The following is a 55,657-nucleotide window of genomic DNA, read 5'->3' as shown; positions in this document are numbered from 1 at the left end:
CTGTAACTCTGCCCCCGGTGTCCATCTGCTGCCACTCATTAGGCATTCCCACTCAGGCAAGCCCCCAAGCACCAAAATGGATTCCTCCCTTCGGCATGAAGCCAGACCTTTTGGTCATTGCCCTTTCCCATTGCTCAGTTCAACTGAATACCAGGCACCAAGCTCTCCAGCGACGTGCAACACTCATGCCCCTTCACCTCCCTGCCTCCAGGAACCAGAGTCCTCCAACAGGTGCTTGGAAAAAAGTCCAAATCAGAGAACTCACCCCTCTCCAATCTTTCCTACACATACATATTATTCCTACTTAATCTCCATTACATACAACTGGGTCAAATACCAATACCAGAAAAACCGGTGACTACTGTTTTGTCTGACAGCTCCACTTTCTCCCTTTAGTACAAACCATCTTTTCCATTGTAGGATTTAGCTAAGTATGGAATAAACCAGCAGGATTCCAAGTCCTTCTCATGTGACTAATTCAATATTAAAGACTGAGAGCAGGCCAGGTGCAATGGCTCATGACTGTACTTTGGAGGCTAAGGCAGGTGGGTCACCTGAGGTCAGGAGTTCGAGACCAATCCGGCCAACATGATGAAATCCCATCCCTACTAAAAATTAAAAAGTTAGCTGGGCATGGTGGTAGACACCTGTAATCTCAGGTACTCAGGAGCCCTGAGGCAGGAGAATCACTTGAACCGGGAGGCGGAGATTTTAGTAAGCTATTGTGCCACTGCACTAGCCTGGGCAACAAGGGTGAAACTACATTTTGAAAAAAAAAAAAAGACCGACAGCAATAGTCCTGGCAGTGTGGCTGGATGCTTGAATTTTGGCTCCAGTGTTTACTGTTATCTAACCCTTTGCTGCTGTACATGTCAGACCAACAGCATCATTTGGGAGGAGCCAGGTATGGTGGCTCATTCCTGTAATCCCAGCACTTTGAAAACGCAGAGGCAGGATTGCCTGAGCCCAGGAGTTCAAGACCAGCCTAAGCAATATGGCAAAACCCCATCTCCACCAAAAAATATTACAAGAATCAGCCAGGCATGGTGGCACACACCTGTAGTCCCAGCTACTTGGGAGGCTGAGGTGAGAGGATGGCTTGAGCCCAGGTCAAGATGGTGGTGAGCTATGATGGTGCCACTGCACTGCAGCCTGGGCAAGAGACCATCGCAAAGGAAAAAAAAAAGTAGTACCTGAGGCCTCACCTCAGACCTATAGAATTAGAACCTGCATTTTGTTTTTATATTCAAGGTGTTTTTTTGAGTCGGAGTTTCGCTCTTGTTGCCCAGGTTGGAGTGCAATGGCACAATCTTGGCTCACCACAACCTCCACCTCCCAGGTTCAAGCAATTCTCCTGCCTCAGTCTCCTGAGTAGCTGGGATTACAGGCATGCACCGCCACGCCCAGCTAATTTTGTATTTTTAGTAGAGACAGTATTTCTCCATGTTGGTCAGGCTGGTCTCAAACTCCTGAACTCAGGTGATCCACCCACCTCAGCCTCCCAGAGTGCTGGAATTACAGACGTGAGCCACTACGCCCAGCCACATTTTTTGAATTCATGAGACGGGAGTCCCCAGGTCTCCCTCTGTCACCCAGGCTGGAGTGCAGTGGTGCAATCATGGCTCACTGTAGCCTCAACCTCCTTGGGAGCGCTCAGGTGATCCTCCCACCTCAGCTTCCCAAGTAGCTGGGATCATAGGCATGTGCCATCACACCATGCAAACTCTTGTTTTTGTAGATGGGGTTTCACCACGTTGCCCAGGCTGGTCTAAACTCCTAGGCTCAAGTGATCCACCGGACTTGGTCTCCCAAAGTGCTAGGGTGGGATTGATTACAGGCATGAGCCACCAGGTGGGGCCCAAACCTGTATTTTAATATCTACAGGTGATTCACATCTATTTCAGAGACACACTGGCTCAATCTGAACATTTCCTTGCTTACAAAATGATTTTATAACCACTCAATTCTGGCCCAAATTAAACAGACAAACCAATAAGCCGGGTAGTGGCTCATGCCTATAATCAAAACTTTGAGGGCTGGGCGCGGTGGCTCATGCCTGTAATCCCAGCACTTTGGGAGGCCGAGGCGGGTGGATCATGAGGTCAAGAGATCGAGACCATCCTGGTCAACATGGTGAAACCCTGTCTCTACTAAAAATACAAAAAATTAGCTGGGCATGTTGGTGCATGCCTGTAATCCCAGCTACTCAGGAGGCTGAGGCAGGAGAATTGCCTGAACCCAGGAGGTGGAGGTTGCGGTGAGCCGAGATTGCGCTATTGCACTCCAGCCTGGGTAACAAGAGCGGAACTCCGTCTCAAAAAAAAAAAAAAACAACTTTGAGAGGTGGAGGCAAGAGGATCACTTGAAGTCAGTTCAAGACCAGCCTGGGCAGCATGGCAAGACCCCAACTCTACAAGAAATGAAAATAGCTGAGCATAGTGGTGTGCTCCTGTAATCCCCAGCTACTCAGGAGGCTGAGGCAGAATCACATAAGCCCAGGAGCTAGAGGCTGCAATGAGCTATGATCATGCCATTGCACTCTAGCCTGGGTGACGGAGCAAGACCCTCCTAAACTCAGGTGGTTCATCTACCAGCCCTGTCCATCCAACTGGTCTTAAGTGGATCAAGTATTTACTGTGATACAGAAGTCAACTGGACACTTAAAATGGAAACATCAGTTTTATTGACAATTTAAGGCCATAATGGACAGGTCCACAAAACAAAAGTAAAACAATTCTAAGACAATGGAGTATAAAATACAGCACACAAGTTAATACTCTTCACCCTCATCCTCTCCCTCAGCACTATCCGCTCCAACCTCCTCATAATCCTTCTCAAGGGCAGCCATGTCCTCACGGGCCTCAGAAAACTCTCCTTCCTCCATCCCCTCACCCACGTACCAGTGAACAAAGGCACGCTTGGCATACATCAGGTCAAACTTGTGGTCCAGGCGAGCCCAGGCCTCGGCAACGGCTGTGGTGTTGCTCAGCATGCACACAGCTCTCTGTACCTTGGCCAGGTCTCCACCAGGCACCACAGTGGGAGGCTGGTAGTTGATGCCAACCTTGAAGCCAGTGGGACACCAATCCACAAACTGGATGCTGCGCTTGGTCTTGATGGTGGCGATGGCAGCATTGACATCTTTGGGAACCACGTCACCACGGTACAACAGGCAGCAAGCCATGTATTTACCATGGCGAGGGTCACATTTCACCATCTGGTTGGCTGGCTCAAAGCAAGCATTGGTGATCTCTGCTACAGTAAGCTGTTCATGGTAGGCTTTCTCAGCAGAGATGACAGGGGCATATGTGGCCAGAGGAAAGTGGATGCGGGGATAGGGCACCAGGTTGGTCTGGAATTCTGTCAGGTCAACATTCAGGGCTCCATCAAATCTCAGGGAAGCAGTGATGGAGGACACGATCTGGCTAATAAGGCGGTTAAGGTTAGTGTAGGTTGGGCGCTCGATATCGAGGTTTCTACGACAGATGTCATAGATGGCCTCATTGTCTACCATGAAGGCACAATCAGAGTGCTCCAGGGTGGTGTGGGTGGTGAGGATGGAGTTGTATGGCTCAACTACAGCTGTGGAAACCTGGGGCGCCGGGTAGATGGAGAACTCCAGCTTGGACTTCTTGCCATAATCAACTGAGAGCCGTTCCATGAGCAGGGAGGTGAACCCAGAACCAGTTCCCCCACCAAAGCTGTGGAAAACCAAGAAGCCCTGGAGACCGGTGCACTGGTCAGCCTGCAAAATAAAGTTTTCATTTTAGTGTTGCAAGACATTTGGTGAAACCTGCAGAGGACTTCTATAAATCCATGGCTACACCAATTGCAATTTTAAAACTCTTCTGGGCCAGGCACAGTGGCTCATGCCTGTAATCACAACACTTTGGGAGTCCAAGGCGGGAGGACCATTTAAGCCCAGGGGTTCAAGACTGATGACCATGCCACAGCACTCCAGCCTGGATGACAGAGCAGACCCTGTCTCAAAAAAAGCTAGGTGATTCAAAGCAACTATTCACAGCCAAGTCCTTGAGGGGAAAGCCTCTGCTAAAAAGACTATTTTAAGATGAACTATTCCTCAGGCAGAAGGATCACAGGGTCTGGGCTTGCATATAGGCCTCAAGCTTTGGTAACTGTGAGAGCGGCTTCTGGTTCCCTTGCTGTGGCCACAGAACAGGGCAGCTTCTTATCAGCTGGAGAGCTCCCAAGGGACAGGCCCAGGACCACCAGCCCAGTCCAGGGGATGCTTTATAAAGATCTGGCAGCTGCTCTCTGAGGTGGAACAACAGAATAGCCAATTTCTAACATGCTGGTATTGGAATCAGGGCTGGGTCTGGATCCAGCTGTACCAGTTCCTTACTGTATGATTGCATTCATTTCTCAGTTCTCCCATTGATTAAATAAGAATAGTAGTTAGTGCTTGGCACAGTTTAAGTACCCAGTATATGATACTAGGCACCAAGAAGCCTATTCATTTTGGGTCAAGTGACACAATCACAATTTCATGAGACCTCAGATTATTGGCGATTTCTTCTACCTAACTGGGCTATTTTGGCTAGCAAACTGCTACTTTATGAAGGGATAAGTTTGATCTTTCAAATAAAGTATTCTGTAGTCAACTCTTGCTTCTCCAAGTGATGGGCCTCAGATTTGTGAACATTCTCTACTCAGCTGCCTTATAGCATGGGGGTCCATAAACTACATGAGATCAACGCACAGGGCAGACCCTAACCTACCAATTACACCCGTTAAGCCTCCTATAAACACAGTAAGGCCAAGGACAAATGCAATTGTCTTGGTAGGCAATGAAATTCACTCCAGAATCCTAAATAGCTACTAGGTTTATCTGTCCCTAAAGGCAGGTCCTGATTTCCAAGTCAGTGCTTATAACTACAGCTTAGTTTCTAAGCATAGGAAACATCAGTCCAGTTTTGCTGGGAAGACTACGTAAACATCTGAGGAAAGTATGAAGCCATGAATGATGAGGCCATTCTTTTTTAGAATGGACCAGTCGTGGCTGGGTTTTTAGTAAAATGTGATTTTCTTGACAAGTTACTCTGCCCAGGCTTGATCTCTGGTTAATTACTTACAAGCTGCCCACATGCCTAAGGAGCAAAAGAGTCATCTGATTGCCAGGCTCTTAATTAACATGATCCAAACAGCACACTTCATAAGGAAGCTCCTGACTCCACTTTCAGCTGTACTGGAAGTTTCCAGTGTTGGCTGTCTCTCATCAGTGTGACACTGGCTTCTTGTTCTCTAAACTTTATTAACATGAAGGAACCAGCCCAGATTCTAAAAAATGACTGATTAATTTGTTACAAGTAGGAGTTAGATACTTACTCAGTAGCTTAAAGCAAAACAGGTTAAAGAGCACTCACTCCCTACCCCATAGTTGTCCCATAAACCCAGGACCATCTGGTTCAGAAATCCAATTAGTTTAGCAAGGAGTTGCATTTTAGTTGCAAAGAATGATTCTTGTAGTTTGGTCTCAGAACTGCAAAAGAAACTCTCGCCCCATTTTAAAGTACTATATTTACCAGCTTGCGAATTCGGTCCAACACGAGGTCAATGATCTCCTTGCCGATGGTGTAGTGCCCTCGGGCATAGTTATTGGCAGCATCTTCCTTGCCTGTGATGAGCTGCTCAGGGTGGAAGAGCTGGCGGTAGGTGCCAGTGCGAACTTCATCTGGAGAAGGAGGGAGAGAAGGACAGAGGGACTGGGTGAGAGTGAGCGAGTGACCAGCAGAGCTCCCAGGACAGACCTCCCGTCCCAGCACCCTGGGATCTCACTTGGGTTACTGAGGCCAACTCACCAATGACCGTGGGTTCCAGGTCTACAAACACTGCCCGGGGCACGTGCTTGCCAGCGCCCGTCTCACTGAAGAAGGTGTTGAAGGAGTCATCTCCTCCGCCAATGGTCTTGTCACTTGGCATCTGGCCATCGGGCTGGATGCCATGTTCCAGGCAGTACAGCTCCCAGCAGGCATTGCCAATCTGGACACCAGCCTGGCCAACGTGGATGGAGATGCACTCACGCTGTGAGAGGAAGAAAGGAAAATGTCAGGATATGATACATCAGATGAGACATTTAGGAATGATTCACACCTAATGAATAATTAACCTTTAAGACAGATAACTGGCTGGGCATGGTAGCTCACGCCTATAATCCCAGCACTTTGGGAGGCTGAGTGAGGCAGGTGGATCACCTGAGGTCAGGAATTTGAGACCAGCCTGGCTGACATGGCTAAACTCCATCTCTACTAAAAATAATAAAAACAAAAATTAGCAGGGCATGGTGGTGCACACCTGTAGTCCCAGCTACTCAGGAGGCTGAAGCAGGAGAATCGCTTGAACCCAGGAGTTGGAGGTGCAGTGAGCTGAGATCACACCACTGCACTCCTGAGTGACAGAGTGAGATTCCATCTCAAAACAAAACAAAACAAAAGACAGATAACCACCTTTCAGCAGGCCACTCCTGCTCAGGGACTGTAATTTCAAAAGCAAAAATCTCTGAAGACCTAATTCAGCAAAAATGCCTTGGAAAACCAAAGATGTGTTCATGAACTACTAAGCAAGACCAGACGGTTGCTTTGTAGCCACAGTCGATACAATTCCTTAAACTAAGGCAAAATTCCCCATTCCAGCTCTGATTCATTCTCTGAATGATTGTGTAACTACTGAGCTCATTTTGGTCCTGCTTTAATCCTATTCTTTAGGAAACAAAAGCTTCTCCCTCTCTCCTTTAAAACCAGCTTAAACCAGCAAACTACAGCCATATGACTCATGGAGAAAATGCTGGATAAGCAGCAGTTAGCTGTATTTTAAAAACTGGTCAGAGGCAGCTTTTTAACCATGTGAAAGAATCTAATCTTTAGGAAGAACATTTTTCCTTCACCATCAAAACATCTCTGGGAGAGGAAAGATAGTACTAAAGGTTATAAGTGTTATCAAGACTTTACTGATAGGTTAAGAAATTAGTTGTTTCTGGTGGAGTGCTGGCTCACCCATAATCCCAGCACTTTGGGAGTCCAAGGTGAGCAGATCAGTTGAGGTCAGGAGTTTGAAACCAGCCTGGCCAACATGATGAAACTCTGTGTCTACTAAAAATGGAGGAAAAATAAAAAAATGCCGGGTGTGGTGGCTCACGCCCGTAATCCAAGCACTTTGGAGGCTAAGGCGGGCGGATCACCTGAAGTCAGGAGTTCAAGACCAGCCTGATCAACATGGTGAAACCCCGTCTTAAAAAAAAAAAAAAAAAAAAAAAAATTATGACTGGGCATAGTGGCTCATGCCTGTAATCCCTGCACTTTGGGAGGCTGAGGTGGGCAGATGACCTGAGGTCAGGAGTTCAAGACCAGCCTGGCCAACATGGTGAAACCCTGTCTCTACTAAAAATATGAGAATTAGCCAGGTGTGGTGGTGTGCACCTGTAGTCCCAGCTACTTGGGAAGTTGAAGCATGAGAATCACTTGAACTCAGGAGGCAGAGGTTACAGAGATTGTGCCACAGCACTCCAGCCTGGGCAAAAGAGACAAGACTCTGTCTCTCTTTATATATGTATTTTATGGTATACACCAAGTTAATTCAGAGGGGCCGGAGGGGCCAAAGCAGAACATGAGGAAATATTTTCCTTTATTTGCAGAACATGGTTAGAAGTTACCAAACCCACACCTGCTTAGTAAAATAAGGCAATAAACATAGAATCTGTATGCACCAACTTAACAGGAAAACAAAAAGGGTGTTTGGTATTTCATCATAAGTCAGTTTAGCCACTTTGGAGACTGGCAGAGCACTAAGTTCTCAAAGGGCCTAGTCTCATAACCCAAGAGATAATAAAAACCCTAATTTCACAACCTTTGACTTATGATCACCTCCTTCCCACCTACACTCCCCATGAAACAATCGAAGTCTCCTGACCACATCAGCAAGCTCAGTATCATCTGTGTCTACTCATCCAGCTCCAAGGCTGTGGGAGAACAGGAGTAGTTTGTCTTAATGAACCCATGACTACTTACCATTGCATGTTTATTTATTTATTTATTTTGAGATACAGTCTTGCTCTGTCACCCAGGCTGGAGTGCAGTGGCACTATCTCAGCTCACTGCAACCTCCGTCTCCCAGGTTCAAGTGACTCTCCTGCCTCAGTCTCTCAAGTAGCTGGGATTACAGGTGCCCGCCACCACGCCTGGCATACCAGCACTTTGGGAGGCCATGGTGGGTGGATCACCTGAGGTTAGGAGTTCAAGATCAGCCTGAGCCACTGCACCAGGCATCATGTTTACCTTTAACTGGACTGTGGAAACCCCAAAGCCCCAAAAGCTGGAGATAACCAGGTATCTGACCATGATGACCCCCAGGCCAAAGATAAAGGAGGAGATAAAGTATCTGAGAAGATCCACTTATTCTAACAAAATGCTTCTGTTTAAATACCTCTATTTTGGGCCCACAGTTTTTTCTTTCATTGCTAAATTGCCTTCTTGAAGCTTAGCAGGCAATGTCAGTGGCCTCAGTGGCCACTGCCTTACCCTCCATGCTCCCCTGGCCACATGGGAGATAAACTGAGGCACAGGTGGAGTTAACTGGTCTAGTGTTCACTGGATAAGTAGCTCCTACCTCTCGCTAAAAGCAAGAAAATTAACCAGTGATCGCCTAAACCAGTCTGCTGCTGCTCTCCTGCTTTTTATTTATTTATTTTTTAAGATAGGGTTTCACCATGTTGGTCAGGCTGGTCTTGAACTCCCGACCTCAGGTGATCCGCCCGCCTTGGCCTCCAAAGTGCTTGGATTACAGGCGTGAGCCACCATGCCCGGCCTCTCCTGCTTTTTAAAGGGTCCCACTACTTTGTGAATCACAATTTTATCACTATCTTTTTGGTACTGCTTGGTGAAAAGCACGCAAGGAAGTTGTTACAGTGATACATATACATGTATTTACATATGACTTAAATGTAAATACATATATGTATTTTCATATGACTTATATGTAAATACATATATGTATTTTCATGACTTATATGTAAATACATATATGTATTTTCATATGACTTATATGTAAATACATATATGTATTTTTGAAATGGGGTCTTACTGTAGTGTAGTGGTGCGATCTTGGCTCACTGCAGCTTCGACCTCCTGGGCTAAGAAGATCCTCCCATCCCTGCCTCCTGAATAGCTGGGACTATAGGTGCCCAGCTAATTTTTGTATAGACTGAGTTTCAGCATGTTGCCCAGAGTGGTCTCGACCTACTGATCTCAAGCGTTCCTCCCGCCTCTGCCTCCCAAAGTGCTGGGATTACAAACATGCGCCAACGCGCCCGGCCCAAGATAGTTGTTTTCAAGACTTCTGGAAGCTTTATAGAAAACACTCAAGTTATGTATAATTTCACGTTTCTTGCAAACTGAACTAAGAAACACATGCTGAGTACAGGTTACTCTGGGTTTTTTTTTTTTTTTTTTTTTTTAAAGTACAGACGGTGTTTCACTATGTTGCCAGGCTGGTCTCAAACTCCTGGCCTTGGGTGATCCTCCCGCTTCGGCCTCCCAAAGTGTTGGGATTACAGGCGTGAGCCACCGCGCCCGGCCAACTCTGGTTTTATAAGAAAAAATCCTTTTGTAGACGTGTTTTAAAACCCGGCTTAAGTAGAACGCTCCAGCTGTAAACCTACCACTAGATTAACACCAGATATGCAAGATTAGGCAACGTGAAAGTTAATTATTCCCTTCCAAGGAGGGGCCCGCCTCCATCCTCAGGTGGACTGGCGCAGCTGGAAGCTCTCCCCAGGGCCGGGCCACAGGTGACTCAGCAGCGAGTCACTGGGCGCTGGAGAGGGGGCGCCAGGAAGTGCTGCACCGTCAGTGCGGGAGCGCACGCAGTGGGACGGTGAGGTCACTTGGGAAAACGAGGGGAGGGATTTTTAGTTTAAGTTCTTGGAGGCCATGAGCAGGCAGGCTCCCTAGGACAGTCGCGAGCCCTTCGGGGGAAACCCTCACTAGGATCAAGAGGGCTTTCCATTTCCACCGAGGGCCGCGCCCGGGCCACGTCTCCGGGCCCGAACTGGTGTCTGCCGGGTGACCTCGACCTTCTAAGCCCTGCCAGCAAAAGCCAGGTTAACCGGAGGCGCCCGGCGCCGTGGAGAGCCGTCCTGAGCGCAGCCTGAGGTGCAGGCAATTCCGGAACCCGCCGCCCCCTGGAACGCGCACTCTTCCCCACCCGCGAGGGACCCCACTCACCATGATTGGAACTTAAAGGGGTCTGCGGCGCTGAAGGAGGCGAATGGAGGGCGACAAGGATCTCCCACTAACAGACTATCAAGGAGTCCGGGGGAGAAGTAGTGAAAGAGTGGCCGGCCCGAAGGGGCCCTATATACCCGACCTCCGGCTACGTGTCGGGAGGGCGGGCCCCAGACCCCGCCCCCAGCCGCCGCGGCCCAGCCTCCGAGCCCTGGCCGGTGCCCGGCCGCACCCGCGGAGGGTGGGCGCGCGGCGCTGATTGGCGGATTCAAAAGTTCAAACCAAACTCTATAAAATAAAATAAAATAAAAAAAAACCAAACTCTACGGAAGGAGCCAGAAGCAGGAAGGGGAGGGAAGAAAGGGTCCCGGGGCTGGAGAATGGGCCGGGACTGGGGCGGAGGCGGCCACTGGGAGGAGGGTGCAGGCGAGGCGTCTGCGCGATCCCCAGTGGGCGCGGGGGCATCAGGCGAGCAAAACCCCAGCGAGGGGAAGCGCCAGGTAAGAGGAAGGCCGCGCCCAGTAAGCAAGCCCGTCCTTCCCTGCTCCGCCCCTGCGCCCCTGCCTGGCCTCCAGTCCCCGCGGCTGCGCTCCCTACGCCGCCTGGGAGGCGCCGACTCCTGGGCCGGGCTGCGGGTTCCGCCTCTGAGTCCTGACTGCCGGGCACTCCCGCTGGGCCCGCGGGAACCCGCTCCCCTCACCGCTGAGGGCTATTCAGAGAGGGGGCTTACTTCCCACTCTGGGTCTCATTCACTAGGAACGCGCCTTAAACTCGATTCCCACCTTTCTGGCTGCTTTTGCTTTCCTCCTCTAAATGAGCCTTTGGCTCCTAACAATCTCCTTCCGGTAGGTGCAAAAGCAGTTTTTTCAGTTCATTAGGATAATGAATAGCTTCTATTTTTTGATTGCTAACTATGCGGAGTAGTTGGCTTTTCATATCACATGATCACATTTCTTCCGTATGACAAGCCCTGTGAGTTATTATCCCCATTTTACAGATGAGGAAAGTAGGGCTCGAGGAATTAAACCCTTCAACACCAACTTGTGCTGCTTCATAGTAAATGTGCCTCTGACCATCTCTGCCAAGGTTTCTCAGAAGCGCCCTTTACTTTATTTCTGTTGTTTTTATTTCTCTGCAACTTTATCATGTTATCTTAGCTCATGAATTCCTTGACTATCTCTGGGAGATACAGAGTTTGTGGAAATATTGAGGGAACAAAAGTGAATTTTCTGGCCGGGCACGGTAACTCACGCCTGTAACCCGAACTCTTTGGGAGGCCGAAGCAGGCAGATCACTTGAGGTCAGGAGTTCGAGACCAGCCTGGCCAACATGGCAAAACTCCGTCTCTACTAAAAACACAAAATTAGCCAGGCGTCGTGGCACGTGCCTGTAATCCCAGCTACTAGGGAGGCTGAAGCAGGAGAATAGCTTGAACCCAGGAGGTGGAGGTTGCAGTGAGCGGAGATCGGGCCACTGCACTCCAGCCTGGACAACAGATCGAAACTGTCTCTTCTTTCTTTTCTCTTTCTTTTTTTTTTTTTTTTTTTTTTGAGACGGAGTTTCGCTCTTGTTGCCCAGGCTGGAGTGTAATGGCGCGATTTCAGCTCACTGCAACCTCTGCCACCCGGGTTCAAGTGATTCTCCTCCCTCATGCTCGGCTAATTTTCATATTTTTTGGTAGAGATGGGATTTCACCATGTTGGCTAGGCTGGTCTCAAACTCCTAACTTCAAGTGATCCTCCCACCTTGGCCTCCCAAAGTGCTAGGATTACAGGCTCCCACCACCATGCCCAGCTAGAAACTGTCTCAAAAAAAAAAAGAAAGAGAAAGTGAATTTTCTACAGAATAGGATAACAGAGCTTGTTTCTGAAATAGGAAAGGCAAAATTAAAGTACAAATGAGTTTTGGATACAAAATAGGCAGAACTCAAGATATACTCCAACTCACACATACAAAATGGCCCTTGTGGAACATATGTGTAGAGATTTTAGTCTTAGTAGAGGTTTTCAACTTTTTCATTCATTCCCCAGATATATTTAGCACAGTATCCGAGGTGCTTAAGGAATATGTTTGTGAGCAAAACTGGCTCTCTGCCTCCTGGAGAGTATATGCTAGAGTGGGCTAGGGAAGAAAAACAATGAACAGGCTGGGCGTGGTGGCTCACGCCTGTAATCCCAATACCAGCTCTTTGGGAGGCCAAGGCGGGTGGATCACTTGAAGTCAGGAGTTTGAGACCAGCCTGGCCAACATAGTGAAACCTCATCTCTACAAAAAAATATGAAAATTAGCCGAACAGGGTAGCACACACCTGTAATCCCAGCTACTCAAGAGGCTGAGGCAGAATTGCTTGAACCTGGGAGGTGGAGGTTGCAGTGAGTAGAGATCATGCCACTGCACTCCAGCCTGGGCGACAGGCTCCGTCTCAGGAAAAAAAAAAAGTAATTCTCTTACACTTTAAATTAATTTTAAGCATTGGGATCCATATTTAAATTTGCTGCCCTCTGCTGAAATTTTTTGGAGAAAAATCTTTCCTGGGTAGACAGTTAAACATTTAACCTTTAAGTAAACAGATCTGTATGAGTCTAAAAATTACTGTGGAAGGAGAGGCAGAAACTGATCTTGCTTTTTAGTTGACAGTTTTCAGATTCACCAAAAATATACTAAATTATTATTATCATTATTATCGTTTTGAGATGGAGTTGAGCTCTGTTGCCCAGGCTGGAATGCAATGGCGCAGTATTGGCTCACCTGCAACCTCTGCATCCCAGGTTCAGGGGATTCTCCTGTCTCAGCCTCCCAAGTAGCTGGGATTACAGGCATGTACCACCATGCCCAGCTAATTTTTGTATTTGTAGTAGAAACAGGGTTTCACCATGTTGGTCAGGCTGGTCTAACTCCTGACTCAGATGATCCACCTGGCAAAGCCTCCCAAAGTGCTGGGATTACAGGCGTGAGCCACTGTGCCAGGCCTATGCTAAATTATTAATAAGGTGACAGAAGACATGGTTCAGTGATCAGCCTTTATTATTATTATTTTTGGCTATGTAACTTTTTTTTTTTTTTTTTTTTGAGACAGGGTCTCACTCTTTCACCCAGGCTGGAGTGCAGTGGTGCAGCCTCGACTTCCTAGGTTCAAGTAATCCTCTTGCCTCAGCCTCCCAAGTAGCTGGGACTACACGTGTGTGCCACTACACCTGGCTATTTTTTTTTTTTTTTGAGATGGAGTCTCGCTCTGTTGTCCAGGCTGGAGTGCAGTGGCTTGGTCTCGGCTCACTGCAACCTCCACCTCCCAGGTTCAAGTGTTTCTCCTCCCTCAGCCTCCTGAGTAGCTGGGATTACAGGTGTCCGCCACCACACCTGGCTAATTTTTTGTATTTTTAGTAGAGACAGAGTTTCACTATGTTGGCCAGGCTGGTCTTGAACTCCTGACCTCGTGATCCACCCTCCTTGGCCTCCCAAAGTGCTGGGATTACAGACGTGAGCTACCACGCCCAGCCTTTTTTTTTTTCGGTAGAGATGGAGTCCCACTATTTTGCCCAGGCTGGTCTTAAACTCCTGGGCTCAAGCAATCCTCCTACCTTCGCCTCCCAAAGTCCTGGAATCACAGGTGTGAGCTATCCTGCCCAGTAATATATAACTTTGGATGGACATTTCCCCTCCTCAGGGTCCAGGTTTTGAATGTGCAATATGAGGAGATTGGACAGGATCCTCTGTAAGGCCCTTCCAGCCCCAACCTTCTGTGATGTGTGAATCAAGGTTTGTGGGGTTCATGTGAGCTCTACAAATCTGAGCAAAGGAGAAAACACGCTTCCTTCGTCAACATCTTGACTGAAGAATCACCAGTACATCAGATAAATATTTACAGATGGGGCTTTTGTTGGAATCTTCAATGCTTTAGGGAAATAAGTGCTGCATACCTACTGCAGCTTAGGGAAACTTGGGCTTTAAATTATTGTATAGCATGTTCACAAAACATTAGTAAAGAGAAAATTCAGATAAAACTGAACCTTATTTTCTTTTCAGCCTAACTCCTTGTTTTCTTTGCTGAATACTAGTAATGCTAAAGTATTTATTTGTATTCATTACATGTTACATGTTATTACTAATGATGTAGGAATATCTTGTGCTTGTGTAGCAATTTATAACAAAATGTTTTCTACTGCAATAGTACCTTGGTAGTTTTGTTTTTTTTTTTTAACTTGCCATCCAGTAACATGTAGAAGTTTTATAAATGAATTTTTACAAAGGTATTTATTGTGGAACTGTGGAAAATAAAGTCCTGAGACTTGAAATAATTTACCCCAAACCACAAGACGTAGGACTCAGATTAAATACCTACAATGACAGTTGTCTATTTTATTCTAGGTTCTTCCTCAGCCTGTTATTGGCTCTAGTGAACAGGGAAAGGGAAGTCCTAGAAAAGTCATTTATTGAATTTATAGTCCTAAGGCAAAATTACTACTAATGTAAGAAGAAAAAAAAAAAGAATTTATCTTACTTTTAAAACCTCCAAAGGACAGCTAGGACTCTGCAGTTGAACAACCTTCTTTGCAATAAGCATTTTTTTTTTTTTTTTGAGATGGGGTTTAGCTCTTGTAACCAGGCTGGAATGCAGTGGTACAGTCTCGGTTCACTGCAAGCTCTGCCTCCAGGGTTCAAGCAATTCTCCTGCCTCAGCCTCCAGAGCTGGGATTACAGGTGCAGGTGCCCGCCACCATACCCAGCTAATTTTTGGATTTTTGTTAGGGATGGCCATATTGGCCAGGCTGGTCTTGAATGCCTGATCTCAGGCGATTTTCCCACCTCGGCCTCCCAAAGTGATAAGATTACAGGTGTGAGCCACCCTGCTCTGCCTTTTTTTTTTTTTTTCAAGACAGAGTCTCACCATATCAGAGGCTGGAGTGCAATGGCACTATCTCAGCTTGCTGCAACCTCCACCTCCCAGGTTCAAGCAGTTCTCTTGCCTCAGCCTCCAGAGCTGGGATTACAGGTGCCCGCCACCATGCCTGGCTAATTTTTGCATTTTTAATAGAGACAGGATTTTGCCATATTGGCCAGGCTGGTCTCAAACTCTTGACCTCAGGTGATCCCCCCCACCACATCGGCCTCCTAAAGAGCTAGGACAGGCATGAACCACCGCACCCAGTCTACAATAAGCATTTTTAAAATTTATGCATTTCAGCCAGGTAAGGTGGCTCACTTGTGTAATCTCAGCACTTTGGGAGGTCAAAGTGGGCAGATTGCTTAAGGCCAGGAGTTCGAGACCAGCCTGGGGCAACATGGCAAAACTCTGTCTTGATGAAAACTAAAAAAAAAAAATTAGCTGGACATGGTGGTGTGTGCCTGTAGTCCAGCTACTCGGAAGGCTTTAGTGGGAAGATCACTTGAGCCTGAGAGGTCAAGTTCTGCAGTAAGCCAAGATCCTGCAACTGTACTACAGCCTAGGGGGAAAACTGAGACGCCGTTTCATCCAAAAGAAATAAAATTATGCTTTTCATGGCAGTTTGGTTTTTTCTCCTTTTTTTCTTTTTTCTTTTTATTTATTTATTTTTTAATAAGATAGGGTTTTACCATGATGGCCAGGCTGGTCTTGAACTCCTGACCTCAGGTGATCCACCCACCTCGGCCTCCCAAAGTGCTAGGATTACAGGCATGAGCCACAGCACCCAGCCTTTTTCTTTTTTAAAAAATTTTTTTTAAAATTTCAAATTTGCATGTCATCCTTGCGTAGGGGCCATGCTAATCTTCTCTGTATCGTTCCAATTTTAGTATATGTGCTGCTGAAGCGAGTACTTTTTCTCCTTTTTTATGCCTTGTACATACAGAATAGCAGGACGTTATTTTCTAGGTAACCTGTTATTTTCTTTTATGGGAAAAACAGTCCTTAGCTCTTTTAACTTTTACTTCTTTTATCCCACAAATGTTTGCAGTCTTTACAACTTACCTACAAATTCTCTTGAAGTTCTCTTCCTCCCTGATCTGAGCTGTATACTTCCCCTTCAGCAGGGCTTTGTATGTGAAATGCTAACTCCATTCTGGGAGATTACCATAGAAGATGGAGTATCATCTCTGAAATTTCACATTTTCTTTCCACTGAGATTTGGCTTGTTCTGATCTGCTTTATATTTCCTAAAAATACAGTGCTTTGGCATCGCTTCCTCGGTGACTAACGAACAACTGTGAACCGGTTCCTTTGCCCTGTATTCCCACCCTGTATCCCTGCAGCCAAGGCTTCTTACTCAAGCTCTTGCTAATCTTTCCTGGAATTAACAGCCATTCCCTTGGCCTCCCCCATCCCTCATTCTTTTAGGATACACAGATAAAATTCTCTTGGAGGAAATTAAAAGGAACTAGTCACATTCTTCAAATATCTACATTATTATTCTACTAAGTGGACTATATCATGGTGTCTAGAAATCTTTCCTATTTATACTAACATTTATTTAATACATTTATTCATGTACCAAAAAAGTACTCAGGCAGCCCAAAGTGGAAGGCCCCTGAAGGTTTTCTTTCCCTGTGACTGTAACTTCTTGCCACCAAGCAAGACAATGGGGAATCTGCTTAGGGACTGTGAATCTCAGGATAATCTTTTCCCTTTCACTTTTCTGCATTTCCACCTGCCTCCTCCTGCTCCCAGGACACACAGCCAGCCATTATCAAGTACACTAAGTAATTGTTTTTTCCTACATAATTAAGGCAATAGAATCTGAATACTAGAGAATATCAGTGCATACATTATAGTTAGGAAACTTAGAGGTGAAACCAGTCTCCTTTTACTCATGTACAGTCATATGTCACTTAACAACCAGGATCTGTTCTAAGAAATGCATCCTAGGCAGTTTTGTCATTGTGGTAACATCACAGAGTGTACGTATGCAAACCTAGCCTATTGCTCCAAAGCTAGAAACTTGTGCAGCCTGTTACTATGCTGAATACTTAGGCAATTGTAAGAAGATGGTAAGTATTTGTATCTAGGCCGGGTATGGTGGCTCACGCCTGTAATTCCAGCACTTCGGGAAGCTGAGGCGGACAGATCACTTCAGGACAGGAATTCAAGACCAGCCAGGCCAACATGGTGAAACCTCGACTCCATTAAAAGTATAAAAATTAGCTGGGCGTGGTGGTGTGTGCCTGTAATCCTAGGTACTCGGAAGGCTGAGGCACAAGAGTCACTTGAACCCAGGAGGCGGAGGTTGCAGTGAGCCAAGATCATGCCGCTGCATCCAGCCTGGGCAACAGCGAGACTCTGTCTCAAAAAAAAAAAAAAAAAATCCCAACGCTTTGGGAGGCCGAAGTGGGTGGATCACCTGAGGTTAGGAGTTCAAGACCAGCCTGGCCTGGTGAAACCCAGTCTCTACTAAAAATACAAAAAAAAGGGCCGACTTTAGCTCAGCTGTTACTTCGACGATGCTTTCTATGGTGGAAAAAAAAAAACAAAACAAAACAGCGTGGTGTGGTGGTGCGTGTGCGTGCCTGTAATCCCAGCTGCTTGGGAGGCTGAGGCAGGAGAATCACTTGAATCCAGGAGGCAGAGGTTGCAGTGAGCTGAGATCATGCCACTGCACTCCAGCCTGGGTGACAGCAAGACTGTCTCAAAAAACAAACAAAATTTCATTTTTGAATTATTTATTTATTTATGGCTGAGTGGGGTAGCTCACGCCTGTAATCCTAGCACTTTGGGAGGCCGAACTGAGGTCAGGAGTTTAAGACCTGCCTGGCCAAAATGGCAAAAATCATCTCTACTAAAAATATAAAAAGTAGCTGGGGGAGGCAGAGGCAAGAGAATCACTTGAACTAGGGAGACAAAGGCTAAAGTGAGCTGAGACTGTGCCACTGCATTCCAGCCTGGGCAACAGAGCAAGACTCTGTCTCAAAAAAAAAAAAAAAACCATAAATAATTTTTATAGAAACAGGGTCTCACTATGTTGCCCAGGTTGTCCACAAACTCCTGGGCTCAAGTGATGCTCCTGCCTGGGCCTCCCAAAGTGCTGGGATTACAGGTGGGAGCCACTGCACCCAGCTGACCTAGGACATTATTGTATACTACTGCAGACTTTATAAACACTGACACTTAGGCTACATTAAACTTGAAAAAATGTTTCCTTCTTCAATAATAAATTAATTTTAGCTTACTGTAACTTCAAAATTTTGTAAGGCTGGGCATGATGGCTCAGGCCTGTAATCCTAGCACTTTGGGAGGCCGAGGCAGGCAATCACTTGAGGTGAGAAGTTTGCAACCAGCCTGGCCAACGTGGTGAGAGCCCATCTCTACTAAACTTGGAAAAATTAGCCAGGCATGGTGTCATGTGCCTGTAATCTCTGCTCCTTGGGAGGCTGAGGCAGAATCACTGGAACCTGGGAGGCAGAGGCTGCAGTAAGCCAAGACTGCACCACTGCACTCCAGCCTGGGCAACAGAGTGAGACTCTGTCTCCAAAAAAAAAGAAAAATTGTAAACTTTATGATTTTAAACTTTTTTTAATTTTTTTTTTTTTTTTAAGACGGGGTTTCACCATGTTGGTCAGGCTGGTCTTGAACTCCCGACCTCAGGTGATCCACCCGCCTTGGCCTCCAAAGTGCTTGGATTACAGGCGTGAGCCACCACGCCCGGCCAATGTTTTTAAACTTTTTGACCCTTGTAATAACACAGCTTAAAACACAAACATGGCTGGGTGTGGTGGCTCACGCCTGTTATCCCAGCACCTTGAGAGACTGAGGCAGGCGGATCACGAGGTCAAGAGATCAAGACCATCCTGGTCAACATGGTGAACCCCGTCTCTGCTAAAATATACAAACATTAGCTGGGTGTGGTGGCACATGCCTGTAATCCCAGCTACTTGGGAGACTGAGGCAGGAGAACTGCTTAAAGCCAGGAAATGGAGGTTGCAGTGAGCCGAGATTGTGCCACTGTACTCCAGCCTGGTGATAGAGCAAGACTTCGTCTCAGAAAAAAAACACAAACACATTGTACAGCTGTACAACATTTTTTTTAAAAAAACAGGGTCTCCCTCTGTTACCCAGGCTGGGGTGCACGGGTGTGATCATGACTCACTGCAGCCTCAACCTCCCAGGCTCAATCAATCCTCTCACCTCAGCTTCCTGAATAGCTGAGGTTATAGGTGTGTGCCACCATGCCTGGCTAATTTTTTGAAGAGAGAGAGTCTTGCTATGTTGCTCAGGCTGTCTCGAACTCCTGGCCCCAAGCAATCCTCCCACCTTGGCCTCCCAAAGTGCTGGGATTACAAGTTTAAGCCACCTCACCTAGCCTGCAAATGTAAAATAAAAAAATAAATACCTCCTCCAGACCCCTTTCCTCAGTCCCTCCACTGCTAGTACCAGCATCTGCATGCTAGGTTTTCATCCCTGGACTGAGGAGTTTAAATGATTTAACTTATTTATTCTTCATGATAACCCTATAAGGTAGACACTATTGTTACCTCCCTTTTACAGGAGAGGAAATTGAAGCAGCCGGCCTGGCCTTGGGAACTGCCCTGAGATCACACAGCAGCCCATGCTGCCTTCAGTCCAGCCTTCCTCTCTGGAATCCCAACCCTTCACTCAGGAGGTTGGCTTTAAGGCCTTCATTTCTAAACCACTGTCTTTTTTTTTTTTTTTTTTGAGATGGAGCTTCACTCTTTTGCCTAGACTGGAGTGAAGTGGCATGATCTCAGCTCACTGCAACTTCTGCCTCCTGGGTTCAAGTGATTCTCCTGCCTCAGCCTCCCAAGTAGCTGGGATTACAGGTGCCCACTCCCTCACCCAGCTAATTTTTGTATTTTTAGTAGAGATGGGGTTTCACCATGTTGGCCAGGCTGGTCTTGAACTCCTGACCTCAGGTGATCCACCCGCCCTGGCCTCCCAAAGTGGTAGGATTGCAGGTGTGAGCCACTGCCCCCAGCCTAAACTACTGTCTTCTCTCCAAAAACATTAATATAGAACCATTTTTTTATTCTTTCTTTTTCTATTAATTTATGGGGAAAAATAGAACCACTTTTATATTTACAACTTTAATTACATGTTTATTTCCCCAAATCATCAAAATCTGAAATGGTCCCCAAACCCCTCAGTTACTAGATGCAGTGAAGGAAGGAGGCTGGAACAGGGTTCTAACAGACGAGGGTTGCAGGCCTCTGTTTTTACACTTTGCTATTGTGATCCTCTAATCCATACACTTTTTTCCTTACCCTCCAGCATATTTTGTTCCCATGGAGTCAGGAATATAAGCCATTTAGAACCCGGGAAAGGTCTCTGTGTGTTTCTGGTAGATAAAGATTTCCGCATTTTAAAGTACATAGTTCTCTGTTTTGGTTACTTTTGGTCCCCACTGACCTTGTAAATGGGTGATGTGGAACAGCTTGTAACTACAAAATCAGCTTCTTATCCTGTTCCCTCGGCTGCTCCATTTATTTGTACAGAACCCAAGGGACAGAGCTGGGTTCAAACACTGTGGAAAGGAAAACGAAGAAAGGATTTTGTTCAAAACAAATAAATTTTAAATTCACATTGTTCTGTCTCTTAACTCTGCATGAAATGACTGATAGTAAACCAAAGTTGTTTCAGAGGAGAAAAAATTATCCTGGAATAGAGATCACCTAACAAGCTACACAGCCTGTTTTCCTGATGCTGGCTTGTTCAATTGCATTGGAGGATTTCATGGCCTCTGGTCAAGGCCAGGAGGACCTAACCCCAAGCACACTAGTTTTAGTGTTGTTTGTTTGTTCGTTTTTGAGACAGGATCTCACTCTGTCACCCAGGCTGGAGTGCAGTGGTGCCATCGTAGCTCACTGCAGCAGCAACCTCCCAAACTCAGGTGATCCTCCCACCTCAGCCTCCCAAGTAGCTGGGACTACAGGCATGTGCCACCACTCCCACTGGCCTCAGCCTCCCCAAATGCTGGGAATGCAGATGTCAGCTACCACGCCCTGGCCCCAAGCACATAGCTATGGAAGCCTAAGTAGATAAATCTGGACTCCGTGCAGTGGCTCATACCTGTAATCCCAGCATTCTGGGAGGCCGAGGTGGGTGGGTCACAAGGTAAGGTGTTCCAGACCAGCCTGACCAACATGGTGAAACCCCGTCTTTACTAAAAATACAAAAATTAGCCAGGTGTGGTGGCACGCACCTGTATTTCCAGCTACTCAGGAGGCTAAGGCAGGAGAATCCCTTGAACACAGGAGGCAGAGGTTGCAGTGAGCTGCAATTGCGCCACCGCACTCCAGCCTGGGCCATAGAGCAAGACTCAGTCTCAAAATAAAAAAAAAAGAGATAAATCTACAGGGTAGAGTGGTTCATGCCTGTCATTCTAGCACTTTGGAAGACTGAGGTGGGTGGGTCGCTTGAGTCCCGAAGTTTGAGACTAGCCTGAGCAACATAGCAGGACCTCTATCAAAGATATACGTATATATACATATATATATATATTTTTTTTAATTTATAGATTTATTTATTTTGAAAAAGGTAAGTCCAGCTGCTGGGGAAGTGGTAGTTGGTTTCTTAGCAAGCAACAGAATCATTTTGACCTTTAAAGACAAGGACAAGATAAAACACAAAGGGAAAAACACTGCAGGGTAAAGAAAGCAAAGATTAGAATAACAAATACTGAATAGAGACTATTCACTGTAAACTCTCAGAGCCATCCTAATTACTAGGAATTCTGGCTTATATTATGATTAAGTAGAGTAACCTTTGGGAAGGTCCCTAGTTGTACTTTGAGCGAGGATAAAACTTGCTCTAAAACGGCCTGAGGCCAGGTGCAGTGGCTCAAGCCTGTAATCCTAACACTTTGGGAGGCCTGAGCTCAGGAGTTCGAGACCAGCCTGACTAGCATGGTGAAACCCTGTCTCTGAAAAATACGAAATTAGACAGGTGTGGTGGCACATGCCTGTAATCCTAGTTGCTTGGGAGGCTGAGACAGAAGAATCACTTGAACCCAGGACGCAAAGATTACAGTAAGCCGAGATTGTGCCATTGTACTCCAGCCTGGGCAACAAAAGCAAAACTCCCTCTTAAAAAAAATAATAAACAAACTAAAAAAACCAGCCTGGATGACTAGACTGGGATTCAGAGACTCAGGATTCTAGCTATAGTTCATAAATGACTGAGTGAATCTTTGTTTCATTATTTGTAAGATAAAATATAAACTCTAAGTGTCCTGGTATAATTCAGTCTACCTTGAGATTCATTTCTACTTTGAAAATGTAAGATTTTCTAGAAATGCAAAATCATATTATTCTTTCTTTTATTCAATAAATATTTGGCCCCTAGAGTATATTTAGCACTGTATTAGGAACTGAAGACAAGATAAAACCCATCAAGGAATTTATATTGCATTTGGGGAAGAGATACTATGTAGGAATTAAAAATAAAGTCTGGGTGTGGTGGCTTACACCTGTAATCCTAGGATTTTGGAGGCCACAGCGGGAGGATTGCTTGAGGTCAGGAGTTGGAGACCAGCCTGAGCAACATAGTAAGACCTCATATCTACAAAAAAATTTAAAAATTAGCCAGGTATGGTGGTGCATGCCTGTAGTCCCAGCTACTTTGGAGGCCTAGATGGGAGGATCACTTGAGCCCCAGAGTTTGAGGCTGCAGCAGTAAACTATGATTGTGCCACTGCACTCCAGCCTGGGCAACAGAGTGAAACCCTCTCTCAGAAATAAAATAAATATCCTATCCCCACGCCCCCTCTATTCATGATTTCATTTTTAAGCATTCCACCATCCAACCACCACCTCCTACTTTTTTAGCTTTAGGAAACCAATACCCACAATCCTTGTACCTGACTGGGACTGATAAGACATTGACACTCCCATCTGTGCACTGTCCTCTGTTCCTCTACATCCTCAGGTCTCTCCTTCCACAGTTTCCACTGCAGCTTACGCCTCCAACTCTCATGCTCCATTTTCTTGGTTGTGCTCACTTAGCAAAACCAAATAACCTGATTAAATCTAACTCTGCCTACTCCGTGCCTGCAGGCATGGCTGTGGTATGCTGACAGTTCCATTTAAAATTCATGACTACTAACCTCCAGTGGGCTTACATTGCTAGGCAGTCATCTGGAATTTCCCTTAATTTTTCACTTTTCCACTCTCCTAAAAGCCTGTGTTTTTGTTTTGTTTTGTTTTGTTGGTGGCATTTTTTTAGATGGAGTTTTTGCTCTTGTTACCCAGGCTGGAGTGCAATGGCACGATCTTGGCTCACCGCAACCTCCGCCTCCTGGGTTCAGGCAATTCTCCTGCCTCAGCCTCTTGAGTAGCTGGGATTACAGGCACGCACCACCATGCCCAGCTAATTTTTTGTATTTTTAGTGGAGACGGGGTTTCACCGTGTTGACCAGGATGGTCTCGATCTCTTGACCTCGTGATCCATCCACTTCGGCCTCCCAAAGTGCTGGGATTACAGGCGTGAGCCACAATGCCCGGCCTGGTTGTTGTTGTTTTTTAAGATAGAGTCTGGCTCTGCCGCCCAGGCTGGAGTGCAGTGGTGTGATCTTCGCTCACTGCAACCTCCACCTCCCAGCTTCAAGGAATTCTCCTGCCTCAGCCTCCCAAAGTGGCTGGGATTACAGGCACCCACTGTACCTGGCTAATTTTTGTTTTTGTTTTTGAGATGGAGTGTCACTCTTGTTGCCCCAGGCTGGAGTGTAATGGCATGATCTGGGCTCACTGCAACCTCTGCCTCCCATGTTCAAGCGATTCTCCTGTCTCAACCTCCCAAGTAGCTGGGATTACAGGCATGTGCCACCACGCCCTGCTAATTTTTTGAATTTAGTAGAAATGGGTTTCACCATGTTAGGCTGGTCTTGAACTCCTAACCTCAGGTGAACCGCTTGCCTTGACCTTCCAAAGTGCTGGGATTACAAGCATGAGTCATAGTACCTGGCCTTAAGTTATGTATTTTTAGTAGAGATGGGGTTTTGCCATGTTAGCCAGTCTTTTTTTTTTGAGATGGAGTCTTGCCATGTTGCCAGGCTGGAGTGCAGTGGCGCAATCTCGGCTCATGGCAACCTCCACCTCCTGGGTTCAAGCAATTCTTCCACCTTAGCCTCCCAAGTAGCTGGGATCACAGGCACACGCCACCACGCCCAGCTAATTTTTGCATTTTTTGTAGAGACAGGGTTTCACCATGTTGGCCAGGATGGTCTCGATCTCTTGACCTCGTGATCTGCCTGCCTCGGTCTCCCAAAGTGCTGGGATTACAGGTGTGAGCCACCGTGCCCTTCCTGGCCAGTCTTTTTTTATATCTTCTTCACTACCCTCAACTTCCCCCAAACCTTCTCCCTATTCTTACTCTCAGTTCATGACTTTATAACCCTTATTCACTGAGAAAATAGAAGCAATCAGAAAAGAATGTCCACAAGCCTCTACTGCTATGTCTTCCTTGTTAAAATACAATTTTGAAAAAGTTAAGATTATGACTGTCATAAACTGTCATAGATACAGATAGATTGATCTATGTATCTATCTGGCACATTACTGCTTCCTTTAGTTAATAAAACTTGGTGTTTATTCTATGACAGTCTTATCTATCTATCTATCTATCTATCTAGATATCTATATCTGTCTCTCTAGAAACTGTCATATAGAATAAACACCAAGTTTTATTAACTAAAGGAAACAGTAAAATGGTCAAGCTGGTGAAAAGAGCACTTGAAGAGCAGAAGTTTACAGATTTTAAGCTGGGTGAGGTGGCTCAGGCCTGTAATCCCAGCACTTTGGGAGGTTGAGGTGGGTGGATCACGAGGTCAGGAGTTCAAGACCAGCCTGGCCAACATGGTGAACCCCCATCTCTACTAAAAATACAAAAAAATTTAGTTGGGCATGGTGATGTATGCCTGTAATTCCAGCTACTCAGGAGGCTGAGGCAGAAGAATGCTTGAACTGGGATCCAGGAGGCAGAGGTTGCAGTGAGCTGAGATCTTGCCACTGCATTTCAGCCTGGGCTACAGAGCAGGACTCTTGTCTCAAAAAAAAAAAAGGGAGTTTACATATTTTATTAGGAAAGACACTTAAACTTTTTTATTTTTTTAAAGAAAAAATGTATTTTCCTTTTTTTGACTCGGTTCCAATGAATTCAACTTTTATTAGAATAAAATTTTGAAGCCAGGCACAGTGGCTCACACCTGTAATTCCAGCACTTTGGGAGGCCAAGGCAGGCAGATCACTTGAGGTCAAGAGTTCGAGGCCAGCCTGGCCAACATGGTGAAACCTAGTCTCTACTAAAAATACAAAAAAAAAAAAAATTAGCTGAGCGTGGTGGCACACACCTATAGTCCCAGCTACTCAGGGAGGCTGAGGCAGGAGAATTACTTGAACCTATTAGGAGGTGGAGGTTGCAGTGAGCCAAGATCACGACACTGCACTCCAGCCTGGGTGACAGAGGGAGACTCTATCTCAAAAAATGCCTTACAGAGCAAAAAAAAATCCTGAGCTGTGCATCTGATTCCTGCCACCTAGCACCATGTCTGGAGGTGAATCCATGTGGTAGCATGTATCTGTACCTCAGTCCTTCTTATTGCTGAACAGTATTGCATTGTATGAATATAGCATATTTTGTTTACCTACTCACCAGCTGACAGACTCAGAACGTTTGCTGTTAGTTTTTAGTTTTTCTTGGAAGTCCTTTATCTGGTTAAGGATATTCCCATCTATTCCTAGTTTATTAAGTTTTTATCATGAATGGGTTGGATTTTGTCAAATGCTTTTTCTTCATCTATTGAGATGATCCTGTAGCTTTTGTCCTTTATTGATATGGTATATTACATTAATTGATTTTAGAATTTAAACCAACCATGTATTCTTGGAATAAATGCAACTTGGTCATGAGGTATAATCTTTTTTTTTTTTTTTTTTAATACCGAGTCTCAGTCTGTGGCCCAAGCTGGAGTGCAGTGGTGCAATCTCGGCAACCTCTACCTTCTGGGCTCAAGTGATTCTCCTGCCTCAGCCTTCCAAGTAGCTGTGATTAAAGGCGCCTGCCACCACCCAGCTAATTTTTGTATTTTCAGTAGCAGAGACAGGTTTCACAATGTTGGCCAGGCTAGTCTCAAACTGCTGACCTCAAGTGATCCATCAACCTCAGCCTCCCTAAATGCTGGGATTACAGAGGTGATCCACCAGGCCTGGCCTATAATCTCTTTTCTTTTCTTTTTTTTTTTTTCTGGAGACAGAGTCTCGCTCTGTCACTCAGGCTAGAGTGCAGTTGCACAATCTCGGCTCACTGCAACCTCCACTTCTCAGGTTCAAGCAATTCTCTGCCTCAGCCTCCCGAGTAGCTGGGATAACAGGCGCCCGCCACCATGCCCAGCTAATTTTTGTATTTTTAGTAGAAATGGGGTTTCGCCATCTTGGCCAGGCTGGTCTTGAACTCCTGACCTCGTGATCCACCGACCTCGGCCTCCAGAGTGCTGGGATTACAGGCATGAGCCACCACTCCTGGCCTGTTTTTTAAATCAAATTTTTTTTAACCACTTGATATAGGTATGTTCAGATATCCTATTTCTTCTTGAGTTAGTCTTGATAATTTGTGCCTTTCTAGGGATTTTTCATTTATTTAAATTGCCTAATTTACTGGTATAAAGTTGTTCATATTATACTTTTTGTGTGTGTATGGTAGAGACGGGGTTTTACTATGTTTCCCAGGCAGTTCTGGAACTCCTGGGCTCAAGCAATCTGCCTGCCTCAGCCTCCCAAAATGCTGGGATTATAGTCATGAGCCACCACCCCTGGCCCCATGATGTACTTTTATAATGTTAATTTTTATAGGGCAGAGATTAATGTCCCCTCTTTCATTCTAGATATTGGTAATTTGTGTCTTCTCTTTTTTAAAAAAATTATTATTATTACTTTTTAGATAGAGTCTCACTCTGTTGCCCAGGCTGGAGTGCAGTGGCATGATGTTGGCTCACTGCAACCTTCTACCTCCTGGGTTCAAGCGATTCTCCTGCCTCAGCCCCTGAGTAACTGGGATTACAGGTACCTGACACCACACCCAGCTAATTTTTGTATTTTTAGTAGAGATAAGGTTTTACCACATTAGGCCAGGCTGGTCTCGAACTCCTGACATCAAGTGATCCACCTGCCTCAGACTCCCAAAGTGCCAAAGTGCTGGAGTTACAAGCATGAGCCACCATGCCCAGCCTTTTTTTAAAATTTTTAAATTTTTCCCTTGGCTAATCTTTTTTTTTTTTTTTTTTTTTTTTGACAGGGTCTTGCTCTGTTGCCCAGGCTGGAGTACAGTGGCATGATCTCAGCTCACTGCAGCTTCAACCTCCTAGGCTCAAGCAATCCTTCAACCTCATGAGCATCCCCACCTGAGTAACTAGGACTGCAGGCACGTGCCACCATGACTGGCTAATTTTTGTATTCTTTTGGTAGAGACAGTGTTCACCATGTTACCCAGGCTGGTCTCCAACTCCTGGGCTTAGGTAATCCACCTGCCTCTGCTTCCCAAAGTGCTAGGCGTGAGCCACCACGCCCAGCCATTGTTATCTTTTCAAAGAAACAACTTTTGGTTTGTTGATTTTCTATATTGTTTTTCTGTTTCCTTGATTTCTGCTCTAATCTTTTTTCCTCTTTTTTGCTTACCTTGGGTTTAGTTTGATCTTCTTTTTCTTTTTTTTGAGACAGAGTTTCACTCTTGTTGCCTAGGCTGGAGTGCAATGCTGCGATCTCGGCTCACCGCAACCCCCGATTCCCAGGTTCAGGTAATTCTCCTGCCTCAGCTTCCCGAGGAGCTGGGATTACAGGCATGCACCACCATGCCCAGCTAATTTTGTATTTTTAGTAGAGATGGGGTTTCTCCACGTTGGTAAGGCTGGTCTCAAACTCCTGACTTCAGGTGATCTGCCTGCCTCAGCCTCCCAAAGTGCTGGGATTACAGGTGTGAGCCATCGCGCCCGGCCTTTTTATTTTTTTAAGGTAGAAACTTAATTTGATTTGAGACCTTTCTTTTCTTCTTATTTTATTTTATTTTTTATGTTTATTTATTTTATTTTATTTTATTTTACTTTTTGAGACGGAGTTTCGCTCTTGTTACCCAGGCTGGAGTGCAATGGCGCGATCTCGGCTCACCGCAACCTCCGCCTCCTGGGTTCAGGCAATTCTCCTGCCTCACCCTCCTGAGTAGCTGGGATTACAGGCACGCGCCACCATGCCCAGCTAATTTTTTGTATTTTTAGTAGAGACGGGGTTTCACAATGTTGACCAGGATGGTCTTGATCTCTTCTCTTGACCTCATGATCCACCCACCTCGGCCTCCCAAAGTGCTGGGATTACAGGCGTGAGCCACCGCGCCCGGCCCTCTTTTCTTCTTATATATATGTTTTCCTCTAAACACTTCTAGCTGCTTCCTATAAATTTTGATATGTTGTATTTTCATTTTTACTCAGTTCAAAATATTTTAAAATTCCCCTTGTGATATGGTTTTTGACCTATGGGCTATTTAGAAGTCTGTTTTATTTCCAAATACATAGGGATTTCCCAGATTTTTTTCTGTTGTTGATTTCTAACTTTTTTTTTTTTTTTTGAGATGGAGTTTCGTTCTCATTGCCCAGGCTGGAGTGCAATGTCCCGGTCTTGGCTCGCTGTAATCTCCACCTCCCGGGTTCAAGCAATTCTCCTGCCTCAGCCTCCTCAGTAGATGGGATTACAGGCACCCACCACCATGCCCAGATAATTTTTGTATTTTCAGTAGAGAAAGAGATCAGAGATCAGCAGCTACACACCTCAGAGGGAAGACAGAGCTCACAGATTTAACCCGGGCAAGTCACTAAACAAAGACAAATCCCCGGGTGGGGTGGCTCATGTTTATAATCCCAGCACTTTGGGAGGCTGAGGCAGGTGGATCACCTGAAGTCAGGAATTCAAGACCAGCCTGACCAACATGGTGAAACCCCGTCTCTACTAAATATACAAAAATTAGCTGGGCATGGTGGTGCTCTCCTGTAATCCCAGCTACTTGGGAGGCTGAGACAGGAGAATCGCTTGAACCTGGGAGGTGAAGGTTGCAGTGAGCTGAGATCGCACCACTGTACTCCAGCCTGGGCGACAGAGCAAAAGACTGTCTAAAAACAAATGACCAAAAAACAAAGACAAACCCACAAACAAAGCAAAAAACAGGTTTTAAAGAGTAAAATCAGAGCCGCGCACAGCGTCTCACGCCTATAATCCCAGCTCTTTGGGAGGTCGAGGCAGGGAGGTCATGAGGTCAGGATATTGAGACCATCCTGGCTAACATGGTAAAACCCTGTCTCTACTAAATACAAAAAATTAGCCAGACATGGTGGCACAAGCCTATAGTCCCAGCTACTCGGGAGGCTGAGGCAGGGGAATTGCTTGAACTTGGGAGGCAGAGGTTGCAGTGAGCTGAGATGGTGTCACTGAACTCCAACCTGGCAACAGCAAGACAAGAAAGAAAGAAAGAGAAAGAGAGAGAGAGAGAGAGAGAGAAGGGGAGGGGAGGGAAAGGGAGGGGGTAGGGAAGGGTACAGGAGAAGGGAGGGGAGGGGAGAGCAGAGGCCAGGCATGATGGCTCATGCCTATAATCCCAGCACTTTGGGTGGCCGAGGAGGGCAGATCACCTGAGGTCAGGAGTTTGAGACCAGCCTGGCCAACGTGGTGAAACCCCAACATGGTGAAATATAAAAATACAAAGATTATCTGGGCATGGTAGTGCATGCCTATAATCCCAGCTACTCGGGAGGCTGAGGCAGGAGAATCGCTTGAACCCAAGAGGTTGCAATGAGCTGAGATGAGCCACTGCACTCTAGCCTCGGTGACAGAGTGAGACCCCATCTCAGAAAAAAAAAAAGAAGAAGACGAAGAGGTATGTGGCAGTCTTAGGCCCTCTGTTCTCTGCTGTAAATGTGTACAAGTTTAGCCAGGAAGATGCTTCCCCCAGCCAGAACTGTAACCTCAGGTTAGTAGAACCTTTGGTCCTCCCCTGCTCCAAATCAAGCATGTTCTCTTTGAATGTAGCTGCAAGGCTAGTCGTTACAGCATTCTCCACCCTGGCAAAATCCCCATGCTGATGGAGCTGAGGGGACAGCTGAGAATGGGAGCATCCCCAGGCAAGATGCCACAGATTCCCACTGTTGTTACGAAAGTTCAGCAGTTATTCAAACATAAATGCTTCTCAGATTTTTTTCACCCAGGCTGGGGTGCAGTGATCAGAGTTCAATTCAGCTTCAAATTCCTAGCCTCAAGTAATCCTCCTACGTCAGCCTCCTAAGTAGCTGCGACTACAGGCATGTGCCACCACTTCCTGGGTCATGTTTTTATTTGTATTTTTTTGTAGAGATGAGAGTCTCATTATGTTGCCCAGGCTGGTCTCAGACTCCTGGCCTCAAGTGATCCTCCCACCTTGGCCTCCCAAAGTGCTGGGATTACAGGTATAAGCCACCATGCCTGGCTGTTTATCAGATTATTACATGCCTTTGGTCAATTTCCAGAGTGCTGGAAATGGTCATTTTTGTCAATTTTTTCCACCTTTGTAATTTTTTTAGGGAAAGAATTTGCCCACCTCTTCATACTGCCATACCTGGAAGTTTCACCCTCCTCAATAAACATTTGATGAATAAATGAATAAATCCCTCATAATTTGTGTTCTGTCCTGACCACTGTATTGAAACTGCCTTATCAAAAATTATCAGTTACTTCCCATTCACTAAAACAGGCTCTGAGTAAGACAGGCTTGAGTTGAATTACTGCTCTGCCACTTAGTCACTGTGTACTTGACAAGTATATTTATCATCTCCAAGTCTTGTTTTTCTTTTTTCTGTTAAATTGCTAAAACAATACCTATGGTGTTATTATAAAGTTATTGTAACGAAGGTATGGTCCGAGCAAGCATCTGGGAAGATGCTTCAGAGTTCTTTCCCAACATAGTATTTGTCAGGAGGTCTGAGCTCCTATTCAGACCGAGTCTGGGATGGCCCTGGATCTTGCTTTCCATCCTTACACACAGTGGAGACATAACTGGTGGGAATGCAGGGATAAGATCATGAAAACCCTTTGAGATTGTATCCATTAGACACAACTTCATAGTTGTGTTATCATACCTTATTATGGCTTATTATAATGTTCTTTGTGAACTTCAAAGAATCCCTCTATGGGATCGCAACATTGGACTTTACCCTAAGCAACAAGACGAAACTCCATCTCAAAAAAAAAAAAAGAATCCCTCTCTGGGAAATTTTGGTCACAATAGAATTTCTAAAAATAGGGAAGCTACTCAAATTACTTCCCTCAACTTCCTTCTTCCCTGGACACTTTAACCATTATACTGTAGATATCTTCAAAAGACCAGGACTATAGATGTAAATTCTTCTTAATCAGAAGCTTTCCCATTTTTAGATGTTTCTTCTAAGAAGACTCAGTCCCCCAAATCAGAAGGGAAACATCCATTTTGTGGTAAAAGATGGAGAAGGAGAAACATAACCAAACAATGTGTGGAATTTGAAAAAGAAAATACTGTAGTGAGTGGTGAGGCCACTTAGAGCCCCATTTAGGGTCTTGCTGAAAATTCAGCTGTTTCTGCAGGAAATACATGTTTTAAACCAGATTTTTTTCTTTCATTTTTTTTTTTGAGATGGAGTTTTGCTCTTGTTGCCCCGGCTGGAGTGCAGTGGTACAGTCTCGGCTCACTGCAAACCTCTAACTCCTGGGTTCAAGCAATTCTTGTGCCTCAGACTTCTGAGTAGCTGTGATTACAGGTGCCTGCCACCACGCCCAGCTAATTTTTATATTTTCAGTAGAGATAGGGTTTCACCATGTTGGCCAGGCTAGTCTCAAACTCCTGTCCTCAGGTGATCCGCCCACCTCGGTCTCCCAAAGTGCTGGGATTACAGGCATGAGCCACCACGCCTGGCCTAACACAGTTTTTAAAATTGCTGTTCTACAGTTCTTCCTCACTGTCCTTCCTCTAGCCATGCACTATTCATCTTTCACTATTGTTACTCATTAGTCTTGTGTCAGTGAGACCACCTGCTCTTCGAGAGCAGGCATGGAACTACTGTGCATTCTCTTCATGCTGGTACTGTTCCTTGCTATCGCCTGAGTTAGCCATTGTGTCCCCACCCCCTTTTTTTTTGAGACAGGGTGTCGCTCCTGTCACCCAGGCTGGAGTGCAGTGGCATGATCATAGCTCACTGCAGCCTCAACTTCCTGGGCTAAAGTGATCCCACCTCAGCCACTCAAGTAGCCAAAACTACAGGTACATGGCGCACACCCAGCTAATTTTTTTTTTTTTTAAACGGAGTATCACTCTGTCACCCAGGCTGTAGTGTAGTGATGCAATCTCGGCTTACTGTAACCTCCACCTCCCAGGTTGAAGCAGTTATCCTCCCTCAGCCTTCTGAGCAGCTGGGATTATAGGCATGCACCACCATGCCCAGATAATTTTGTATTTTTAGTAGAAACAGGGTTTCTCCATGTTGATTAGTTTAGTCTCCAACTCCTGACCTCAGGTGATCCGCCCGCTTCGGCCTCCCAAAGTGCTGGGATTATAGGCATGAGGCACTGCGCCTAGCCTAAAATTTTTCTTTTTCTTTTTTTGAGACAGAGTCTCACTCTGTTGCCAGGCACCAGGCTGGAGTGCAGTGGCGTGATCTCGGCTCACTGCAACCTCCACCTCCCGGGTTCAAGCATTTCTCCTGCCTCAGCCTCCCAAGTAGCTGGGACTACAGGCTCACGCCACCATGCCCAGCTAATTTTTGTATTTTTAGTAGAGACGGGGTTTCACCATGTTGGCCAGGATGGTCTCGATCTCTTGACCTTGTGATCTACCCACCTCAGCCTCCCAAAGTGCTGGGATTACAGGCATGAGCCACCGCGACCGACCAAGTTTTTCTTTTAACAAGATAGTGTTACAGGGCTCAATTTCCAGATTCTTTTTTTTTTTTTTTTTGAGAAGGAGTCTCACCCTGTCCCCCAGGCTGAAGTGCAGTGGCACGATCTCGGCTCACTGCAACCTCGTCCTGGGTTCAAGCAATTCTCCTGCCTCAGCTTCCCAAGTAGCTGGGATTACAGGCGCCCGCCACTATATCTGGCTAATTTTTGTATTTTTAATAGAGATGAGGTGTCACCATGTTGGTCAGGCTGGTCTCAAACTCCTGACCACAGGTGATCTACCCGCCTTGGCCTACCAAAATGCTGGGATTACAGGCATGAACCACCACGCCCAGCCTCAATTTTCAGATTTCAGACCACCAAATGTACCCTTTCCTTAGAGGGATCTGCCTGAGAATGGTTTGCAATGAGTTTATTTCTCTTTTCCAGCCTCCCCTTCCCAAGTCCTCTTAGCCTTCACAGCAAACAGATTGAGGTTAAGTGAACCATGAATGCACCACTGCACTCCAGCCTGGGCAATAGAGCAAGACTGTCTCACTCAAAATAAATAAATAGATAATAAAAATCAAAAACAAAAAGCTATCCCTCAGCCATCCTGAACTATGCTATATGCTATGTTCCCAAGCAAAGGGATAACTGGAGAAGCCTCATGAATGAGGGAGGATCTCTGGAGGGTCAAGTAAGAAACATTGACAAGCCGGGCGCGGTGGCTCACGCCTGTAATCCCAGCACTTTGGGAGGCGGAGGTGGGTGGATCACGAGGTCAAGAGATTAAGACCATCCTGGTCAACATGGTGAAACCCCGTCTCTACTAAAAATACAAAAAATTAGCTGGGCATGGTGGCGTGTGCCTGTAATCTCAGCTACTCAGGAGGCTGAGGCAGGAGAATTGCCTGAACCCAGGAGGCGGAGGTTGCGGTGAGCTGAGATCGCGCCATTGCACTCCAGTCTGGGTAACAAGAGCGAAACTCCGTCTCAAAAAAAAAAGAAACATTGACAAGGGAGCAGCTTATTTCTTTTTTTTTTTTTTTTGGAGACGGAGTCTCACTCTGTTGTCCAGGCTGGAGTGCAGTGGCACAATCTCTGCTCACCGCAACCTCGGCCTCCCAGTTTCAGGTAATTCTCCCGCCTCAGCTTCATGAGTAGCTGGGATTACAAGTGCACACCACCAGCTATTTTTTGTATTTTTTTAGTAGAAACAGGGTTTCACCATGTTAGCCAGGCTTGTCTTGAACTCCCGACCTCAGGCAATCCACCCACATCGGCCTCCCAAAGTGCTGGGATTACAGGCATGAGCCACCGTGGCACGCGCCTGTAGTGCCAGCTACTTGGGAGACTGAGACAGGAAAATGGCTTAAACCCGGGAGGTGGAGGTTGCAGTGAGCCAAGATCACACCACTGCACTTCAGCCTGGGAGACAGAGCAAGACTCTATCTCAAAACAAACAAACAAACAAAAACCCAAAAATTAGCTGGGCATGGGCTGCCTGTAGTCCCAGCTACTCAGGCCACTGAGGTGGGAGGATTGGCTTAAGCCCAGGTGGCAGAGGTTGCAGTAAGCCAAGATCACGCCATTGCACTCTAGCCTGGGCAACAAGTGAGACCCTGTCTTAAAACAACAATAAAAAAAGGAATTAGAAGTCACAGATAAGCCAGGTGCAGTGGCTCACACCTGTAATTCCCCGCACTTTGGGAGGCCGAGCGAGGAGGATTGCTTGAACCTAGGAGTTTGAGACCAGCCTGGGCAACACAGGGAGACTCTGTCTGTATAAATAACACAAAAAAGAAATTAGCTGGGTGTGGTGGTGTGCACCCGCAGTCCCAGTCACTGGGGAGGCTGAGGTGGGAGGATTGCTTGAACCCGGGGAGTCGAGGCTACGGTGAGTGGGATTGTGCCACTGCACTCGAGCCTGAGTGACAGAGCAAGACCCTGTCTCAAAACAAAACAAGAAAACACATAACACAAAACAAAAAAAGAAAATAAGTCCATTTGACTGATTGGTTTGGCCATGGGGACTGGTTTTACCAGTTGAGTAATATTTTCTACAAATGGAATGAGCTACATCTGTGGCTCCAAACCACATTTTTTTCCCTCATGCCACCTTGTCTAAGAAGGCTCTAAGCTTTTGGCCAGGTGCGATGGCTCACACCTGTAATCCTAGCACTTTGGGAGGTTGAGACAGGTGGATTGCTTGAGGCCAGGAGTTCAAAACCAGCCTGGCCAACATGGTGAAACCCCATCTCTACCAAAAATACAAAATATTAGCTGAGTGTGGTGGTGGGTGCCTGTAAACCCAGCTACTTGGGAGGCTGAGGCAGGAGAATCACTTAAACCAGGAAGGTGGAGGTTGCAGTGAGCCGAGATCACCCCACTGCACTCCAGCCTGGGCAACAAGAGCGAAATTCCATCTAAAAAAAGAAGGGGGAGGAGGAGGAGGAGGAAGCTCTAAGATTTTGATGAAAGTGTGTGTATGCATTGGAACCGAATCACTTTCTGTGGAAAAAAAAAAAAGAAAGTATGTACAAAGGCCGGTCACAGTGGCTCACACGTACAATCCCAGCACTTTGCGGGGCCGAGGTGGGCTGATTGCCTGAGCTCAGGAGTTCGTGACCAGCCTGGGCAACACAGTGAAACCTCGTCTCTGTTAAAATACAAAAAATTAGCTGGGCATGGCGGCGTGAGCCTGTAGTCCCAGCTACTCAGGAAACTGAGGCAGGAAAATTGCTTGAATCCGGGAGGCGGAGGTTGCAGTGAGCCAAGATTGTGCCACTGCACTCCAGCCTGGGCAACAGAGCAAGACTCCATCAAAAACAAAAAAGAAAGAAAGAAAGAAAGAAAATATATATAAAGCATTTATCATATACCAGAAATTGCAGCAATTGTAACTATTTCAAGGTCTGCTGACCACTGCCTTAAACTCACACTCACAACATCATAATCACCCCATCTTACCTCCTGTCAGTCCCTTCAGGCTGAAGCAAACCAGTCATGCTCCTTGGCACTCTTCCAGATCTATACGTTTGTATATGATCCTGCCAGTTCCTCCTCTGGAAACACCTTTCCCTCTCAACTTAGTGTTGAATCCTACCTGACATTTGCCTGGTCTGAGGCACTGGTTAGGTACTGGGGATGCAAAATGAACACGATAATCTTGGCCCCACTCTCATAAACTTTAAGTGTCTGGTATGGGAGACACAGATAAATCATATTATACATGGTATTAAAAGAGCTATGATAGGTTCCTACTCATGCAATATCTAAAAAATAAAAATAAAAAAAGAGCTATGATAGGGCCGAGCACAGTCGCTCATGCCTGTCATCTCAGCACTTTGGGAGGCTGAGGTGGGTGGATCACCTGAGGTCAAGAGTTCAAGACCAGCCTGGCCAACATGGTGAAATCCTGTCTCTACTTAAATTACAAAAATTAGCTGGGCATGGTGGTGTATGCCTGCAGTCCCAGCTACTCAGGAGGCTGAGGTGGGAGAACCGCTTGAACCCGGGAGGCAGAGGTTGCAGTGAGCTGAGATCTCACCACTGCCCTCCAGCCTGGGCGACAGAGTGAGACTCCATCTCAAAAAAAAAATAAATAAATAAAGCTATGTGGGCTGGGTGCAGTGCTGATGCCTGTAATCCTAACACTTTGTGAGGCTGAGGTGGGAGGACTGCTTGAACCCAGGAGTTCAAGACCAGCTGAGCAACGTGGTGAGACTCCGTCTCTACAAAAAAATAAAAATTAGGCCGGTGTGGTAGTGCATGCCTGTAGTCCCAGTTACTTGGGAGGCTGAGACAGAAGGATCACTTGAGCCTGGGAGGTTGAAGTTGCAGTGAGCAGTGTTCACACCACTGCACTCCAGCGTGGGTGACAGAGAGAGCCTGTCTCAAAAATAAATAAGTAGGTAAAAGAGCTGGCCGGGGGTGGTGGCTCACGCCTGTAATCCAAGCACTTTGGAGGCCAAGGCGGGTGGATCACCTGAGGTCGGGAGTTTGAGACCAGCCTGACCAACATGGTGAAACCTGTCTTGTTTAAAAAAAAAACAAAGAGCCACAGTAGGGAACTAGGAGGTGCTGCCAACTCAGCAGGCGCCCTGGGGGGTCCAGGACGTGGCCAGAAAGCCAAGAACTCTGATGAGCCTGACATTTTGTGGGGAGAGGAGAGAAGAGGACTGATCTATACTGAAAAAACAAAAATGAATTCAATTGCTATTGTTTAGGCAATTCCTCTATGGAACCAGGATTTCAATGTGAGGGACACACTTAACTCTAGGGTCCAGATAGAAACTACCGAATTTAATGTTTCTTTTTTCTTTTTTTCCAGAGAATAGTCACATATTCTCAAAAGCCCAATTTTAGAACAAGCTGAAAGTCAAGAGAGAGGTCACCTCCAGAAAAATGTTCCCCTTGCTTTTTGCCAAACATAAATATTTGAATCTTGAGCTCAACTGCCAGGGGAATGGGCAACCTTTTTATATTGGCTTCCCCAAAAATAGTGCTCAGCGAATGCTCTTGGCATGTCTGTGGGGAAGGTGGCAGGTTGTGTGTGTGTGTGTGTGTGTGTGTGTGTGTGTGTGTGTGGCTGTGCTCTGAGGGTGGAGGCACCCTCCTAGCAAACAAGTTACGGAAATAAGCAGAACAACAGGAGAAAACAGTTTCAAGGGACTGCCTTGTGCCACACAGTGGAAGATTTCACTGCTCTACCTCCATTCTGTCCCAAGCCAGAGGCCCTGAAAAAATCTTGGTCCTGTCCCAATCCAGAGGCTCTGAAAAAAACCTTCGTTGAGACATGCTTAAGTCTCTACTTAATGTCAATGTTCAGTGCTGATTTATTATCAAGCTATTTTATTTATTTATTTAGAGACAGCATCTAAACAAACAAACAAACAAAAAGAAGTAGCATCTCCCTCTGTTGCCAAGGCTAGACTCCAACTCCTGGGCTCATGCCATCCTCCTGCCTCAGCCTCCTGAGTAGCTGGTACTACAGGACCACAGCTGCACCCAGCTTCAGGCGATTTCTTCTGTCTTTTTCTTTTTGAGACAGAGTCTTGCTCTGTCACTCAGGCTGGAGTGCAGTGGCGCAATCTCGGTTCACTACAACCTCCACCTCCTGGGTTCAAGTGATTTTCCTGCCTCAGCCTCCTGAGTAGCTGGGATTAAAGGCATGTGCCACCACACCTGGCTAGTTTTTGTACTTTTAGTAGAGATGGGGTTTCACCATGTTGGCCAGGCTGGTCTTGAACTCCTGACCTCGTGATCCGCCTGCCTCAGCCTCCCAAAGTGCTGAATTACAGAAATAAACCAATGTGCCTGGCCGACTCTACAAATATTAATACATTATGTGATGTTACGGTGTATATATTTTGGTTTTCCTCCACTATTCCTGGCTTTCAGCTCCTGTAAGCCTTGTCATTTCCTAAGTAACTAGAACAATATCTTTTGTTAAAGGCCTTTTGTCCTGAGTCCTGAAGCAACTCAGGAAAAGCTTGAGTAATAAAAGTGGAAGACAGAAAACCTTTTGTTATTTTTACCAAACTCTTCAACCACACCTGTTTACATTAATGAGGTGAAAATCAGGATGGCCACAGGATGGGGTCTGGTTGCCAAGGGAACCAGCCACATTCCCAGAGGGCTGGAATTCCAGGGAGGGAAGAGGGGCTGATGGTTAAGTTGATCACCAAATGGCCAATGGTTTAATCAATCATTCCTATGTAATGAAGCCTCAATAAAAACCCAAAAAGGCAGGTTTCAGCGAGCTTCTGGAAGGCTGAACAAGTGGCGTTTCCCAGAAACTGGCGTACCCAGGGACGGCGTGGACGCTTGGTGCCCCTTCCTCTGTACCTCGCCCTATGCATATCTCTACCTGGTTGTTTATTTGCATCCTTGAAAATATCCTTCGTAGCCAGGTGCGGTGGCTCATGTTTGAGCCCAGGAGTTCAAAACCAGCCTGGGTAACACAGTGAGACCTTGTCTGTAAACACATTTTTTAAGTATAAAAATAGGAAAAAAAAAAATTTAAGTGAATATTCTTTGTAATAAACTAGTAAACACAATTAAGTGCTTCCTTGAGTTGTGTGAGCCATTCTAGCAAATTAATTGATCCCAGGGAGGAGGTTGTGGGAACCCTCATTTATAGCTGGTAAAAACCACGTGGGGCTTGCAATCAGCATCCTAAGCGGGGCTCAGTCTCATGGGACTCAACCCTCAACCTGTGGGATCTGAGGCTCTCCAGGTAGTGTGAGAATTGAATTAGAGAACACCTAGCTGGTATCCATAGCAGAAAAGAACTGATTGACTGATTTTTGGTGGGGAGAAATCCCCACACACGTTTTGGTGCCCAGAGGTCATAGAAGTATTCTGTGTTAATTGTTGAGTTACAGTACAGGAGAAACTAAATTAGTTTTTTCTGATACATTCTCATGTTAGCAGAATTGTGGGATACAATAGATGTGGCACTAGCTGCAAGGCTGGTTGCGTGGCGGAGAGCTCGGACACACCCCCTCCCCTCGCGGGGAGCTCGGACACACCCCCTCCCCTCACTGGGAGCTTGGACACACCTCCTTCCCTTGCCGGGAGTTCAGACACACACACCCCCTCCCCCGGGAGCCCATGGAAAAAAAGCGCCGCCAGCACCTACCTGATAGCATTTTGTCCCATCCAGGCCCCACTCCCTATCATTTTGTCCTATCTGGGCCCCACTCCCTGCCTACCATTTTGTCCTATCTGGGCCCCACTCCCTGCCTACCATTTTGTCCTATCTGGGCCCCACTCCCTGCCTACCATTTTGTCCTATCTGGGCCCCACTCCCTGCCATTTTGTTCCATCCGGGCCCCACTCCCTGCCATTTTGCCCTACTCACCTTGGGCACAGCCAATCAAACGCCTCCACTCCCTATAAAACCCCATGTCTGAGAGGAGTCCGCGCGACTTCTCTGGTGCCTCCTGTCGGACCGCAGAACCTCGTCCGGGAGCCTGAATAAATCCCTTCGCATCAGATCTTGTGCTGGCCTCAGTTTCTTCTCTTTAAACTCGGCGAGAACAGACCTTACACTAGCCATCAGTATTTCCTATATTGGTCACAATTTGATACCCAATAACTTAGTTTTACTAATTTTCTCATACAGTCCACTCATGCACTGCCAGCCAGAGTGGATTTTTTTTGAGATGGAATCTCGCTCTGTTGCCCAGGCTGGAGTGCAGTGGCACAATCTCGGCTCACTGCAACCTCTGCCTTCCAGATTCAAGCTATTCTCCTGCCTCAGTCTCTTGAGTAGCTGGGATTTACAGGTGTCTGCCACCATGCCCAACTAATTTTTGGATTTTTAGTAGAGACAGGTTTTCACCAAGTTGACCAGGCTGATCTCAAACTCCTGACCTCAAGTAATCCACCGGCTTTAGTCTCCCAAAGTGTTGGGATTACAGGCGTGAGCCACTGCACCTGGCTTCTTCCTTTCCCCTTCCCTCCCTTCCCTTTCCTTTTTCCTTTCCTTCCTTCCTCCCTCCCCCACTCCTCTCTCTTTTTTTTTTTTTTTTGGACAGGGTCTGTATCACTCAGCTGGAGTGCAGTGGCTCAGTCATAGCTCACTACACCCTTGAACTCCTACACTCAAGGAATACCCTCACTTCGGCCTCCCAAGTAGCTGGGACTGCAGGCACATGCCACCACACTTGGCTAATTTTTTTTTTTTTTTTTTTAAGACAGAGTCTCACTCTGTTGCCCAGGCTGGAGTGCAGTGGTGCAATCTCAGCTCACTGCAATCTCTGCCGCCCGGGTTCAAGCGATTCTTCTGCCTCAGCCTCCTGAATAGGTGGGATTATAGGCCCCTGCAACCATGCCTGTCTAAATTTTTTTATTTTTAGTAGAGTCGGGGTTTCACCATCTTGGCTAGGCTGGTCTTGGCCTTCCAAAGTGCTGGGATTATAGGCGTGAGCCACCGTGTCCGGCCCCCTCCTTTTTTTTTGAGACGGTGTTTCACTCTTGTTGCCCAGGCTGGAGTGCAATGGTGCCCTATTGGCTCACCACAACCTCCAACTCCCAGGTTCAAGTGAATCTCCTGCCTCAGCCTCCGAAGTAGCTGGGATTATAGGCATATGCCACCACAGCTGGCTAGATTTTTTTAATTTAAATATTTTTATCCTAGAAGATTTAGAATTGATATTTTGTATTTTTAGTGGAGACGGGGGTTTCTCCATGTTGGTCAGGCTGGTCTCGAACTCCCAACTTCAGGTGATCCACCCGCCTCAGCCTACCACAGTGCTGGGATTACAGGCATGAGCCACCCCCAGCTAATTTTTTTTTTTTTTTTTTTTTTTTTAAATAAAGACAGGATTTCACCATATTGGTCAGGCTGGTCTCGAACTCCCGACCTCAGGTGATCCACCCGCCTTGACCTCCAAAGTGCTTGGATTACAGGTGTGAGCCACCATGCCCGGCCCAGCTAATTTTTAAAACCTTTAATAGAGATGAGGGCTCACTATGTTGCCCAGGCTGGTCTCAAACTCCTGGGCTGAAGTGATCCTCCTGCCTCAGCCTCCCAAAGTGTTGGGATTACAGGTGTGAGCCACCACGCCCAGCCCACAGTAGATTTTTATCTTATTTTTCTAGATTTTCATCTCATTTTGTTAGTTGTCTGAGTATCTTCTTCAAGCACTGATATAGAAAGTTAACATTTTCTCTATGATCAGTATCATAGTAGAATCAGCAGGTCTCATTCATGAGGACTTAGTTCTTGAAGTACCAAAGGATGCCCTTATAAGACATTGACTATATAGTCACGCTTTGCATAATGATGTTTCAGTCAGTGGTGGACCTCGTTAATGATGGTGGTTTCATCAGATTATAATATCATATTTTTACTGTACTTTTTATATGTTTATGTTTAGATATACAAATACTTACGGTGTTATAATTGCTTACAGTATTCAGTATAGTTACTGAATACTGGATACTGTATATGCTATAAGGTTTTGAAGCCTAGGAGCAATAGACTATATCACATAGCCCAGGAGTATAGCAGACACTACCATCTAGGTTTGTGTATGTGCACTCTGATGTCTGCACAGTGATGAAATTGCCTAAGGATGCATTTCTCAGAAAGTATCAGTCATCAAATGACACATGACTTATGTGGAAGTCACTTGACATGGACCCCAAGGGCTACTTAATCAGTGAGGCTCCAGTAGGCTATACTATTGATAAAGCTACTTCATCTCTTTCAGGAAAACCATCATAAACTCATCTCTGAATACAAAATTCAGTTTTGTTAGAAAGTAACTATCAAGTTTTGCTGGGCCAGGACTATGCTTGATAGCATATTTCTATTACAAATGCTTCCTATCCCTCATACCATATTTTTCCAGGTGGGTGGGCCAACTGCAATCTGCTCTAAAATTCTGCTTTCTACCAGTTCTCTAAACATTTTCTGATTATGGGCTTTCACAAAGTGCGATACTGGGGAGGGAATGCAGGCTTCTGCTGGGGTATGTGTATAAATGTGTCTGCTAATAGGTTTAGATCTCATGTAGAAAGGGCCTGAAGTCTTCTAAATAGAAAAATCTTCAAGTGGATCAGAACTGACTGAGGAGTTTGGAAAATGGTGGCAGGGTTTTGTGATCTTACATCAAACCATGGCCCAGGCCACATTTAATATCTCTCTACTCCCAGATTAATTTCATTTCTGTCATCCTCTTCACCTTGGAAACTCCTCCCATTCAGCAAAATCAGAAGCATTCAGAACAAGTACACTGTGATTTCCGGCCCTGAAACCCCGTGTGCACTGACGGAAAGTCTAGTTTTAGTTTGTAGCCCTATGCCCGTGGGCCAGTGGAAGAAATGAAATGAGCTAAGCCTCAGGTTTTCCTCAGAGACCACCGATATAACAAATGACGACTCATTGAGGCCCAAGGGCTCCTCAACACAGGCCACTTTCTTGTAGAGAGTCAGACTGGTCTCCTTTTTTGTTGTTATTTTTTTGAGACAGAGTCTCGCTCTGTCACCCAGGCTAGAGTGCTGTGGCACAATCTCAACTCACTGCAACTTTCACCTCCCAGGTTCAAGCAATTTTCCTGCCTCGGTCTCCTGAGTGGCTGGGACTACCAGTGCGCACCACCACGCCCAGCTAATTTTTGTATTTTTAGTGGAGACCAGGTTTCACCATGTTGGCCAGGTTGGTCTCAAACTCCTGACCTCAGGTGATCCACCTGCCTCGGCTTTCCAGAGAAGGCCTTGGTAGAGAAGCCGATTGCCTGTGAATGCTACCTTGGTGCCAGAGTCTCTCATGAACAATAAATGGGGCCGTCACCTGCCACCTCGACACCTTCCCAGAAAGGGCCTTGCAGTGGCGCAGCGCGTCCAGCAGATGGCGCCGCAGCTGAATTTTCGCGAGCTGGCCTCCAAGTCTGTAGAAAAATCTGGAATAAACAGGAAGGGGATTTTTTTTTTCTAAAGCATTCGAATTTTCAATCTATACTGCCTTTTTGTCGTGTCAGGGGCCCTTTTTATTCGAATAAGTTGAAATGCATTTGAGATGTCTAAAAAACTTTTTGATGATGTAATCCCAAATTAAAAAAAACAATTTTGGGGGGAGGGCAGGGCGCGAAAATCCCGGTGCTTTGGGAGGCCGAGGTGGGCAGATCACGAGGTCAGCGGATCGAGACCAGCCTGGCCAACATAGTGAAACCCCGTCTCTACTAAAAATACAAAAATTAGCCAGGCCTGGTGGCCGGCGCCAGTCATCCCAGCTACTCCGGAGGCTGAGGCAGGAGAATCGCTGGGAGGGGGAGGTTGCTGTGAACGGAGGTCGCACCATTGCACTCCAGCTTGGGCAACAAAAGCAAAACTCGGTCTCAAAAAAAAAATTTTTTTTTTTAGGATTTCCACTCTTCCAAAAGACACAAGAGGGAGGTTTTCAAACAGTATTAATTGTCACAAGAGCACAGAAACTTCCCCAGACAGCCCTCGGTGAAGAAACGCCGCTTCTAAATAGCAGGGCGTGGAGGGGTCGCACTAGCAGGGCGGCAGCGGAAGTGGCCATCGTGGCGGGAGGGGGCGGCGGCCCCGGCCCCGAGACAGCGCCGCCTGCTGGTCAGAGGACAGAGAGCTTAGGGCTCGCCAGAGCTGCAGCGCTGCGCGGGTGAGAGCCCCGGCCCAGGCCCTGGCGCTGCACGTCACCGCCCTAACCAAGGAAGCAAAGTCATGGACACAACCGCAGCCGCCTTTCTGCTCTGCAGAGAAACCTGGATGCCCACTCTGGTTTGGAGAGCAGTATTTCAAAGGCCTTAACGGTTTTTAGCACTTGCCACAGCTAAACAGGGTGGGCTTGATTTTTAGGTTGTCCTTGTTATTTAAGACAGTCCTAAAGGAGAATGAAAATTAGGACCTGGTAGGGGACTGCTTTCATTTATTCTATCCTGCTTTAATGGGATTCACAACATATTAAAAGCAGTTATCGGAGGCACATTGGAAAAATGGGCTAGGGGTTGCGTTTCAAGGTGGAGGCGTTTATCATTTCTGACTGTATTCCAGGATCGTTGCAGTGCCATTTCTAGTCCCTCCTCCTCTCTCCACTTCCTTTTTCTCTGCACCCATTTGATAGGAGCCTCTGCCATCGTCTGCTTAGAGCGCGTCACCGCCATCCACTGGGAGAGCCTTGTGGTACCACCTTTCTCCACCTATGGCTGCAGCCCGCAGGAAGATGACGGGTTGCGCTTCTGCTCCGGAGCCAGCCCTGTTGCCGGGAACTGCAACCCGCAAGATGATGCCAGGGCGCAGCTTCCCTCTTTTTATGTTGCAGAGTTTATGCTGCCCTGCACTGAGCAGACGCTTTTTCCTACTCAGCCCTTGCACTTCCCTTGCCCAGTTGTTCCGGAATAACCTTCTGGACCCTCCCACTTGCAGAGGTTCAAGCATCATAATCATCCATCTCTGTTTTTATTCTAGTGATGAAGCCTCGTGGACTGACCAGTTCACTCAGTCTAGGAGTAACGCTGTTGATGAGGTCCCTGTCCTCAGACATGAAGATTCCCATCTCCCATCAGGGCACAGCTATAGGGCTCTGGGTCAAAACAGGGCCTTGTCATTTGTCTGGTAGCACCAGAAACACGGTAATTAGGAACCCATCCGGAATGGAAGGCTCCTTGAGGCCCCAGAGACAGAAGGTTGGGCCCCCAAGTCCTGAAAGGGTCCAGTTGGGCTGTAACCTTCACAGTCTGGATCCAGCCAGAAGAGCACCGAGAGCTCAGTGTTTGGAGGACAAAAAAGGGCAATGGATGGATATACAGTAACTCACTGAATCAGGGACCGGATCCAGGAAGGTGCCTGACATTTGTTTATCAGCAGAGAAACAGAAGTAAAGGAGGGGAACGTCCTCCTAAGTGTTACTGTGTTATAAAAGTGTCTTCAGGGAGAGGCGACATGAACGGGCAGCTGATAACGTTGATACTGTGCAGGCACACAACTCCCCACATTCCCGGGGCTGCTGAACCAAGTGTACCAAACTAATCGCAAGGACACAGCTTTTAGCCTCCCCTGCGGCAGTCCCTGGAGGGAGTACGCTCAGACAAAGCAAAGCGGGCTCCCGGCGGGGAGGGGTGGCCACTTTCTCTTTGTTCTCCTTTGGAAAATGGGCTCTCTCTCAAATGTCATAAACCAGCTGCTTTCACTTCTTGCAGGGGGTCAAAATAAATTAATCACCAATCATGTTTGGACAGCATAGTTTTGAAGCCCTGAGCTCTGAAATGCAGGGTCAAACTATTTTTAGAATTCTAACATGCTGGTAAGTTTGTATTCTGAGTTTCCCAGTAGAAATTTCAGAAATGTGCCTGTCTTTGTCAAAATAAAATAAAAAGAACATCTCCAGAAAAAAAGTGGCGGAGACAGATTGTTCTGCATTGTACTTAACCCCAAAACGGCAAATCATACACCTTACACTTAAGAATCTCATCTTCACAGAGGTATAATTTAGTGAGCAGATATCTTTGCTTGCTAAGAAACCCCTTCTGCAGTAAAAGGGAGAGCTCTCTGAGAAACCTCAACTTTATAAGTGATATTTTTTCGCATAAGAAGGATTTAACATAGCCCATTTAAAAAAATTCAGAATTGCCTATCCCTGATTTCAGTTGGGGATCAAGACAAAGGGTGCCGGGTTTCTGTATCAGGAATAGGCGTGCCACTCCCCAAGCATCTGCTGCCTGGGCTGAGTCTTAAACCGAAATCCACACGTGGCTTGACAGCTGAAGTGGCCTTTTATGTCCGGTTGGAATTTCATGTTGCGCAGGCTGCAATGAGTTCACATCCAAACAGAAAATGGGTTCTGTGGGTCAGAGAAAGCTTACTGTGCTGAGGACTAGGCGGACATTTTGTAAATACTATAGGTTTATTTCCTGGGAATTTATCACAAAAATAAGGTCGTTTTATTCCCTTCACACAGCATCCTCAGGCCCTTTCAGACAGTTTCTACTCTTTGGATTTCATCTGCCTGCTAACTATCCGCTCCTACTGTGCCCAGAACAAGGGACTATCTGCATGTTTCTGTGAGAGCAAGCGTTGGTGGCCTGGAGGGCAGCTCCTCCCACTGGCTCTGTTCCTAATTCTCTCAGGCTCTCAGGAGGAAGTGAGAGCTGCCCTCAGCCAGGAAACCAGCCCGGCATTAGCGGTTAGGGATAGATGATCTAATGGCTCAGGTTCTATAGGTGACGCTCAGACAAGCTTCTACAATAATTCTGAAGCTAGACACAGAACATAAGAGCAGGTGTCCAATAATTATAGATGCCTCTGAAAATAACAGAAGGCCAGTGCAGTGGTGCATGCCTGTAATCTTAGCACTTTGGGAGGCTGAGATGGGAGGATCAATTGAGGCCAGAAGTTCAAGACCAGCTTAGTCAATATAGCAAGACTCCATCTATCTATCTATCTATCTATCTATCTATCTATATTTAAAGTAACATAAATTACAAAAAAAAAGCCATGGCACGTATGTTCACAATACTATGCTGTGTTCTCTCCAGTGTTAAGGAACTTCAGTGTAACTTTGAGGGCAAGAGCCCTGTTTCACACTTCCTTTATATTTCACACAGTGCCCAGCAAGGTATGACATACGCAGTGGTTACTCAGGGAATATTTGCTTAAAAAAGAAATTAGTGCTGGCTCATGCCTGTAATCCCAACACTTTGGGAGGTTGAGGCAGGAGGATTGCTTGAGCTCAGGAGTTTGAGACCAGTCTGGGCAACACAAGATCCTATGTCTACAAAAAAATTTTTTTTAATTAGCCAGGAGTGGTGGTGTATGCCTATAGTTAGTTCCAGCTCCCTGGGAGGCTGGGACAGGAGGATCACTTGAGCCCAGGAGTTTAAGGCTGCAGTGAGCCATAATTGCACCATTGCACTCCAGCCTGGACAACAGAGTGAGACCCTGACTCTAAAAAAATAACAGTTAAAAACTATGGACTAATGGAACAACAAACAGCTGTGCTTTGAGATTAAGCCTGTTTTTATCGTCACTTCTGAGGAAACTGGAGAGTGATACTCTACAGCCAGAAAATGGAAGTGGGGATGTTGCAACCTTTCTAAATACTAATGACAGCAGCTGACCTTCCTCTATACCAGAAACTATACTAAGTTCCTTTGATACATTATCCCATTTCCACCTGACCACACCCCACGGACTAAGTATTACTATTAGCACTACCCTGATTTTCCAGATGACAAAACATTACAGGAGTCACACCGCTACTAAGTATCCACATCAGGACTTGAGCCCAGCTGTCAGTCAGTTTCTAGTGCTTTCTTGCATAATCCTGCACCAGAGCATCTCATGATGACCTCCATAGCTCCATTTATTAACCACACTGCTTTGAGCCTTGCAACCTAATATATGAAGGGAGAGGGATAGTCCTTCAGTGCAAATGAGCTCAAATAAAATGTAAAATGAAATACATGATTTGAGAAGGAGAGAGAAAAAGGCCAGCACAGGCACAATTCATAACAGAACATTTCGCGATATGCCTGGGTGTGATGTCTTCTGCTGCGAGTTGACTAGTTTAATCCTCACAGCACCCTGCGGAGTATGTTACTATTATCTCATATATAAGGAATAAATGTCTGGAGAATAGCTGGGCTCAAGGAAAAGGTAAATGCTCAAATACTCAGAGGCAGAGAGGGAACGAATCTACTGATAACACTGTGCCTGCCCCAGGCCTCTTGCTGGGGCTCACAGTGCTGGCCTGGGCACGTCTCACCTTTCCTTCCTCTCCTATGTTGTTAGTAGCACTCCAGCCAGCCAGAAAGCTTGTGCCTGTCTCTACCTGCCCCATAAATACAAATATGGTTAAATGTTGACTTGTATGCCATTAAGCCGTTTCAAAAGCACAGATGAGATAGAGAGAAAACAGTACAAGTCATGATGCACAGAATGCTATGTAAGAGTGAAACAGAATGAATTACATTTAAACATACTGCCAGGTAGAGATCTCCACAAGGCATAGGCTGTTTAAAAAAAAAAAAAAGGCGGGGTACAGTGTCTCACACCTGTAATCCTAGCACTTTGGGAGGCTGAGGTGGGCAGATCATGAGGTCAGGTGTTTGAGGCCAGCCTGGCCAACATGGTGAAACCCCATCTCTACTAAAAATACAAAAATTAAAATTAGTTGGGCGTGGTGTCACACGCCTGTAGTCCCAGCTACTCGGGAGGCTGAGGCAGGAGAATTGCTTGAACCCAGGAGGCAGAGATTGGAGTGAGCCGAGACTGCACCATTGCACTCCAGCTTGGGCAACAGAGCAAGACTCCATCTAAAAAATAAAAATAAATAAATAAAAAGCAAGTTGAGAATAAAAAGCACAGCATGGCACCATTTACCTTTTAAAAAGTCACACAAAACAATATGATGCGCGCGCGCGCGCACGCGCACACACACACACACACACACACACACACACACACACACCATGCAAACAGGTAAGAAATAGCAATTTGGTTACACCCCAAATTGCTAACAGGGGTTTCTCTGGGGAAAGGACTGGGTTTGGGGTGAAGTGAAGTGAGCAGTATTGGTAGACTTCCCTTTGTCTTTTTACAAGATAATTTATTCGAATAATGGAGAAAGAAAAAAGGAACGAAAGAACGAATGAACAAGCAAAAAAGAAATAAGAGATGCTGTTAGAAAATAAGGGTTTGCAACACGCAGTAAAGTAGGGAAAGTGATACAAATACACCAGGCTAAAGTCCACCGCCTCCTTCATGTCCGGGAATGACCAACAGATTAGAGGAGGGTCCTCGTGTTGACATTATTCACACTTTAATGATTTTTAAAATTTAATGTCTCCTATGTCTACCAGAAATATATTGCTGAGAAGTTCGATAGACTTGGAAGCAGACCACCTGGGTTCAAGGCCCAACTACCTTTCTCTGTAACCATGGGCTAGTTTCTCAAGGCCTCAGTTTCCTTATCTGCAGAGTAGAGAGGATAGTAACATACTTCACAGGGTGCCCTGAGGATTAAATGAGATAAGGCATAGGGAAGACCATCCAACCCTGAGGGACAGAGACTTGTAATTTGCAGATTGTGTTAGCACCAGCTGCCTACTCTCTTCCCATTCTCTTCCTCCCACTTCACAGAATTGTTTTTTCTCACACCTTTAAGATGTCTGAGTATCCCACACTGAAGCATAGTAAAATTAATAAACCATTAGTCTTTAGTACAATATTTGCTGATAATACAGAATATTTGCTGTTATTTGAGACTTGATTCTGCAGATGCATGCTTTTTAAGCTTCAATAGCCTGTATTCATACATTTATTTTAAGGGATATGCTCATTTGATTCCATTTATAAAATATGCCTCTTCTCTATGCAACCCACTTTATTTATTTATTTATTTTTATTCTTCCCAGCAAATATATTCTATCATATGCAACCTACTTTTGATTCAAAAACTAAAATATCCAAATCAGAGAGACCATTTAAAGTATAAGACAAAAATATAATTAAAGTGTTTTGCATCATAAAATATGTTCATTTGTGGTCCTAATAAAATTTCAGGCTGTTTTGAAATTTCAAGATTCCAATAATAAGCCTTATAATAAAAAGGACTGCATAAATAAGAAGAGAAACACTAATGCCACCAATATAATTAAACACAAAACAAGAAATGGGAGCAAATTTATAAATATCAGTTGCATGCACACAGTACCATGTCCAAGCCATGCATGATGAAACTATTACATTACATTACTATTACAGCCTTACCTTTGAATCACAGCCAGGTTCTCCTCTGCTTTTACTGGATATGCATGTGTTAAAAGGCACAGGGACCTGAAGAGTCCTGGTGAAGTAAATAAGAATCCAGTTAGAGACGTTGTGCAGTTTGAGTTCAGAAAGGATCCATTTGAAGGATCTAATTCCAAGCACACAAAGCACACATCCCTCCGGAGCTCCTCCACCCCATTGAACCAGGCTGTCATTTTAGAGCTGGGCGCCCATTGTTCACTTTCTTCTACTCTAATTAGATTTGACAGATTGCTCTTTCTGGCTAGACTGGCTGTTGCCAAGAACAGAGAGAAGAGATGAGGCTGACCTTGTCATTATGCCCTTGGGATCAGGTCCCCGCCCCCTCCTCCATCCTAGTCCACAGATCACTGAAATTGCTCCTCAGCAGCTTCAGATCTGTTCCTCTTCTCCAGCCTCTTTCCTACTTGCCTCCTGGCAATCTTAGCATCTCTAAGTGTTCTTACTCTCAATACTGTGGGCTTCAAAGCCTAGGTAGGCTGTAGAAGTAGAATAAGTGGTGCTGCCATATTTTTCATAACAATACTCTGGCCCTATTTTTTTCCCTCTTTTCTTTTTGAGACAGTCTTGCTCTGTTGCCCAGACTGGAGTGCAATGGCACGATCTCAGATCATTGCAACCTCTGCATCCCAAGTTCAAGGGATTCTCCTGCCTCAGCCTCCCAAGTAGCTGGGATTACAGGCATGTGCCACCACACCAGGCTAATTTTTGTAATTTTTTAGTACAGACAGGGTTTCACCATATTGACCAGGCTGGTCTCCAACTCCTGACCTCAGGCCTCAGGAGGCCTGCCTTGGCCTCCCAAAGTGCTGGGATTACAGGTGTCAGCCACTGTGCCCGGCCGGCCCTGGTGTTTTTCTTCAGGCCTATTGAGAAAAACAGACCAGCTTTTCCAAAGGGAAATGTAACTGCGGTTCCACCCAGGAGCCAGGAAATATTGATCGCTTAATGAAGTAGACCTCAGGAAGGAGCCATGGAACTGAAGCAAACCCCGTGGCCTGCTGCCCTGTTTCCCATCTGTGAAATGTTGTCAATAACTCTTGAACCTTCAGCATCTCAAACACACATTATATTGGTATTAGGTAAGAACCAGACAATAAAATGATAGAATGGGAAGTGATCTTAGAGATCATCTAGTCTAATAGGGACTATAGGCATGTGCCACCATGTCCAGCTAATTTTTTATATTTTTAGTAGAGATGGGGTTTCACCGTGTTAGCCAGGATGGTCCCAATCTCCTGACCTCGTGATCCGCCCACCTCAGCCTCCCAAAGTGCTGGGATTACTTGGCCAGGACTATATTTTTATTTTTATTTTGGTTATTTATTTTTTTTTTTGAGACGGAGTTTCACTCTGTCACCCAGGCTGGAGTGCAGTGGTATAATCTCAGCTCACTGCAACCTCCACCTCCCAGGTTCAAGCAATTCTCCTGCCTCAGCCTCCCCAGTAGCTGGGACTTCAGGTGTGCACTACCACGCCTGGCTAATTTTTGTATTTTTAGTAGAGATGGGGTTTCACCATGTTGTCCAAGTTGGTCTTGAACTCCTGACCTAAGGTCTGCCCGCCTCAGCCTTCCAAAGTGCTGGGATTACAGGCGTGAGCCACCACGCCCAGCCAAAGGACTATATTTTTAGAAATGCTTCCCTGAATTTATTGAGTTTACTGGGAACTCAGTGGTTTTGCACTAGAACCTGAGTCACCAAATGCCACACAACTGTTATAGAGGTACAGGATGGACCTCAACAGGCTGAAGGCTTGGGCCCTGCTGTCACATAGGAGTGGCCCTGTCCCTGACCCAGCTCTGGCCACGCCCATGGCCTCAAGAGCTGTGAGCAGGAGGGACCATTAGGAAATTCTCCTTGGAAAAAACTTGGTGTTTACTGGATTGTAATATAAATCCATTCATGTACGGTTCATTCAACTACTCAAAAGCATTTATGAAAAGCTCAGTATTTGCTAAGGCCCTGTAGGCTGATAAGGCTACTCCAAAGAGTAAGACACAGCCTCAAGGAGCCAGCGGTGTCAACACTTAACATGCAGGGGAGCACTGTGGGGCCATGGTGGGAGGAGGGAATACTGGTTGAGGTTCAAGGAATCAGAAAAATATCATAGAGGGGCCAGGTGTGGTGGCTCATGCCTGTAATCCCAGCACTTTAGGAGGCTGAGGCAAGCAGATCACGAGGTCAGGAGTTCAAGACCAGCCTGGCCAACATGGTGAAACCCCGTCTCTACTAAAAATACAAAAATTAGCCAGGTGTGGCAGCGGGCACCTGTAGTCCCAGCAACTTGAAAGGCTGAGGCAGGAGAATTGCTTGAACCTGAGAGGCGGAGGCTGCAGTGAGCCAAGGTCACGCCACTCTTGATCTTGTGATCCACCAGCCTGGGCGACAGAGTCAGACTGTCTCAGGAAAAAAAAAAAAGAAAAAGAAAAAGAAAAATGTCATAGAGTAAGTGATTCTTGAGTTGAGCTTTGGGAAATAAGGGATATTTTCCGGGGATGGGAGGAGGGATGCAAGTACATGGTGTTCAGATGGAGAGTGAGCCTGGTGTTTTGCCAGAAAAAAGGAAGTATGGGAGGCACCAAAGATGAGATTGGGAATTTATGTAGAGATCAATGGAAGCTGACATTTTGGGCTGGATGATTCAAAAAAACAAAGAAAGAAAAGAGATCAGTGGAAACACTGTGTGACAGACAAGGGGAGAAAGCTGGATTTTCTCTTGGTAGCTCATGGGAACTACAGAAGAGTTCCAAGCAGGGAAGTAACATGATCCAAACTGCATTTTAGAAAGACGGTCTGTAGGGAGGGAGGGTGGGAGGGAGAGAAAGAAAACAAGGGAAGGGTTCACATTAAAAAAAAAAAATCAGTTTGGTGCTTCAAATTAAAAAAAAAAAAAAGGAAACAAGGGAAGGGAAGGGAAGGGGAGGGGAGGGGAGGGGAGAGGTGAGGCTCTGGCCAAGCACGGTGGCTCATGCCTGTGATCCCAGCGCTTTGGGGAGCTGAGGTGGGAGGACTGCTTGAGCCCAGGAGTTTGAGATCAGCCTGGGCAACACAATAAAACTCCATCTCTACAAAAATTGTTTTTTAATAAGCTGGGCATGGCACGCCTGTAGTCCCAGCTACTTTGAGGCTGAGGTGAGAAGACAACTTGAGCCCAGGAGGTTGAGGCTACAGTGAACCATGAGCACACCACTGCATTCCAGCTTGGGTGACAGAGTGAGACCCCTCCTTTAAAAAAGTAAAAAGAAAGAAAGATGTCAGGCGGGGTGGCTCACACCTGTAATCCCAGCACTTTGGGAGGCTGAGGTGGGCAGATACCTGAGGTCAGATGTTCAAGACCAGCCTGACCAACATGGTGAAACCCCATCTCTACTAAAAACAAAAAATTAGCCAGGTGTGGTGGCATGCACCTGTAATCCCAGTGACTCGGGAGGCTGAGGCAGGAGAATTGCTTGAACATGGGAGGAGGAAGTTGCCAAGATCACTCCCAGTCTATCTTTTTTTTGAGACAGATCTCACTCTGTTGCCCAGGCTGGAGTGTGATGGTGCAATTATAGCTCACTGTAGCCTTGGCCTCCCGAGCTCAGGAGATCCTCCCATCTCAGCCTCCTGAGTAGCTGGGACTACAAGTACCTGTCACCACAACAAGCTGTTTTTTTTTTTTTTGAGACGGAGTTTCGCTCTTGTTGCTCAGGCTGGAGTGCAATGGCGCCATCTCGGCTCACCACAACCTCCACCTCCTGGATTCAAGCCAATCTCCTGCCTCAGCCTCCCGAGTAGCTGGGATTACAGGCATGTGCCACCATGCCCAGCTAATTTTTGTATTTTTAGTAGAGACAGGGTTTCACCATGTTGGTCAGGCTAGTCTCGAACTCCTGCCTCGTGATCCACCTGCCTCAGCTTCTCAAAGTGCTGGGATTACAGATGAGAGCCACCGAGCCCAGCCTTTTTTTTTTTTTTTTTTTTAAATTTTTTGTAGAGAAAGGGTCTTGCTGTGTTACCCAGGCTGGTCTTCCTTTCTTCTCTTCTTTAACTGCATTTTTATATGATATGTGATGTGGTTTCTTATGTAATATCCTCACTCTAGTCCTACTGAAGTGCAGTGGACATTGTTTCTTATCACCCAGTTTCTCTTCCTGACAATAGGCTTGATTTTTTTTCTGGGAATTCTCTGGTTTCGGTCTTTGTGATCTGGTTAGGGCTTCCTCACCCTCCAGCCCCAGGGTGAGGGACAAGACTTAGGCCTAAATCAGCCAGTCTGTCCTAACTAATTGGTTTGAGGTAAGCATGTGCTCTAAGCCCTCCCAATCAGATTAAATCTAGGGACTTTCTCCAGAGTTACTGGAAAAGGAGTCTCTCTTTCTCTCTCTCTCTCTCTGTCTCTCTCTCTGTCTCTCTCTCTGTCTCTCTCTCTGTCTCTCTCTCTCTCTTCCTGCTGAACATGGAGTTAATTGGCAACAGGGCTGCTGTAGCCATTTTGACACTGAAGGGATAAGCCTGTTTGAGAATAAAGCCAATACGTGGAGGAAAACCCAGAAAAGTGGAGAGAAACAGTCCCAGGGATGGGGGCAGAGCTCCTCTAATCAGCAACTCTCCCTGCTAGTTTGGACACTGTATGTAGAGAAAGGGTCTTGGTGAGGGTAATGGTGAGTGTGAATTCATTTATATCTGTGATGTTTCTTTCTCTATTATATATATATATATAAAGAGATATATATGTGTGTGTGTATATGTGTGTGTGTGTGTATATATATATATATATATATATTTTTTTTTTTTTTTTTTTTTTTGAGACAGAGTCTCACTGTGTTGCCCAGGCTGGAGTGCAATGGCTCTTGGTTCACTGCAACCTCCGCCTCCTGGGTTCAAGTGATTCTCCTGCCTCAGCCTCCCAAGTCGCTGGGACTACAGACACCTGCCCCAAGCCCAGCTTTTTGTATTTTTAGTAGAGGTGGGGTTTCACCAGGTTGGCCAGGCTGGTCTCAAACTCCTGACCTCAGTTGATCCACCCACGTTGGTCTCCCAAAGTGCTGGGATTACAGGCGTGAGCCACTGTGCCTGGCCTGTTTTTTGTTTTTGAGACAGGGTCTCACTCTGTTGCCCAGGCTGGAGTGGAGTGGCACAGTCACAGCTCATTGCAGCCTTCACCTCCTGGGTTTAAGTGATCCTCCTGCTTCAACCTCCTGAGTAGCTGGGGCTACGGGCGTGCACCATCATGCCTGGCTATTTTGTGTTTTTTTTGTAGACACAAGGTCTTACTATTTTGTCCAGGATGGTCTCAAACTCTTGAGTTCAAGCGATCCTCCT

At 46.1% G+C, this 55,657-nt stretch overlaps 1 protein-coding gene and 1 non-coding gene across 2 annotated transcripts; both read right to left on the bottom strand.

Annotated features, from left to right (window-relative positions):
• Positions 1 to 2,660: 2,660 nt before the first annotated feature.
• On the bottom strand, positions 2,661 to 50,542 carry LOC105709379 (tubulin alpha-1C chain-like). Its single transcript, XM_021665927.2, is given in 5 exon segments — positions 2,661 to 3,745; positions 5,544 to 5,692; positions 5,820 to 6,042; positions 50,313 to 50,434; positions 50,437 to 50,542. Coding segments are annotated over 5 exon segments (1,560 nt in total). The 5' UTR covers positions 50,528 to 50,542; the 3' UTR covers positions 2,661 to 2,770.
• Positions 15,922 to 16,028, bottom strand: LOC135275462 (U6 spliceosomal RNA). The gene has a single exon (XR_010343095.1). It is a non-coding gene; the product is annotated as a U6 spliceosomal RNA (small nuclear RNA).
• Positions 50,543 to 55,657: the final 5,115 nt, after the last annotated feature.

This window comes from Aotus nancymaae, unplaced genomic scaffold (assembly GCF_030222135.1).
Source record: "Aotus nancymaae isolate 86718 unplaced genomic scaffold, 86718_ANA_hifiasm-v0.15.2.pri h1tg000016l, whole genome shotgun sequence".
In the NCBI taxonomy this organism is placed as follows: domain Eukaryota; kingdom Metazoa; phylum Chordata; class Mammalia; order Primates; family Aotidae; genus Aotus; species Aotus nancymaae.
Note: the sequence above shows the minus strand (reverse complement) of the source record. Positions and strands in the feature narration are given on the sequence as shown.